We start from the raw sequence: 72,089 nt of genomic DNA, 5'->3' as shown, positions 1-72,089 counted from the left end.
CTCATACTTAAGTTAATTATAATTATGATCTTATATTAATGTGATTTAAAAATTGGCAGTTACAGTAATAGTGGAGTTTTTTTTTTTCATGCAGATTGTTTGATGTTATTTCTGACAGAGAAAGCTTCTGTTACAAGTTTTCTGTTATAAATCAGACTGGGTGGATTATCTCTTTGGCCCTTCCCAGGGTCTTTCACAGTGGATAAACAAATTGTGTGTCTGCTGATTCATGTGGCATTCCATAGTACACCTCAGTGCTTCACAGCAATAGACAGTGCTAAGCTCCACTCTGTGCATACTGCAAGCGGTTCCACTGGTGTGGCATGACAGTACAATCGCACTGCCTTCTGTGGAAATTCAGTTTGCATGGTTAATTCAAGTTTCTCTCTGTCCTGTTCATTGGCTCAATTTTTTTGTCTTCTCCTGTTCATCTACCGGTACATAGCATTATGTGTTTCACACACACACACACTATACACGCAAGCTCACACGTATGTATACAAGCAAGCTCACACACACTCACTAACACCCTGTACCGACATTTATGCTGGTTCTTTCCATACTCTAAACCTTGAGTACAAATGCCCAAACTGTAACAGAAACATTGATACATGAGAAAGTAATGTTTGTTTGTTTGTTCATTTTCCATCTGAGAAGATGGCTGGATAGCCCATATTCAGCTACATTAAGCTGGTCTTCCATGGGGTCCAGTTGGATGTGAGGTGGGACCACTTCACCGGGTTTAAACACCCTGCTCTTTGCGATGAATGAATGAAGCGGGATCTAATACGTGCATGAGTTGTTACTCTTCATACCAGGGATCTGAGGTGGAAAGAGATATTTCCACCTCCCTGCCCATACACGGGACCTCCGTTTTGTGTCCTATCCGAGGGATAGTCACAAGACAGGGCTCATTGAGTTGATTGATAATTCAAAGTCATGATTTTTGTTCTCATCATTTACTCCCAGTGAAATAAGTGTTCATACCAAAATGTATGCAGTCTAAATATAAAACAAGCTATTTCTGAACTCCATGTGATGTTAAATGCAATATGTTTGAATGGTTAAGCTTTCTCTGCACTGAAGCAAAGGTCTAGATCAGGAATGTTTCCTTGAAATGACAAAGTACAATGTACCAGTACACTGTAGCTGTCTTGTACAGAATGATTCACAATGTGTGATGCATCCACACTCAACGTAGGTCAATATATGTACAATGTATGTACGTGTTGATAGTGTGCATCCAAGCTATCCAGCTGTCCACACTGTTCATGATGCAAAAAGTAGTCACACCTAGACAGATACAATGTATGAGAAGATATTAACCACCTGTGTGGGTGTGTGTGTGTGTGTGTGTGTGTGTGTGTGTGTTAGCCTTGTTACCAGACTCTTGTAAAAAAAAAAAAAAATCCAGTTATAGTATTGATTCTATAATTTGCTTGGTTAGACTAATATGAAGTGATGCCAACTTTGAATTAAAGAATGCAGCCAATACAATAAAACTTGTCTTTGTGTTGTAAAAGAAATATAAAATATAGGGAATTTAAACTGTAGGTAAAAATGAATGACCAGTCTAATTTGTTCCAGTGATGTACCCAATACATTGTACCATCATATTAATGAGTTCATAGGGTGCTAGCACGGATGAGTTGTGCTTGTAATGTAGAGCAGATGAAGGTACCTGAAAATTAATGGAGTGTGCAAGTTTGCATACAGAAAACACACTTTGCACCTATAGTCATTTTCTCCATTAATGATACACTAGTCTCTGGAGTACAGTGTGTGGTGTGTCTTGTGCAAGGGACAGAATATAATTGACAAATATGTTGTTGTTGTCGCTGTTCTGTATTGGTACTTTAAATGGTAGTCTTTTATTGTCAGCTCTGTAGTCTCACCATTTTAATGAAATGTCATCTTGGGGCAAAACATTCTGTTACACTTGTAATTTGGCTCAAAACCGCTGTGTACATATTTGCTGGGACATGTGGTTATATGACTGCACACATGCAAGTTTTACTTTACAGTTTGTTGATTGATTCGGTCATTTAAGAGGAAATTTTCTTGAATGTAATGTGATTTAGTGAATGCAGATATTAGAAGAACGCATCAATGAAGTGTAAGGAAATCGGACAACCTATTTCGAAAATTCTGAAAGTTTTGGTTAAATTCACGTGCTGTCATCGCAAGATAAGAAGGCTGCAGCAGTCTGTGATATCACAGTAGGGGAATGATCCCACAACATTTTTTTTTAAAAGAAATCAAACTTTTTCTTGACTTTGTTACTGATTTAATCTGTTAAAGGTAATATCATTCCCACTGCCTTCTGAAAGGGGTGGGTCATGAGCTCCTCCATGTTACAAGAAAAACCAAGATTATATGTAAAATTGTTTTTGTTTTCTTTGTATTGTTCTGCTTCTGTGGCATCACATATACTCATGTGTGAAGCCGCCTTATCCAATGATGACAGAACATAATAGTTAAAACCAAAAGTGTAAAAATTCATTTTTTATAACCTCTGAACTTCCCCTTTCCCTTTTATATGTGCAAGTGCTTGTATCATAGTAATGCTTGGGACTGTGGTAAAAATACAGTGTGCAGAAAATAAATGAAAGTTCAATAATTTCATCTTTAACTTTTGTGTGCCACTCAGTATCTACTTATCGGAGTTGTGATACATATTGTGTCTAAATTATTAATTGAAGATGGAATTGAAACTGATGAGAATAACATGGTGTATAAGGTTACATTCTGTATACAATATTTAGGCTCAATTATAGGACGTTTGTTGGCATACAATTACAATGCAGCAATACTCCGCCCACCAAATTTTATAGCCCTTTTATGGGTCCTCTCCCCATGAATTGCATTTTATTAAATTACCTTAACATGCATAGTTGCACCTTTTATTTTTTCCTTTTTCAAGCACATAAATAATAGATTTAGATGCTATTCATTATCATTATCATCATCTCTGTAGCATACAAAGATAGCTCGGGGACTGTAGGGAGGTGGCTCTTCCCACCTCCCTGGAGACTGGGAAGTGCACACCATTCTTTGAACTTCATTTAGTGATGCATTAATGGCCAATTACTTAATGAATGAAATAGCGAAGGAGGAGGAGGGGAGTTACACGTAGCTGAAATGAGGTGTGCTGCCATTAGCGTGTGTCATGCCCTGATGATTCAAAGTTTTGTTTACTGTGACTATTACACTCAGAACCAGCTGCTTCACTTAAGTTATATCACTATGGCTTTGTGATGCTGACGTCATGGACCAAAGTCCTGTCAGGTTTGTATCTTGTCTCTAAGTGGTGGAGGGTCTCACTGAAATAGGCATGATAGATATGGGGGTGGGGTGTTTGAATATTTCCCTGATAATGAATCTTTTATCAGTAATTAACCATTCTCTGTGGCTGCCTGTGTTTAGCAGGCTCCATGTGAATTAGAGGAGATTGCACTCTGTAAATGTCGTTTCCTCTTATATATCACAGTAGGTTTCTTCATTTGCAAATAAATGTAATCGGGCATTAGGGTGGTTACTTCCAAGGCGAAGAAAATATGAGGACTTAGTCAAGGACTTTTCTAAAGACTGTAATTGAAGTGGAGTCGTTTATGAGACACAGGGCCCAGATGCAGACAATACAGCAAGTGGTTGCATGTGACTTACCAGCACAATGATGCTGCCAGTCTTCTGTGACACAGTTTACTTTGTGTAGCATTTTTTCAGTGCCTTGCTGTAGGATTATTATTATGTGATAAAGAAGAGAAGTCAACTGCACGATGTATTCACCGGGACATCAATGGAGCGCCATGTAAGTATCTTAAAAACTTCTTTTGGTACCTCTTAACCCGTTGAGGATGGTTTGATTATGCTACAACACGCATTTCCCATAGAAGCTCATCTGAGTATACTCGGGTTTTGTCCTCAATGGGTTTAAGTCTGAACATGTGGCATGTACAGTTCCCAGTAGAATGAGATAGTATACTGTACATCGGCAAAGATTGAGGTTGGCCACCAATTGAGGATTGTCACGTTCACTTAGTAAGCAGGGAGGACGTGATACGCCAAGTCATGTCATTGTAGTGAAGTTTTTATAGTGGGCCATGTGGACTCGGGTTAGAGCAGTCTTTGATGCCCCATTGTTTCATCATAGACCTACTTCACATGGACACCCATTGCTCGTTTATTAATTCAAACACCTGTTTCTGTGAAAAGCGTCACAATAACATTTTACAGATGCTTTCCTGCTTTGATCTCATCGTGCATCACCGACAGTCAGTCTAGAGTAAAAACAAGACGGCACTTTGAGATATCTAAAAACTACATAGGCAGAAGATAACGATTCTCTTAAATCAAGAAAAATGCATGTGCAGTTGTAGTATACATTGGGAAATCATTGCTTAGTTCATTTCATTTGTGAAATGCATGTACTCTATGAGAGAAAGCCAGTATTTTTGCAGGTTGGTTGTAATTTGTGATCTAATTTTTCCCATTTTCTGCGCATTGTTTCAGAGTAAACATGGACAGTAATGGTAGACGACATGTACAACTGTATGTCTTACCATTAAGCAACGTTACATGCGCGTCCACAATCGTCCACTCCAGTAATTACTAATTTGTGACACGAAATTTGTCATGATTTGGGGTTTGCTGCTCCCCATCGTTGTCGATATTCCAAAGGCAGTTAAGTCTGAAAAGGCACCTCAGCGATATAAAACCGAAATGAGGGAAATGGTTCTTTTGTCAGTGACAACAAACGTTTACACAATCGTCAGTGTCCAACCATCTGAATGTACTCATCAAGATTCACATAACCAGGTAGCGGTGATGCAGGTCGGAACAAAGAAAGACCTCCGTTCATAGTCCATGGTTTCATGCTTGAGGGCCACATAACCGTCATCAGACCGAAGTCTGTTCAGTTCTACCGAGAGCTTTGGGGAAAATATGCAGCCTGGAGAGTGCGTGGCCCGACTTGTAAAAATGATTTTAGCTTTTCAGTCATGTACAGCAAGTTCTGTAGGGCCTTCAGCTCTCAGAATTTTTGGAAATGAATGTAGAGGTTTTCTGTAGCCTAGCCTACTTGGGGCTTTCTTCTTAAACCAGATGCCATGATGGAGATATTAAGTAGGTTCCGTCATGAACACCAGAGACTCCAACTCTCCCGTTTTCGACGGGAGATCTCCCGCTGAAAACCCATTTTTGCAAAATATCCCGTTCTCCCGCTTGAGATTTAATTTCTCCCGCCCTGGCTCTTTGTCTCCCGTTGGAAAGGATTTCTTACTTATTTCTATTGTATGTTGAAAAAATAAGCCTTAGATAGCACCAGAGAGCATCTAGAACCCTAGGAACTTCGCACTTTGCACACATCAAGTTGGAGTCTCCCGTTTACTAGGGGTTTCAGGTGGGAGAATCTGCAGATCAGAAGGTGCTTTATTGGGTTGGAGTCTCTGTGAACACTAGATGGCACGCTTGCTTTTGTGACCCTTAAGGAGCCATTACACTGTTGGCTAGAAAGTGCAGTGGAGGCAGTTGTGGCTGGCTGGCATGAGGCTATGTGTAGATAGTTAATTAATCTAATGCAAATTATATGAATGTCGGACTATAATATACGGTGGAAGTCATAATATGATTCAGCACACTGTATACCGGGGTATGGCATTGTGTAGCGCCATCTAGTGTCCATTATCACACAGTTGTACAATATTGTCATGGCGACTATTTTCTCATCATCAGCGCCGGCATAAATTGGCGCGGCGATAACGACCCCAATGCCGATATTCCTTCCATGTCAACTTTTAGACAGTGAAGATTACAATAGAGCATGTAAATGAAAGAAAAATTGCATAATCACAAACAAGAAACATTTTTTTTTGCATAATAATACTAAAAATAATTTTTACACATCATTTGGTAACCCAGAGCACAGCGCTGAAAAAAAAAAAAAATTCAACAAAATGGTGAATTATCATTTGGTACCCCAGGGTACCAAATACTGCAATCATAATATGGCTGTTGGACTATAGGGTGGAAGTCACAATATGGATGGAATTGCTGTTTGGCGGAGGTTGTGCTCTACTAGTGCTTTTCTACTTCCAAACTGGTCTCCCTCAAATACTCTTTGACCAGTTCAGATGTATGAATACCCTCCCTTTTTTTTTCTTTCTAGCTGGCTCAAGGATATCGGATGTCAAGGTAAATCAGTTTGTTACAAAATGAGCATGCTTACTGCTGACAGTCACAATTATATACATTGTACAGTGTACTGGGTACACACTGAGAAAAATTATGGGTTCACCTTTGCACCTTTAAAGATACTGACCAGTGTCGCGCTTGGAGCATCTTTACGGGTATAACTTTTGCACCTTTCAGACTGGAAAGGTGCAGTTTTGTGCCTTATGGTGCTCCCATTGTGACACTGGTCTGAAAGGTACAAAGTTGAACCTATTTTTCTTGGAGTGTAGCTAAAATAAGAAACAAAGAATATTTAGAGAGTCTTTTAAAAGCGACAAGGCTTTCACTGCAACCCCATAGGGAGCAAATGTATGATTTGTGGTATTAGAGAATACTTTATTTCTTGCCGTCAATAGTCCAAGAAATTCCTGCAACTTTGTGTGTTAAACAGTTGTAGTCTTGATTGATTGAAAATATTCTGAATCTGAAAGTCTTTTTGTAAAGTACAACTGAGCCTCTTAAAGGAGTCCAACAGGCATCCATTCCACTGTATATGGTAGGTAGCAATTTTGAGATTAGTACTCTGAAACTAGTTCAGAACAATGAGAAGTGGAAAGGACAGTGAGCCAAAAGTGTAGCCAAGTTGAATGGGCCCCAAACGCATCCCCATGAAAGCCAAAAGCTTTTAGATTATATTCTGAATACCTTGTGTTGGCAGCATGTAAGGTCATGCAAAAAAAAAGGAAGTCTTTGTTGGGAAGCCTGTCCATTCATCAGAAAATCACAGCTTGTAGCAAGGGTGGATTATACAGGAAATCTCTTGTTGACTGCTCTGGGCTTACTTGTATTTCTGTTCTGTTCTGTTCTGTTCTGGGCTTATTCGTACAGTCATATTTTTGTTGTTGCCAGTTTGATTGTTGTTTTATTTGTCTGTTGCTGTCATTAGAGTTGAGGTATGCCTATAGCAAACTACCAAAATTGAAATGAAGTGAAGTACGGTATGTTTCAATGCATATCTGTACATATTCTCCCAATGTTGCAAGGTTACTGAATGTAGTGTTGTAATTGAGTGAGTATTTCAGTAAGCAGGAAAATAAGTTCAAATGCCTGCCATGAGAGATTGATGTCAGCCTTTTGCTGATATATATAGGCCTAATCGCTATATATAGTCTATATGAGATATATGAGAGAGTAAGATATATATAATGGATAGATTGATAGATATTTTACTCTCTCTCTCTCTCTCTCTCTGTATGTTTGTTATGTATTGTACATTGATTTTGAGGTTTATACTCACCCATTTTCAGAGGTCTGAAACCATTCTGATTAAAAGACCCGTAAAAAGCATGCTCACTGCTTACATTAGGTTCAATAATCACACTGCCACCCTGCTGTAATGCACATTTAAATTAACATCTTGAAATTGTGCCAAGCTGGATGCGTGTTTTGTTTTGTTGTTGCTGTTGTCTTTTGGAACATGGAGATTGCATCCGTAATCATGTGGCATAATCCAAATCGTTGTCCGTTATCACACACTGAGATCTACTGTAACAGTAGTGGTTAAGTGCAGTCTAAACTCTACCCAGCAGTGTAATGTTTTCAGTATTCTGAAGGCAGTTTTTCTGCAAATTTCTATACTTTGTGGACAGCAGCAAATCTCTGTGGCATGTTGATTAACAATGAGCCAAATTGGCACGGAATTTGATTGATTGCTGCCTTTGCTGTAGTGTGTTGTCGTGCATTCACAGTGATGACATAAGTTCTATCAAGAACTGTTGCCACCCTCACACATTCATCCTTCATGTTTCTGACACATTTTTAAGTCTTCAGAGTTAGGCATAATAATACCATGGAGCTGCATACGTGTAGCTGAATGCATGTAAGTAAGCCATTTTATTACTAGGCATTGGTGCCTTGTCACATGTACTGGTATCAAATACCTTACATGTACATCTATGAATCCGTTTTGCAAAATTGTTGTACAGCATTAAAGCAGCAACTGCTTGTGTAAACACAAGGAAATTTCAAAATGCTGGTATTCTATGAACCTCCTTCTGTAAGGTTTCACCCATCCAATCCCATGGTGTAGGCCTGATCACTTCGTGATAGCATATATAGGCTCCCTATACATATTTGTTTTCTTGTCACAATTTCTTATACCAAATCTTTCTAGAGTGATAGCTAAGGAAAAGGTCACTTTAAATTGCCAATTTTGAGAGCATCCACTTCATTTCTCGTATTGTGTGTGTACAAATAGCCCAGTCTTCTTTCCGTCAACATGCAGGATTGTATCAGCAATTGATACGGACATGGTATAAATGATGAACATTTATAAATCTGTCAAGCAGTGAATCACAGAATGTTATATTAAATGGGATAGTCAAATACCGGTTTGTGATTGGTTAAACGCAGTCACGTGATGGAGGCACATTCATTATGTTCGCCCATGGGCGAACATTCTTTGTAATGTTCTCCCATGGGAAAACATTTTCACGTAACAAATGGCAGAAGGCCTAGGACCGCGCGCACAGTGAATTTGGCTCTGCGCTTTATGCGCAAGCGAGCGATCGAGTGCGCTGTGTTGGTGGGTGGTTACATTGACGTTGACGTATTTGACTAACCCATATAATATAACAGATGATGACTTTTGTTGTCGGGAACATGTACCAAACGTTCCACCCTCATTGTTTGAAATTCTATTTCGGGAGGCTACAATAAGTCCCTCAATAGCATTTCAAACTCTTCAGGTGGGACATTCGGTATGTTCCCTCCCCCGCCAGTCATTATCTATAAAATATGATGAGAGAATGTTAGATAGGTTTAGAAGGCTACATACCATACAGCCATGAGAGAAACCAAAAATAGTTCCATGGTCATCCTGAGAATCCTTGATAGTACTATTTACTTTTGATATAATCATATCATTTCTAGCACTACCTTTTTTTTCATTACAGAAGAAAGGTTGGTTCTTGTGTAGCCCTATTTTTAATCTCTGTTTATTTTGTAACTGCTTTCTCAGTGTTTTGATATTCCTTCTTTGACCTTACCTTCAATATTTCTGAATGTTTATCAAGCCTTGTCACATTATTCTGATACCACTGAAGCATTTACAATTAAAGGTATGATTTCTTTCTTACTGTGTGAAGAAATAAACAAAGGAAGGTTCAGGAAGTCTGATATTTCAGTAGACTGAAAGTGACAAGTAATGACTAAAATAATAGAACAACACATCTTGTGATTAGCTATAATCTGATATTGTCCAACATGATGCAGCATTTGAAAAATTCTTCCAGCACCAACGCAGATCTTCCATTGGGTTATTGTGGCACAGATGCAAAGTATATGAGTCGTGTTGTCTATTTATAGACCTTCTTGCTTGTTTTAGTAGTTTTGATCATTATGATAATCAGAACTGTTTCTTTTATTGTTGTATGTGTATTTTTTTTTTTGCCCTTATACAATATAGGTATCTACAACATAGTTTACGATAGAATATAGACACTTGTTCGCATTAATTCATGCAAAGTAGTCAGTATTAATGTTAAGAAACAGTATTTCACATTTTGAAGCAATTTCAAAAGAACTGTTTCATCTGTGGAATCAAATCAAACATACATAGTCCTTTGCTTGGTTGATATTATGGAATTTTAGGGAGGTGAGTCCTGGTTGATATAGATCTCAATAGGGTCATCATCCATCAGAAAAATCATTGTTTGTTTGCCTTTTGAATTTCATAACTGAAACTTTATCTTAGGCAGTGTAATAAAAGATTGCTACTGGTACAGACCAGCACAGTAATTCAGTGAGACAATCAAAAACACAATATACAGCTGTATAGTGAACCTGAGGTCAGGTTTCAAAGAGATTGTTAGAAATAATGTGGGTTTGTCTTGAGTTGTGTTTTTGAGAAGACTTGCAAGTCATTGAGAGAAATGGAGGAGCTGAAGTTTGAGTGGAATATAGAACTAATCCTGATATATAGGCCTACACTGTATAGATTACCTTTTCTAATTCTAATAAATACAGATTATGAACTGATTTATTGTCAAGTCTGTTTTTTATAATCTTTATTTGAGTAAAAGTTTGTGGAGTCCATCAACATGATTTTGTTCAAACACAGTTGCTGCCATACATGTATATCTAGTTAATTTAAAGATGGCACAGTGTGATATCAGATGTTATGATCCCCCTTTTGTGGGAGAAGAATAGAAGTTTGAATTTCTGGTGGATTTTCCTGTTTGTACGACCTTTTTTCAGCTTTTTAAAAAAATATGATAAAGGAAATTGGGACTGTTAATCTCATGAGTATAATATTCTTGGAAGTAACTAGTAGTGGCTTCCTTTTGTTCCTCCCAATTGCAACTAATTCAAGATTTTAATCAAGTATGTCCTTTGTTGATGACTTTGTGAAAGCTAAGTATGAAGAGATTGGTAAGTAGCAATGAACTTCCAAATCATTCCACCTTTATTGAACTTGAACAATTTATGGTAATCTTTGGTAAATTTACCAGCAATGGTTTTAGCTTTGGTTTGACAGAAAAACATCAATTACAGTGCCTTTGACTGTATGGTTAGAGAGATCCTGTCTCCCTAGTGTCATAGTCCTTAAACCCATTGAGGATGGACTGATTTTGCTACAACACGCATTTTCCATAGACACTTGCTCGAGTATACTCAGAACTCGTCCTCAACGGGTTAAGACCATAATAAAAAGAGTGGAATATGGAGGCTTGAAGATATTAATATATTTAGAGTGAATATCACAAGTAAAAATGCAATTTTATTACACTCCATTCGTCCTTTGCTCTGGTGATGATGATGCTGCTACTTATTAAAGGCAGCCGATCGCCATCCCTTATGGTACGTAAACTCCGAAAGACCGAAGTTTGTGCATGCAATTGCGCAATGCCAGACTCGGTGCTATATCCATAAACGTGTGGGACAATGCTGCCACTGAGACATGTGTTTGTGTGTGCGTGTGTGTGTACGCATCATACACAAACATTGTCACCACGAGCTGCGGTGTGATTGGAGGAGAGAGGCCAAAAGACGCGTGGCTCTTTTGGCCTCTCTTCATGCGCATGCGCACTGAGAGTGTGCGTCCATTCGGAAGCTCTCGTGGCTCGCTCGGACAGCCATTTTGGGTTAGGAGATTTGTAGCATAGAGCTCTTGTAGGTTAGCGTGTTGTTCGCTGACCCATTGAGCCAGCGCTATTCTCATTCGGGGTCACTACATTTGATACAGAATGGGAGAGGCAGCGTGTTGCGTTCGTCTCCGTGCCGCACAAACCACTCGCCGCGACTGAGTGCCTTTAAGAGATGATATAAAGTCAGTGGTAATTATGATTGTGAGTATAAAAATGAATTACTCTACATGAAATCACATCCAAGGCGGTATTTTTAAAGGGAATTAATATTTCCTGGAACAATTAAGTACTGTAAAAGTGGTTTCTTTCGCGGTGGTTTTATTTTCGCGCTTTTCGCGCTTTGAGGTTGAACTGCAAATTTAACATCACGCGAAAAATGTTTTGAACTCGTCGCTTGTACAACGCCATCATTACCGATCGCGAATTTAAACACTCGCGAAAAAGTCCGCACAGATGGAAACCGCGAAACTTTCTGTGCGCGAAAGAAACCACTTTTACAGTACAGAAAATCTGAAGGAGAGTTTTCTTAATGCTTGAATTGCTATTAAATTTCACTTTTTACTTGATGATAGCAACAGACCCTGAAAGTAAGCTTCATAAATTAAATGTTTACACAATGTCATACGTACTGTTTTGGCAATGTCACGCAATTTGAAATGCAAGATAAATAACAGGAAATGGTCACCCGGGGGGTGTTTCATAAAGCTGTTCGTAAAGTTAGGAATGACTTACGAGCGACTGGTGATTGGTTCTTGTGCTAAATTATGGAAATTCTGCTAAGTATAGCACATCAGAACTGATCACCAGTCGCTCGTAAGTTGTTCGTAATTTTACGAACAGCTTTATGAAACAGGGCCCAGGTAATTAACCCGTTGAGGACAAGTCCCGAGTATTTTAAGACAGGTGTCTTATGGGAAATGCATGTTGTAGCAAGATTAATCTGTCCTCAACGGGTTAAGAAGGCAAGCCAACTCACCAAGCTTTTTGAAGGTAGTGTGTATAAACAATTGCTAAAGGATTTCTTTCACAAATGATTAAAAAAAAGAGAAGAAATCTTTTTACATGAATGAGAAAATTGAAAGGGACTTGTACAATTATACAACACTTTGTAGGCACTGTGCTGCCTACCCAGTGTGTGAGAAAAAGAAAAGAAAAAAGTATTTCACCCTATTAAAGTGTGAGCAACATAATGTCCAATCTGTTGCCAGCAAAGACAGTTGTTTGACTGCATTTCTTAAGACTCTTTTGAGCCAAGATGTCATACTGGATGACACATGTTGCAGACCCACAAGGTATTTCGTCTGGACAGTGGCCAACTTTCCCCAGTAGAATGGGATCCGGGTCTTTCAGGATAGTATTGATTGCTTGCTCACGTCAGAGAATTTAGTACCTGCCTGCTAATGCTGAAACTGGTGGCACGTGTTACTGTATGGTCACTTGAGCCTTTCTTCCTTGTCAACGAAGTTATACTGTCTTGTGATGTCATAATGGGGGCTATTGATCACTACTGATACCGGAGCTTTATGTATCTGTGTGTATGTTTGTGTGTGTGTGTGTGTGTCGGAGTGCACTGGTATTGTCCATAATAGTTAACACTCAGTACTTCTGTGCACTTTGAAACTCTTCAAACCGCCCACAGCTGCTCGGGATTAAATCACTTTGTATTTTCAGATGATGAAGCGATCACTTGCGGAGAGTAAACAAAGGCCTGTAAGCGTAGGGGGGAATTTTCGTGTAGCACTCTTTTTGTGGCGGTGGTTAAAACCTTTGGAACGATATACCTGTTAGAAGCATACTTAGTGTCTGGATGTGTTGTGGAGAGTTTCCTCACTGCTCAACTGAGCCTCATCATGTGAAAACTTGATTATGGATCTTCTGCTGACACAAGAGTTGGCTATAATATAGTTTGTGGATCTTCATCAGTGCATGTACTTCTTTTTTGATACAGAGACAAGAGCAGAGATATTTATATGCTGTTTACTCTTTTTAATTTGAATATCAGCACTGTTTATTTGACACCATAACTGCAGTGATGTGTGTCCGTGTGCATGCTGCTTCAAAGACCAGTGCAAACGCCAGAAGCCATTGGAGTAGAACATGTTTCCCCTCCATGTGTGAGAAAGGAATTCCAATTAACGCTGGGAACTTTTGTTGTATAATGCGGAAATGTATTTAGACAACAACATTGTCAAGACCTGCAAGCTGTTCCTGACTACTTTGTTTGTTGTCTGAGCTGAGCATGTGGTAGGATTTTACAGTAATCGCTGTGTGACTTTCTGACAACACTTTGTCACTTGCTGTGAAGTTGTTGCCAGATCCTGGGTTACACAGTTTATAAGTAATTGACGGCTGTTTTCCGACAATATTCAAAGAATGTTGGCATAGGGAGTGTGCTGAACTGAACCAGTTGATCTGTTGATTTGACAATCCTCCAAAGATCATTTCTCCAATGGATTTTTCACCTGTTTGTTCAGCATTCCAGTGGAAGTATTTACAAATAATATGGAAATGAATAGGATAACAGCAGTATGGGTTCAGTGAGTTTCTGTGAATTGCCAGTGAACAGCGATGCAATGAATGAAGTAAAGTGGAGGTCTTCATTGTGAGTTCAGCTTTGTGGTTGGACTTCAAAAGTAGGTGAAGTCACCCACTCCAGGCAAATTCTTTGGAAGTATTGATAGCTTCCAGTGAGTTCATCAAAGTAACAAGTTGTTTTTCAGCAGCCATTCCCCCAATCGAGAAGTCCTGTGATTTGAGACACGGATTTGCTTTAGTTCGTGAGCTGACATCACTGTAAAGCATGTGGGACTGCAGTGACCAGGCTTCATTCTCTCTGGATTTATACCTGGAATAACTCTTCATCTTCCATATCTTACTAATGGCCAATAAGATGGAAGGCAAATTCCATCTAGTCAGGTAATTGTCAATCAACTATTTAAAAGTATGTCTACCATTCTGCCACTATCAAAGCAATGATGACTTCCTATCTTTTGATTGCTGTATAAGCTGTTATTTTGGCGATGATTTAATTTCGTGAATTTCACAATTCACAGTTGGACCGTGAATTCAACAACACAGAAAAATATCTCTGTGTGCTAGAGTAATAATGCTTTTTCAGTAGCCTCGTTGTCAATTCATTAAAGTAACATGTCGCGAAAATGTCTGTGGCCTCTTCATTCACGAAAATATCTGTACGTAAAAATGACAGCTTACAGTGTAGGTGGGACTACTTGGCTTTTTCTGGCTGTCTTAGGTGGCACGATAGTATGATAAAGCATAATGTGTGTGAATATTTTATGACTTTTATTTGGCATTAATACAATAAAACTAATATTCATAGACGTTGGTTGTCAGAACACACAGCCAGGAGTTGACTCTTGACAAACTTGAATACTGTAAAGGTATCGTGGCCATTTCCCATAATAGTGTATGCCATGTGTGTGGTGAGCAGAAGACAATGTATTTCACAAATGTGGACAATTACAACTTAATTTGCAAGTGGTTGAATTTGTGATTGAGATCAGCAGTGATAGTCCACAAGGAACAGGGGTTGTCCCGTTTTCAGGGGAAATATCCGTTTGTGATGTATATCCCCCTTTGGAGGCAATGTAGATAAATTATACAGACAGCAGTATAGTATGATAATGGTATGATCTTTGAAGGCTTGCATGATGGTGAGATTAATATCTCAGGGGGTGGTTTGCGGTACACCGTGTGGGAATTGATGTCCTGAATAGGATTTCCTTTATACTGGACTTCCCTTTGGTGTACCGGTACTGCAAATATCTCCCTAAGATAATGATTTGTTAGATTTGTTAATTTTGTAACTATCAGTAGATTAGAAAAGCTATGATATTCCATAAAGACTGCTACTTAATATAGCTTGCCTTGGTAAAGCAATTGATAAAATAACGCCATAAACTTGTACATGCACATGTATTACTGTAAAACATAATATATTCGCGGCATGAATTTTTCGCGAATTGGAGCCGACAGCCTTTTTCGCGGCATGAAATTTTCGCGAAGTGCCACTGGCGTTCAATGCATATAATGTAAACATGGACTTTTGCGTGCATTTTAATTTCGCGAATCTTGGCGCTCGCGAAATTCGCGAAATTAAAGTGCACGCGAAAATTCCTTGTTTTACAGTATACCAGAGTGTTCGATCAAAGAGTGTGGGGTTTTAGAAACAGTATTCCAAAGCAATACTGGGCGAGCAGCTCCTTGGTATTTCATGGACTGCTTGCAGATGGCAAACAGTAGCAGGTATGTGGATTTCCAGTTGGTCTTAGACATTAAACTATTGTAACTTTAAGTTTACAGATTTTCTTTCTTTCTATATGGGTTTTTTTTCAATCATTTCTTGTGTGTGTGTGTGTTTGTTTGTTTGTTTTTTTAAACCCGTGAAGACTCAGTCATGAGTATACTCTGGTAGGTGTTTAGAAGAAATGTGTTTCATGGCAAAATTAGCTCGTCCTCAGTAGTTTAAACATCGATGCTGCCTACTTTAACTCTTTTCTCTCATTAGATCATGTGCATTACTTAGACTGTGATAAAAAAGTTCTACTTATCAAGTGTATACCTATTTGGTTCTCGCAGCTTGTCAAGCCTGCTAAAACGTCTTCAAAGAACTTATTCAGGTTTAATGCTGCACAGCACATTACCACAGCTTTTAAAGCCCGCAGGTTCCAGAAATTCCTTGCTGTCAGTGTGAAACTATGAGGACAAAAGTCGTGGGGACCTGGGAGACGAGATCTTGTCCTTTGTGTTTTAATAACTAAGCAGTCTAAAGACTACATGAACATAAGAGACTGCCTGACATCCATAAGACCCCTTGCTTTTAGAAATTCTATTAAGGGCTTTCAGTCTGTGATTAGTGATACCCTAAGAGTGCTCTACACAAGGTATGTTAAAGAAATGACTGAAGCACAATAGGTGATCTTAAAGTGATGATATAGTTTTAGTTGAGATGAGTCTTCAGGTTTTCAAACTTTCTTTGTGAGATGATGAGAAACATCCTATGAAATATCAAAGAACATACAATTCTAAGAGGAGTTCAAAGCTTATTTGATGAAAATATTGGTTTTGAACTAGCTGAGATATTCAAATATGAAGAGGTTCTATTAGGGCGGAATGCACCTTTTATTTGGACCTCTTTGTTTAACTTCCTTTTTTTTTTTTGATATCCAAGCCATTTCAAAATTAATTTTCATCAATTTTCTGAATTTCTCAACACATGTTCTTTAATGTTTTGTATTATTAAAAAGTGATCTGTCATAATCTTGCAAAAAGTTAAAAATTGAATTCCCCACTTCAAATAAAACTATACCATCCCTTTAAGGTGTAGGTTATCTCAGGACTGTCTTTCTTTGGAGTGAAAGTGATGTGTGATCCTGTAGGATCTAATCATTCTTTATTTGTCATAATATCAAGGACATTCTGAGCAGAATTATGAGAGTAGTAGAGCTCTTGCATAAAAGTTGCTATATGGAGAGGAGTGCTGCAATGTGGTATTCACTCTTGTGCATACTACATGTTACTGTCCATGGAGTATGATGAAGCATGCTGCAACCAAGGGTTGTGAAATACGTTTGAGGGTTTTAGGCTGCGTTTATCTAAAAATTTTCTGAGACAGAATCACGATCCCAAACGCGTTTGAGGCATTTTCAGGGGTTAGATAAACGCAACCGTGTTTTCAAACGCGTTTAGAAACGCCGTTTTTAAACGCCTTTCAAAGAGCGTTTTGAAACGCGTTTGAGACCACGATCGCCGTTCTGAGAGTAGATAAACGCAATGCCGTTTTGAAACGCATTTATATCTCAAGGTCAAATCGCAGCTGTACGCGTGTGTGCTCTCTACCCATTATTTGTGTGTGACAGATGAGGCATGTTTGGTGGTATGCAGTTGACTTTTACTTCCCGGGTCATACGGAGCAGCTGCACAGTGACACCACGCGAACAGCGATTGTATGATGGTTAAGCCCTTTTTACACTTGTGTTTCTTAACCCCGGACTTTCTCTGACCCTGGACTATATCGTTAGTCCCGTACCAATTGTTCAGCTTTTTACACTGGCCAATTAGTCCCGTACCGTACTATCTCTTGTCCGGGGCTAAGGAGAAAACTGACCTTTTTACACTCGTATTTCTTAGCCCCGGACTTTCCAAACCACATGAATATTCATGATTATGCTGTGTACTGTACACGTACACGCACGCACCGGCAGCACTTGATTACCTCGTTTCTGATTGGTCAGTGAGGGTCGGACTTCGTCTCCGTCGCTTAGCCCAGAATTATTTTTTCGTTCTGTTTACACTCACTTGCTTGGCACCGCAATTGCGGTGCTAACCCTGCTATTTTGCAGGGCCAGATAGTACCGGACTATCGGTGGGGCTAGCCCACTTTGGCAAAAACGAGTGTAAACAGAAAGTGGGCTAAGGATAGTCCCGTATCAACGGTGGGGCTAAGGCCCCCCCCCCCCTTAGCCCCACCGTTGGTACGGGACTAAGCAAAAATTTACAAGTGTAAAAAGCCCTTTAGATAAATGCGGCACCCTGTGAATCGCATTTCAAACCACATTTGCAAACACCGTTCCAAACGTGTTTTGAAACGTGATTCTCTCTCTCAAGTTAGATAAACTCAGCCTTAGTCCTCAAGTGCATTAAAGGTGCGTATTAATTTTTTTGCATGAAATAAATTGCCCGAGATGAATATAGTCTTTGATGGTATGATCTTCAATAAATTCACCATATTTAAAGGCATGGACATCAATTGATGTGCTGCACAAAGAATTTTCTTTATATACAGTGAATGCAGTATTTTTTATGGGGCTGGCAAAGTCGGTGAAGAATGCGGTCCTCGGTGCATTGTGCAATGTTCACAGACTTGGCAAGAGGTCATACAGAGTATCACAAACTTTAGACAAACAAACATATTTTGTATCAGTGGCAGATCTTTCGTTTTGAAAGGATGCCTGATACTGCAAGATTTTAAAGAGCACATTTGATTAGGCTGCAGTGCCTCTATGCTTGCATTGATTCAATAGAGAACATACAGTCAAATTCCACTAAACCGGAAATGTTCGCGTGCATTTTAATTTTGCAAGTTTCGGGAGAGCCCAGGATTCACAAAATTAAAATGCATGCAAATATTTTTGTCTACACTACATGTGCACTGAATGCCAGTGGCAATTTGAGAAAATTTCATGCTGGATGCAAAGCTTTTGGCTCCAATTCACAAAAATATCCTGCCTAGAATATAGTACTGTATATGTGATGTGATATTCAATAGGAAGGCTTGTGGTATTATATGTGATACATAAATTCTGTATCCCCCCCCCATCTCCCCCTCCCCCCCCCCTGAAGGTCACATGCCAGAATTATATGAAAATATTGCCCCTGAGGGGAACATGCCATGATAATAACATGTCAAGTTTTTTATGCCGCACATTGCTCATGCTGATATTTGCATAAAGACCTGTTTTTTTTTTTCTCTCTCATTTTTTCTTGTGTGTGTGTAAATTTCATGGTCATTCCTTTGTTGTGAGGAATGTGAGGTGTTCTTTTGTTAGGTAAAAAAATCCCCAAACAAGCATGCAATTCTGACCTTTATTTTTCAATGCACCCTTCTGTACGGGAGAATGACTTAAAGCACAGAGTATTAATACCAGGTATTTTCTTAAGCTAATATGCTGCTCCCACTCCTTAATTTGATAACTTACGACCATTTACTTAATCCCCTGGGAGGAGTATAAGGGGCTTAATCTTTTTTCTTTTTTTTTTTGTTCACTTCACTTCAAATAATTCTGTCAGCACTGTTTCACCTTCCGAGTAATGCTTGATTTATACATTCTGTGGGATTTGTAGAAGTCTGGTCAAATTTTACTTATGCCGTTTGGACTTGTGGAATCTTCACACACTTTGCTCTGCACTGAACAAAAACTTGATCAGATGTAACTCATTGACATTGATAGAAATAGCATTCAAGATATTACAATTCGATGTATAGGCCTACAGCTGTATATCTTCGGTGTGTGGACGCATTGATGGATGGATATTGTGCTGTAAAAGTTGTTACTTTTTCGAGGATTTAATTTTCGAGAATTTCGCTTACATGACTGTTGGCGGCAAATAAAACGACACTTGGAAATATTCCTACCTGATGCACTAGAGGAGTGAACAGACGGGCATTAGTGTACTTACAACGTAGCCTTAGTGTCAAATTGCGAAATGTCCATGACCTTGAAAATATTTTGTACATGGAAGTAACAGCCTTTACAGTCGACAAATTAATGAATGACTTGATGGATGGAAGGATGGGCAGAAAAAAGAACATGAGCAAACAGGCAGATAAACCACTCAGAACAATACAAAAAGCTAGATGCTGAAGGCAATGTAAAATACAATTCACAAGAATTTTTTGTATAACATGGCATCCTTGAGACACTTGCTGCATTTCTACAATGAAAACTGAAATAGATATCTTAATAGGTTTAAAGATAAGCCCCCTATTCAGACGCTTGCCACTTTATACCAAAATTCAATAACGAAACAACTTTAAAATAAAGAATCATGCATTTTACATTAGCTTTTAACTAAACTTAAAAACCAAGAAAAGGTTGAGGGAAACTTACTGAGTTCAGGGAAAGTTTTTAGGTCAGTGAAGGACATTTGGAAGAAGGCAAACAAAACAAAAAAATCAGAGATGGCCTCTCTACAATAAAATAGTAAACTAGACTTGTGATATTATTTGAGGGGACATATATTTCAACAATATGCTGGCATACCACTTATAGTATTTGAGTCAAGTGTGAATCTGGTTACTGTCTTATGATATTGTGAAGGGATAGAATCCAGTTTCGCTGTATTTTTTTTTCTCCTTTAGATATTTCCAGAGTAATTTTTCATTGCTTTTGAATGGACTATTCATGGAATGTAGTTTCCACAACATTAGTCCTTTTGTTGACTAAATGGGCATTTCGTTCATCACAAAATTAGTCATATCATTAGCAAAGGTCATATAGCTAGCAGAAAGACCAAGAATCTACCAAGAATGGGTAAGATACAATGTATATACAGAGTTGCCAACTGTTACTTTTTGTGGTATTTTGTACTTCTTTTAGCCAAAAATACTGTAGCTTTCATGTAGAATGCTGAACATTTCCCCCAGATTGTATTGATCTACTGCAGGAAAGGTAAAAATACCATTTTTCCCCCACCAGAATATGTCTTTTTCAGATCATTCTCAGAATACTGTGACACTGTCACGCAGTACTTTTTATGAGGTTGGAATTGTGCATGTCAGTTATTCTTGTAGAGATTTTAGCAAATTTTTCTTACATTTAATAATTGATACCAAAGTTATATTTGGACAGTAAGAGGTGTGCTGACTGCTGAGATGTACATTCCACGAGTTATAACAATCCATGACAAAGTTTTTTGATCCTCTCTTTAGCAGTGCAGTGAAGATGAAATATCATTGGGAGGAATACGATAGCCTACCTGCATATATTTCCAGCCAACATGTGGTATATCGTCATACATGTCTCAGGCTTTCCCATGTACATATGTATGAAATATGTTTCAATTCCCACTATCAAAATGCGTTTGCCAAGGCCTTTCGGATCACGTGTCTGGAGTTGTTGCATTTATCATCTCTAGAGGGAGGCCTTGTTGACCCGGGTAGCGGAAATGTGTAGTTTGCACTGGAAAGTTGGAGCTTGGCAGTTGTTGGTGTGGGCAGGTCTGAGCTATAAACGCATTTCAAAACGATGTTGCATTTATTATCTACGCAGAAATGCGCTCAAATACCTTTGCGATGGGACTTTTTTCAACGTTTCGGAAAGACATCTCTAACCCCATAATCAAAACAGCTTTGTGGGTGTCATCTACCCAGATCTCCCCGAAAGTGTTTGGAAACCTTATTTCTGCGCCAGAAGTGAGTTATAATGATAAAGGCACCTGCACAAGCTCTATCTATCCTACTGATAGATTAAACCTGATTCTTTGTCTATGGTTGTTATAGCCATGACTTGGTGAGTGGCAAACTGACATTGTACATTAATACAGTGCACTCCCGTTAATAACGAACACGGTTATAACAAAATTCTGGTTACAACAAAGTAAAAATCCAGGCCGTAACATTATCAGCTCTATGTATTTTTATTGTTTACTTGTTCGGCTATAACAAAATTTAGATACAACGAAAGAAAACTGCCAGCCCCGAGGACTTTGATATAATGGGAGTCCACTGTAGCCTCATTGGACAAATTACACAGTAGCAAGTTTACATTGGGTAGAACTACTATGTGTGCATGATAAGAAAATTCAAATCTTAGATATATCTAGAGGTTGTTTGCATCAAAGAAATGATAAGGAAGTTTACAAGACGTCATGCTCACATGGCCAGGTTTGTTATCCGCTACCTGTTGGTCACATATTACAATGCATGTAGTGCCGACCAGATTTGTGGTTCTTACAACACTTGAACCTTGCAATTTGCAGACCGCTCTCAGAGCGAGGTTTGTCGGGCTGTAAATGAACGACTTCATCGCATTGACAGAATGATTTATTGTCACTTGAATTGGTTTGCCAATCGGTGAACTGGAGGCCGCCAAAACTTCAACCTTTGGCATTTTACTTGCTTTTTGTAAGCTTGGGGTGAGCTGGAAACATTGACGCATTTTACTGCTCATATCATGTAGGTATAGAGCTGCGCTATTGATGTCACAGGCAAATGAAGCTTGGATGAATATATCAGAGACATCTTTCTCTAAATTCTCAGCCTTATTTATTCCAAAAATGTGGTTTGAGAGGATTTAAAAGAGATTAAACACTCAGATATCTTACTAGATGGCCTGGAAGTAATGAGAAAGGCATCAAAATTCAGAGTTTACAGTAGGAAAAAAAATGCCGTCAGTAATCCTTAGAAATCGGCTCAGATTACATGCTGGCATTTGTACAAAGCCAGCTGGATTAGACTGTAGTCGGGGCTGCTGCTGAATATGATGTAGGAAGCGTATTCACAATGAACTACACAAATGCACATATACATTGTAGGAGTGGTCTATTTATGGTGGCTTCTAATCACAAATCGTCTTTGCTCATCGTAATCACCACCCTGTCATCCTTGTGACATTCAGATTTTTTGCCTCAAATGTTTTGAATACTATGTAGAGAACTGCGATATTCCACTAAATTGATATCATATCATTGTTGAAATGGACCTGTTTGAGCTTATAGTAGAAGAATGGTCTTTATGTAAAGTTATACTGAAAGATCATGCACTGATAAACTTTCAGTGCGAGAAAGATGGCTTTCACTGGAAGGATGCTAGAAGAAGCTGATTGTAGGGAAATTAGCAAAACATTGCATGACCTGAGTTTAAAGGACAAGTTCACCTTCATAAACATAAGGATTGAGAAAATGCAACAATATTAGTAGAACACATCAGTGAAAGTTTGAGGAAATTTGGACAATCGATGCAAAAGTTATGAATTTTTAAAATTTGTTTTGGAACCGCTGGATGAGGAGACTACTACAGCTTGTGAGTCATATGCGTACAACAGTATAAAGAAAATATAAAAGAAAATTCAACATATTTTCACTTTTTTCGCATAATAAAAGAGCAATTGACTTACCTCTTTCTAAAGGCAGGGGGAATAATATTACCCATAACATTTATCGGTAGCGAGTCAGGGGAATGTGTACTTTTTTCAAAAGATGGAATTTTGTGAAATTCTCTTTATATTTTCCTTATATTGTTGTACGCATGTGACATCTAAGTTATTCATACACTGCAGTAGTCTTCTCATCCAGCGGGTACTGCACAAAAACTTCAAAAATTCATAACTTTTGAACGGATTGTCTGATTTTCCTCAAACTTTCAATGATGTGTTCTACTAATATTGCTACATTCTCTCAATCCTTATGTTTATGAAGGTGAACTTGTCCTTTAAGATCCAGGTTTCTAATTCCTAGAAATTTGGAGGTTAATTGGATGAGTAACAACCATGGCGCTATATAAATGCTGTTTCATCATCATCATATAAACGTAAGTAAATGATTGTCAAACCAACTGAAAACTCTGGCATTCCATTTACTTCGAGTCAGTAAAGCTCATCACAACACTTTTATATTCAACTATAGGATGGCGCTTCAGTCGAAACCCAGAAAGGCGTAAGAGGTTTCGTTATATGTAAGAGGTATATATTTTGAGGTTAATTGCTACCATTAGGACGCTTAATAGGCAATCTCAAGAGTTAGAGAGGTTTTAGTCATTGATAGTTTGCGTATGTCCACCAGTCAGTAATGTCATTGATATAATTAGCCTTTGGTAATTTGCCAAAATGTTTATGATATTAGTTTCAACTTTGCCATTCTTGGTGCTGACTGCCTGGTCTGTGTTTATGTCACAGGAAAAGAAAATGAAACTACCTAGTTTTGATTACTTTTGTGTGGCTGCGTACAAGTGGTACTCAGTTTTGTTCAATAGGCAGTAGAGGTCAGTGCAGTATGCAATAGCAAGTCAAAACCGCTTGTGCCTTGAATGTAGATACACAGTAATGTTGTCAATTGCAGTCAACATAGGAAAATATCCGAGGGAGTGACTTTTCACTTTTTCTTTCATGAGTTGCTCATCATTTGATTATTTGTGGATAAAATTTCTCTGTCTGTATTTTATCATATTATTTTGATCAGTTTCTGATGAGGTAAATTGGTCACCCATTGGAAAATGTAATTTAGCTGCAGTCAAAGAACTACATAATAGGAACTTTACTTTCACACTTCATGGCAGAATATGATGTAACTGTACTACAAAGATCCTGATGGGAAGTATTCTTGACAATTATAATTGGAATATACTAGTAATGTTCATAGTTATGAGCATTCACGCCTTCCAATGTCACTAAATGGAGAAGATTAAATCTCAGTGCACTGAGTGCAGAGAACTATAATGGGCATTATTCCTATAACTATCTCTGTAATTATTTGATCTATCTATCTATCAATCTATCTGTCTATCAGTCAATCTGTCATCTATCTATCTATCTATCTATCTATCTGTCTGTCATTCAATCAATCTATCTATCTATCTAATATCCATATTTGTCTTTAGTAAATCCATCTATCTGTTTCACTGTAGCTCTCCCTCTCTATTTGATATATATATATATATATATATATATATCAAACTATTTATCATCTATCTGTCTATCTATCTGTCTTTTAGTCAATCAATCTATCTATCTATCATCTACATATCTATCTATTTATCTGTCTATCTATTTACTATGTGTATATACTATCTAACAATCTACATCTGAACCATTGACATATTATTTATCTCTCTTTCTTATTACCTACAGCTATACTGTATTTGTCTATGTATGCGAATCTTTTCACTTAGGTTTTCATATTCTGTTAAAGGGATGGTACAGTATTGGTGGAGATGAGAATTGGGCTTTTAACTTTTTGCGAGATACCAAGAAAACACTTACGGTATAGTACAGAGCATACCATTTTGAGAGGAATTCAAAGTTTATTTGTTGAAAATCGGGTTTGGAATGACTGAAACATCCAAAAACAAAGTAAAACAAAGTAATTGTAATAAAGTGTGGGTCCTGCACTTTATTAGAATCACTCTCTTTTGGATATCTCAGCCATTTCAAAACCAATTTTCATCAAATAAACGTTAAATTCCTCATGGAATTACATGCTCTTTCATTTTTCGTAAGAGGTTTCTCATTATCTCACCAAAAAAAGTTAGAAACCAGAAATTAGGTCTCAACCAAAACTATACGATCCCTTTAATGTCAATGAAAGAAAGAGAGCAGGAGAGATACACATAAGATGAATGTCTTTGACATTTAACAGGATGCACTATGTATGTATAGACTTTGACTTCATGCTACTTTCTTGTGTTCTATTTATGTAATGACCAGTGTCACATGGGCGGACTTAAATAATACTCAATCACACTCGTGCCATTCACTTTAATGTACAATTTAATAAACCATTTGTAGAATATTTACAAGACTGAAATCAAGGAGTTGTGACCAACATAAAATGCAAAATCAAAATTCTGAGTGAGATAAATTAAATTACAATACTCTTATATTCGACAACCATGTAAACGGGACCCTGCCTTGGTCCGGTTCCACTTGTAATTTTGGCTTGACACTTGTTCAGAATAATTATAACAGCTTCACTATCAATTCGTTGTCCCTGACAATACCACTATCTGCTATCAAGCGCAACACTATTTGGTTCACACCACCGTAGTGCTGATCCTGAGATGACCAGCCTGCACGCACGACGGTTTACCGCGGTTATAACACTTGTCTTCAATTACACTGCTTCCGTTTACCTCCGGGTTCTGTGCTAACCCGCAATTATCATGAAGTGTATAACTACCAATATTCGAATTATGTGCACATTATTTTCATCTTTTTACCAATTTAAGCTGACCTTCATCTCTCTACTTCAGCGACACTTCCACGTCATGACCAATCATATCTACAGGGTGTCATGCACCCGCCAGGTTCATCGCTCACCTGCGTTGTCCACAGAGTCACATTAATTGTCAAACTGTTCGCTTCCAGAACATGAACTGATTCGTGGGTGGAGCGTCCTTATATGCGAGGTTGCTGTTCCAGCTCCAAAGTCTCGCGAGGGACCCGCGTTCCGTATTCATTGGCGTCAAAAGTTCTCCCTAGCGAGGGGCGGGCACAGTCGCTCCGCTGCGAATGCGTCGGCCTGGGAGTAGATTCGACCTCGGCCTCGGCGCCATCTACAAAATTATTTAAATGCAACATATACCAATGGGGTGTGTTCTAACCACACACACAAAAACATTATCAGCTTAAAATCCTGACATCACAGTGAAAATTTGAGAACTGCATTATTATCCAATTAACATACAAATTTCACATAATGAAATGTTTCAAACATTGGAAATATAACAGTGCATAGCTTATCAAACATCACCGCATCGTTTTCAAAAACTGTACACCATTATAATATACTTTATCACTTATTCACGGGGTTCTCCGGAGCTATATGTGGTGCCCTGAAACACATTCACATCCTTACACACGACAAAGCAGAAATAAAATCGCAATTTAACTTACCAATGACCGGTGTAATATGACCAAAATGCCTCTTCTTCTTGTCTACTGGGAGGCTGCAAAGGCTGTTGGAATACGCCTTCTGGCAGCAACCAAAATCTGAACTCAAATCAGCCAGTATACAGGCTGACGGTAAGGTGGACGGACGGCTCCTGGCCGCAAACGAAATTGGGCTTAGACACAAAATTATCTTGCCAACTGGCGCCTGGGTGTGGCAGGTTGGTTTCCTGCCATCACGGAGCTAACTCAATGTTCTCTCGGTGAAATCAAAATGGTGTCTGCCACGAAAAGATCCAACTCTACTGTTAAATTGCTACTCGACTACGACACTCCTTTTCGAGGCATTTGGAATATTTGATACAACTAAAAGGACTTGAACGAAAACACCTATACCGCACTCTCCCGGAACTGGAGCTATTTCCTGTCTTTTCTTTCTACATTAATTGACATGCAAAAATAAATGAACTCCTCTCGGTCATCGATGGCGCGACTTGTAAAACATTCACACCTGTCCTAGCACTTTCTCTCTCTCACTCTCGCTTTCCCTCTCGCTCACTCACTCGCACTTTTTGTCTCGTTATCCCTACCCGTAAACATGTTTGTCTAGTTGAGTGACCGATAGGTGTCGTACATGAAACAACCTGGAAATGCATTTTCAATGTGACATTTCACTCCCCCTTTCGAAAAATGCATTTCATAATTAAAAGAAATTTCTTATAACACTATCTTTCTCTCTACAGCCGGCTTAGTAGGTCTGCGCCAACATTCTCGCTGCCGCGGATAGCTTCCACCCGGAATCTGTAGGGTTGCAAAGCCAGAATCCAACGCATTAGCCTCCCATTTGCAGGGCTAGCCTTGTTCATGTACACTAGTGGGTGGTGGTCGGTTTCTAGCACAAATTGTCTGCCGTACAAGTATGGTTCGAACTTCTTTACTGCCCAAACTACAGCTAAGCACTCACGTTCTATGGTTGAGTATGCTTGTTCTCGTCGAAGCAGTTTTCGGCTCGCGTGGGAGACTGGAAATCGTTCGTCTTGGTGTGTTTGGAGGAGGACTGCTCCTAGTCCAACGTTGGAGGCGTCTGTCCTGAGGATGAAGTCCTGTGACAAATCTGGCAAATGAAGGATAGGGGGGTTAGAAAGTTTTTCCTTCAGTGTTGTGAAGGCCTGCTCTTGGCTCGTTTCCCATTTTACCTTGTTTGGTTCAGCATTTCTGGTCCTGTCTGTGAGTGGTGCGGCGACGACGGCGTAGTTCGGAATGAACTTCCGATAGTAGTTCGCCATACCTAGGAAGGATCTGAGCTCTCGTTTGGTCTGAGGCTGACTTACCTCTTGGATGGCTTTGAGTTTTTCAGGGCGGGGTCTTACCTGTCCGTGTTCGATCACATGTCCTAGGAATTCGACGCTTGTCTGTCCGATGAAGCACTTACTTGGTCTAGCAGTGAGCTTTGCGGCTCGTAGTCGTCTGAAGAGTTCTGTGAGTGTACGTAGGTGTTCTTCCCACGTGGTCGAATAGATGAGGATGTCGTCGATGTAGTTCACCGTTCCTCCGAGTCGGTCTAGCAGTCTCCTCATCAGTCGACTGAAGGAGGCGGGAGCGTTTACTAAGCCGAAGGGCATCATTGTGAACTGAAAGAGACCATCGGGGGTAAGAAAAGCGGTTAGTGGTTTGGATTCGGCAGCCATGGGTACCTGCCAGTATCCTTTGCTGAGATCTATTTTGGTGAAGAACTTTGCATGGGCGACTTTTGTGAAGAGTTCATCTTGATCTGGTATGGGTTCAGCATCAAATACAGTCACTTTATTGAGTTTTCTGAAGTCTACACAAAACCGGTTGCTGCCATCGGGCTTTTTAACCAGTACTATGGGGGAGGCAATGGGGCTTTCTGATGGCTCAATTACTCCGAGCGATAGCATGGTTTTTACCTCTTCTCTGACTGTGTCTCTAAGAGAGTGGGGAATGGGATATGGTTTACTCTTCAGGTGTTCATTTCCTTTGAGTTTGATGTGGTGTTCGCCTAACGTGGTTCGACCGGGAAGATCAGACAGGACGTCTTTGTACTCGTTGAGGAGTTCGTTGACCTGTTCTTTCTGTGGGGAGGAAAGGGCTGAGTTAATTGAGACATCGTCGAGTGACTCTTTCGCCTGAAATGGGAAAGGCTGTAGGAGAGATGTGTTAGTTAGTGGTTGCTGCGTTTCTTCCTCGTCATCATTTTACTCTTCGCATTCGATCACGGCGGTACAAGCAGCTTCGGCATCTGAAATAGAGGGAACATCATTTCTAGCGTGATACTTTTTCAGAAGATTGATGTGGAACACCTTTGGTTTCCCGTTGAGGTCGATCCTGTAGTCCATGGAGCTGATTTTGGAGATCACGTCAAAGGGGCCCTTCCATTGTAGAAGGAGCTTATTCCTGTCAGTTGGTAGGAGTAGGAGTACCTTGTCTCCGACTTGTAGCTCCCTGTGTTTTGCCTTCTGATTGTAGTATTTTGCATACCTGTTTGCTGATTTCTGAAGTTGAGTGTGGGCGTTGCGGCATGTCTCGTCGATCCTGTTTCGGAGATCAAGTACATAGTGGTAAGTAGACTTGGTCTCACCTGTTTCGGCTTCTCCTGTCCAGAGTTCTCTCAGGATGTCGAGGGGTCCGCGTACCTTCCGGCCGTAAAGAAGCTCGAACGGGGAGAACCCCATGCTCTCTTGTGGTGCTTCTCTCACTGCAAATAGAAGGGGAGTAATGTACCTGTCCCAGTCTTTTGGGTTTTCAGCGCACATACGTTTCAACATTTGTTTTAGAGTGCCATTGAAGCGCTCAACTAGTCCATTCGCGGCAGGGTGATATGGGGATGTAGTGAAGTGTTTGATGGAGAGTAATTTGCTTACCTCTTTCATGAGATCAGATGTGAACTGAGTCCCTTGATCGGTCAGCATTTCCTTGGGGATTCCGACTCTGGTGAAGATGCTCACTAGGGCTTCTGCAACTCTTTCTGTCTCGATGCTTGGGAGTGGGATTGCCTCGGGGTACCTAGTAGCAACATCAATAACGGTAAGTATGTACCTATTTTTCTGGTCAGTCATTGGGTGTATTGGTCCAACTATGTCTACAGCAATGCGTTCGAAGGGGACTTCGATGAGCGGCATTTTTCCGAGTGGGACCTTGGTTACACGACCTTTTGATAGTGTACGTTGGCAGACGTCACACGATCTACAGTACCTGGTAATGTCAGAGTTCATACCGGGCCAAAAGAAATTGGTAAGTATCTTTTCTGTTGTCTTTTTGGTACCTTGATGCCCTCCGAGTATATTTTCATGGGCTGTTTGCATAACCTGTTTGCGGTATTGTTTTGGTACTACCACTTGTGTGATTGTTGTGTCGGGGTCCATTTGGGGAGAGTGGAATGAGCGATACAGCATTCCGTCTTTGTAAAAGAAGGAAGAGAGACCGTTATTGCGACTTACCTTCTCTGAACGAGTATCGGCGAGTTCTCGCAGGCGGTGTAATGTTTCATCCTTCTGTTGTGCCTCTTTGAGAGCTGTTGGAGTCACGATATCTTCCATTGGGTGTGGGGTTCTGAGAGGACGAAATGGCTTACCGTCTCGTTGAGCCTGGGCTCTCGTCTGTACTGCGCCGACAGGCATTGGTGTAGCCGTCCAGTCAGGATCTGGGTTGTCTGGTTCTCTTACTCCGGGTAGGTTACCTAAAATCAGGTCATAGAGTGGAGTTTTCATGCACAATGCGTTAACTTTTCCTACGTAGAAGGGAGTGTCTACATCTATTCTAGCGACGGGGAGAGTTTTCACTGTGCCGTCAATCAGCACGCAAGTACTTTCTTCACCTGTCATTTGGGTTGGCTGGACAAGATCTTGTTTAATGACAGCTCCGCTGCAGCCGCTGTCTCTGAGAACAGAAGTTTGATTGTTATTGACTAGTCCGTTAGTAACTGGCATTTGTCTGACCACATGTTCTTTGGTGCATGCTGCACTCATCAACGGCAAGGAGTGTCCACATTTGAATTGGATATGGTCTGTGGTGGATTCTAGCTTGGGGCATTGAGTGGCATCCGAACCATCATACAAGAAGCCTCAATTTTGACCTTTGTGTTAGTGCAAGCTGGACATTGACAGGGAGTATGTGGATTTGGTTCTACCTGATCGGGTTCCAATGAAGCCAGGTTGTGTTCCGAGATAGGGGGGTTTCCTTGCTCTGGATCCTGGGCGAGGACTAGACCTGCCGATTTCATGGGGGAGAAAGGACAATAGTTAGCAATGTGACCTGGTTTGTGGCATATGAAACACGTTCTGCCTCTGTTTCCCTGTTTTGTACAATCACGGGCAAGGTGACCGTGTTGGTGGCAGTTGTAACATTTGGGTTGAGATGGGGGCCTATTTCCTGAAATGTTATTTGGAGGGATTTTACCTTCAGGTCTGGTGTTGCTCCGTGGCATCTGTCCCACGTGTGTCTGGATGTTCCTTTGTGCCGGTGGGGGTGGTTTGAAGGTGCCTCCTCTGGCGTCTAAGTACTGCTCAGCTAGTTTCACCACGTCCTTCGAAGTCTCGGGCTGCCGTTCCTTCAGGAAGATGGCCAGCTCTCGATGACACCCACTGATGAGCTGCTCCCGGAGGAGTAGATCTGCCAGCTCCTCGAAGGTGTGCTCTATACCAGAGAGGCTTACCCACCTGTTCAAGTAGTTCTCTAGTCGGTTTGCATACTGGGATGCCGTTTCTCCTGTTGTCGGTTTGCCTGAAAAAAACTTGGAGCGAAATCCTTCTGCAGTGAGCTGAAAGGATTTCAAGAGTGCATGTTTCAAAGTGTCATAATCATTGGATTCCGCACTTGACAATCTAGAGTGAACATCAAGAGCCTTACCTGTAAGCAGTGTGCTTAAGTTGAGTGCCCAGTCTGTAGTTGGCCAGTTTTGATTTTTGGCATATCGTTCGAACCGCTGTAGATAGGCATCTATGTTATCTTTGTCTTCCTGAAATAGAGGCAATTTTGGAGATCGAGCTTTGCACCCATTAGAACTTGATTCGCTTTTGGTTTGCTTTTCACGCGCTATCGCCAATTGTAGCTCGGCTGTTTCTCTTTCCTGTCGCCTTAACTCTAACATGTCCGCTCTTTCCTCTCTGAGTCTCTTTTGCTCGTCTGTAACAAACTGCCTAAGCTCCTCTCCACTGAATCCGAACTTTTCTCCAATTTCAGTTAACTTAGCTAGCTCCATTCTGAATTACCTGAGCACTTATAATACAAGAATGTATTCAAATCAGTTCAGATCATGTACACAATGAATATACAACGGTGCACCTATAGATAGTACATACATACAAATGTAGAGGAAACAAAAAAATCACAAGTTTTCCTCAACCTTTTTCTTTACACTTTTTTCTCCGTTTATATACCCATGTGACTTCGAATGGCACGAGTTATATTCCCGGACAAGCCCCCAGAAAATGTCACATGGGCGGACTTAAATAATACTCAATCACACTCGTGCCATTCACTTTAATGTACAATTTAATAAACCATTTGTAGAATATTTACAAGACTGAAATCAAGGAGTTGTGACCAACATAAAATGCAAAATCAAAATTCTGAGTGAGATAAATTAAATTACAATACTCTTATATTCGACAACCATGTAAACGGGACCCTGCCTTGGTCCGGTTCCACTTGTAATTTTGGCTTGACACTTGTTCAGAATAATTATAACAGCTTCACTATCAATTCGTTGTCCCTGACAATACCACTATCTGCTATCAAGCGCAACACTATTTGGTTCACACCACCGTAGTGCTGATCCTGAGATGACCAGCCTGCACGCACGACGGTTTACCGCGGTTATAACACTTGTCTTCAATTACACTGCTTCCGTTTACCTCCGGGTTCTGTGCTAACCCGCAATTATCATGAAGTGTATAACTACCAATATTCGAATTATGTGCACATTATTTTCATCTTTTTACCAATTTAAGCTGACCTTCATCTCTCTACTTCAGCGACACTTCCACGTCATGACCAATCATATCTACAGGGTGTCATGCACCCGCCAGGTTCATCGCTCACCTGCGTTGTCCACAGAGTCACATTAATTGTCAAACTGTTCGCTTCCAGAACATGAACTGATTCGTGGGTGGAGCGTCCTTATATGCGAGGTTGCTGTTCCAGCTCCAAAGTCTCGCGAGGGACCCGCGTTCCGTATTCATTGGCGTCAAAAGTTCTCCCTAGCGAGGGGCGGGCACAGTCGCTCCGCTGCGAATGCGTCGGCCTGGGAGTAGATTCGACCTCGGCCTCGGCGCCATCTACAAAATTATTTAAATGCAACATATACCAATGGGGTGTGTTCTAACCACACACACAAAAACATTATCAGCTTAAAATCCTGACATCACAGTGAAAATTTGAGAACTGCATTATTATCCAATTAACATACAAATTTCACATAATGAAATGTTTCAAACATTGGAAATATAACAGTGCATAGCTTATCAAACATCACCGCATCGTTTTCAAAAACTGTACACCATTATAATATACTTTATCACTTATTCACGGGGTTCTCCGGGGCTATATGTGGTGCCCTGAAACACATTCACATCCTTACACACGACAAAGCAGAAATAAAATCGCAATTTAACTTACCAATGACCGGTGTAATATGACCAAAATGCCTCTTCTTCTTGTCTACTGGGAGGCTGCAAAGGCTGTTGGAATACGCCTTCTGGCAGCAACCAAAATCTGAACTCAAATCAGCCAGTATACAGGCTGACGGTAAGGTGGACGGACGGCTCCTGGCCGCAAACGAAATTGGGCTTAGACACAAAATTATCTTGCCAACTGGCGCCTGGGTGTGGCAGGTTGGTTTCCTGCCATCACGGAGCTAACTCAATGTTCTCTCGGTGAAATCAAAATGGTGTCTGCCACGAAAAGATCCAACTCTACTGTTAAATTGCTACTCGACTACGACACTCCTTTTCGAGGCATTTGGAATATTTGATACAACTAAAAGGACTTGAACGAAAACACCTATACCGCACTCTCCCGGAACTGGAGCTATTTCCTGTCTTTTCTTTCTACATTAATTGACATGCAAAAATAAATGAACTCCTCTCGGTCATCGATGGCGCGACTTGTAAAACATTCACACCTGTCCTAGCACTTTCTCTCTCTCACTCTCGCTTTCCCTCTCGCTCACTCACTCGCACTTTTTGTCTCGTTATCCCTACCCGTAAACATGTTTGTCTAGTTGAGTGACCGATAGGTGTCGTACATGAAACAACCTGGAAATGCATTTTCAATGTGACAACCAGACATATTAAACAGAGAGAATAAATTTTTATTTTCGTCATGAAGATTAGTCACACGTCTGTGCATCGTAGGCCCTTGAATGAGTAGGGTGTCTGGTAATATGCCAAAGTGATGAGTCTGGTAGATAAGGATGAATATTTCTGTCTGGCCCACTGCGTACCCTATGCTTAGCCATGCACCCCTAGGATGCTATTAATGTACTTCCCCTCCGGTGTGGACACTATCTGTGGGTTGAATGTCGAGTCTGGCTACACTGTAGATCCTGGATGGTAGCGTCTCCGGTTACAAGTCGGTGTTCTTAACCTTTCACTACGAACTCCTCCCTTCTTTTTATATTCTGGGGAAGAATTAGATACCAGTATAATTGAGGAACATATAAAAGAAGCGGTAATTGAGACTTATTAGATAGTGTTCTATGGTGTCCTGGAATAAGGGTAAAATCATGTGTACAAATTTATAGACAACTTTCTGGAGACAGCTAGTGAACAATGAGTGCTGATAACAAGGATGTACTGGAACTAATCAAGTATTTTCTTGTGAAGAAGTTGAGCTGACGTTGAATGTACAAATTTTAGGTGATACATGATCCAAAATTTGGCCTGAGTTACTTGTAAAGGCACTCACCAGTGTGACCACATCGAAAAGAACACAGAATGTGCTAACACACTTGGTCCAGTTATGCAGTATAGACCAATTCGGTTTGGGTGCTGTTTTTTATGAGAATTTTTAACTGGGGGGTTTCAAGTATGCCTAACAAAAGATAATTTATTCACTGACAATCAGCTGTAGCAACACACCTGGCTCATTGCATAACTAACCCATCGAAAGTGCTTTTGTTCTTCTTTGGAAGCCCCCATTTGTGGCCGTTTTAAGTTACAGTGCTCTGAAGTTGGATTTATCTATAGCAGGAGAGCTTTGGAAATAACGCACTGTGATCCTTGTGGTACAGCAGTACATGGTTGATGGAAACCCTGAGAAGGTTGAGAGGCCTTCAGGGAAAAATGAATAGAAACCACAAGGGTTTTGCTTATTTCATCATAAGATTAGTTACATTTAGACTCTGATCCTTGACTTCGAGTGTTTCTGCATGGTAATAGCTACAAGCCTAATCTCAAAATTAGCTTAACTTCAAATTAATAGTCACTGTCTGAATGCAACTATTAAAGGAGGAACTGAAAGTGAAGCATGGAGGAAAGTTTAGATTATCAAGAAAAGTACTTTTAGATGTTAGTTATGGTTTTAGTTTCCTTTATGGTGGAAAAGAGGATTTCTGTGAATCCCTTCTCACTTTTCCTTGTCACTGTTGATAGCTCTTCGTGTTTGTAAGCTAGATCCCGAGTTTTATCATTGTAATCCAAGGTGTTTCACATTGTTGATTCATGCATGAGAATCATTAGAGCTCCTGAATTATCTACTCAAAAGACATATATGACAATGTCCGAGCAATATTTTGTGGGGACTGTTTTAACAGGCAGGCAGAAAAAAAAGAGATTGCCCGGACACTACCGAACCTCGCCGCAGTGTAAAACTCGATGTTGAAATGCTCTGTTAAAGCAGGGCTTTCATTAAGTGAATGCCCGATAACTGTACAGGTGACAGTGTGATTACAGTGCTCAAAGAGGTATGGTGTATACTCATTCACTCGTCACTGTGTGTAATCCGTAAAACAGAAGAAACAAATGCGTTTGACTTCAAGGGTTTTAATGTGAAGAGCAGCTATGCACAGTCAATGCAGTGATAGCTTGTCCACTGAAAACTGTGTAGCCAAGGTATACATGATACATCCTTGGTGTGGCTGAAATGATGTACCAGCATCTGTGTACTGTTACATCATCGTAGGATGAATGATGTATGTTTGAAGAATTTAATTGCGAAATGAGTTTACTCCATCCTTGTCAATTTGAGTTATTTGCAGTTAAACTTATGCTGAAAAACAAAGAAATGATAAGAAAATATATGAGATACTTTTCAATCCTAACTTCAAAAATATTCCTTGTTATTTGTAACAAGTGAGCTATTGTATCATTGGAAGGGTTTTACATGTATATCCTTTATAAAATGGTGATTGACTTCAATACTGTAAATGGTGCTTTCACATTTTGCAAACAAACTCTTCATTTGTTAATGGATATTTAATTTGCATGGAGAAGATGATGATTTGCTACAGTTGTATCGTGTTGGGTTTACAAACTGCTACCCTGTGTGAGTAGATATGGTATGTATGCCTCTACACTGTGTTTGCTTGAGTGCATTTGTCTGAATGTATTCGGTAGTTGTACAAAATGGAGTGCTTAATTGTCGGAAGTATCGTATGCATGTGGACAATATGTGTAACGTGTGTGGGTTGTATGCTCTTAAATTATTCAGAGATGTCAAGGCTGGGAATGAGAAACTGCTATTTAGTGACATACATACTGTAACTTAATGGGTAGGTGTGAAGCAGATCCCCCCCCCCCCCCCCCCCCCCTTGGTAGGTCGCCATTATTATAGTCGACAATAGATGCCATGAGTGGAGGTCAGAATGTGTAGATTGTGTTACATACAGTGTACCAAGCAGGACCATGTTTACTCAGTGCCAATGACTATATCTGAAATGAGTTCTACCTGTATGTGTTTGTGTTGGAATCCATGCAATAGATCACATGCCAAAAATGAAACACAATATGTTTACCTATGGAGCGTCTCACCCAGGATTGCTCATCACTACACTGACATTCAATTGAAGCATTTGATCTCTTGTGTGGATGCAGAGAATGTTGAATGAATAATGAAACAAAATACTCTTTTAAAAAAAATCTCTGGTATTGACAATTTTAAGCATTATATGAAGTGAATGGGAAATTACTCTTGAGGTACAAGTGCATGTATGTTACACAAATGTTACATGTATATGTATACATGTAACATGTTACTTGGCACAGCTGTAACGTGCTCCACCTTTTGGGCACCAAGTCAACTGATATACCAATGTATACCAAGGAGTGTTTCCTTTTCTACCTATCCATGATTAGTATCTGTCTATATCAACCTATGAAGACTTCGATCTATCTGTAATTTAAAACCAATACAACCCTTAACCTTGCAAAAGTATCACCTGACTTTGTACCAACAGCCAATGTATGCCCAATTATTGCCATGTGCATTGCATTGAAAAGAGACTCACTGCTACAGCTGTGCAATCAGTGAGCACACAGCTACCAGTTTGAGTTCTTTGGATTAAAAAAGACATTTAATTTGATTGATTACTTGGTATGATCATTTCTGGTTTTATTAGTTTGTTGATAGGGAAACTGGTGTGGATTGTCACTGTTGATATAAAGCAAATCAATCACCTTGTCGTGGGATACCTTATTTTTTGTCTAAGAAATGAATTATATACTGTAAAAGTGGTTTCTTTCACGTACAGATACTTTCGCGGTTTCCATTGGTGCCGACTTTTTCGCGTGTGTTTAAATTCGCGGTCAGCAAAATTTGTGTTTGTGTTGACCATCAATACCGTCAATACCTGCAATGCGCGGAATTTTTATGTGTGTGCAACAGCGTTGTAACAAGCGGCGAGTTGAAAACATTTCCTTGCATGGTTAATTTCGCGCGACTTTTCAAACATTTTCGCGTGATGTTAAATTCGCAGTTCAACCTCAAAACGCGAAAAGTGCGAAAATAAAACCACCGCGAAAGAAACCACTTTTACAGTATGTACTGACAATAACTAATCATGTATAGCAGTATGTCAGTGTGTCTGAAAAATGTTAGGAGAGTTCTTTCAAGAAACATAAAAATGATGAGTGATTATGTAAGAGTCGTAACCTCTGTCTCTCTGACTCATTCTTGCACTCATTTCCTATTCCTCTTTCAGTTATTCACTCTCTCTACACGGTATGTTTCAATGTTTACCTTGATATATGGGCCTGTGAAGTTGGTGTTTCTTTTTCTTTCTTCAATTTGTTCACTCCTTGTTATATGAAGAATGTTTGCCTGAGGTATGGTCAGAGACCTTATTCTTCTTTTTACTTTACTTTTAGCTGAATATTTATGCAAATATCTTCTCATTGCCCTGTTCATGTATGCACCCCCTTGCAGAATCTCTCCCTCTGTGACTTGATTTGTGCAATGATAATTTGATTAAATGCGTGTTCAATGTAAATAAGATTGACGTCTTTCTTGCCTTGTTTATTCAAGTTTGCTCAAGCTGATTTCTGGTCTCTTCTTCAATGATCAGTGATAGGTTCAGTAAAAGTCTACAATTTAATGAAAGTAATGTGAATAGATTAGTATGCTATGCCTTTGCAACTGAATGACAGTTCCTTTTCATAGACATAAATAAACACCAATTGATTAGTGTTTTAGTAGTAGCCATGATAAAAATCATGGGCATACACAATCGAGGGTTGGACTTGAACCAACACCTCCTGATCACCGGACAGGCATCCTGTCCACCAGACTACCAACCTTTTATCACACAGCCAGTCCTGGTTCTTATTCCTTATAGCAGTAGGCACTGTAAATGGTAAAATCGAATGAATGAATTCAGTTGATTTGATGAGTGGTCAATCAGTTCAATAAAAACAACTCCAGTCAAGAATTCATTCATTTCAATATGCTATTCCTTTTGTCTTTTCTGACCACAGGAAAGGAGTGACCGCTCTCAACAAGAGCGTGAAGAGCATCACTGAGATTGGAGGTAGTGCGGCCAATGGGAATCCACCCCTCCTTCCCGCCTCCATGACCATGGACGAGAGCGAGTTGCTAGGGGATACCAAGTACCGTAACTATGTGACGGCAGTGGAGAGGGCCCTGAGGGCCTTTGAGTACTCCAGCGAGTGGGCCGACCTCATTTCAGCCCTGGGCAAGCTGAACAAGGTATCCTTGTTTAACCCTAACTAGGCCGGGCTATTTAGGTAGTTGATAGAGCCGGGGGGGGGCCTCCCAGGCCCCCCCTCCAGATCTCGGCCGTCGACCGCGTGATCGCGACGAAAATTGGCACACACATTGCCTATGATGTAATCTAATATACCATGAAGTTAATTTTTCAAAAAAATCATCATTTATGCTAAATTATGCTAATTTATGCATGATGATGCATAAAATCAGACTATTTGGTATAAATCACAAAATAAAGCTCAAAACAGGCACATTTTTGGTGTAAATATTCTTTTTAGTGTCCTTAGCAAATATAATTTAAAAAAATTGTGATATCAGAAAAAATTCTTAAGTATTTTATTGTTTTTTTGAATTTCTTATTTATTTCTCTGTTTTTTTGACTTTATGTTTTTCATTGTTTTTTCGATGAAATTTGTCCGCGACATCGCTCCGAACAAGAAAATATGTTATTCATTGATTTTAATCAATAAAACACCAAAATAATCATGCTTTTATGAAATTTGCCAGTTAGCACAGTTTGCATTCAAATTGTACACGAATTAACGTTTTTGAGCAATTTTTGGTCTGACATGCATGTACATATTTATGCGTAACTTCGGAACCGCGCGCCCAGGCGTCGCAAATTTGGTGTCAAAAGATGCGGGAGACTCGAAAGAAAAAAGTCATGAAACGTCGCGGCGATAGCTTTTTGCGATTGCGATACATTGCGCGGAACGTCAAGGGGGGGGGCCTCGGAGGTCCCCCCGGCCTAGTTAGGGTTAATACTCCAGGCAGATTCAGCCCTGGGCCTTGTTTTGTGTCAAAACTGATAACAAGATCTCATATCATGCTCAAAGCAGTACTGTAAAAGTGGAGGTTTTCATGCATTTTGCATGGCCTGAATCTTTTGTGAGAATAAAAGTGCCTATTTTTTTGCGTGTATTGTTATGATATTCTGTCTACTTGATTTTGCAAAATAAAATACACAAGAAATTCTCTTCTACCGGAATCACAGGTACCTCGAATCAAGCATAGTTAGGGAGATCATGCTTTCTCATACATGGGCCCAAACCTTTGGAATAGCCTCCCAAAATCTCTTTGACAAGCATCTTCTATTGATGCTTTTAAAAAGAACCTCAAGACATGCCCTTTCAATTTAAATTGACAGCTGTTAATATGTACGTATATTGTTTGTTGTTTATTGTTCTTATATCTTCTGTGATACTCTGTTGTAACGTGATATGATATGTACTCTGTTCTACAGCGCCATGAGTATCTATTCAGGTGGAATGAGCGCTTTATAAGAGTCTCTCCTTTGTTATTATTATTATCATTAATCAGTAGCTAACTTGCGACAGTTTTGATGTGTAAAAGTCCAGTCCTAACTTGTTAAATCCTTTCTCCATCATTCAGGTTCTGCAGACCAACTCACGGTACCGCATCATCCCCAAACGTCTCCTGATTGGTAAGCGTCTGGCACAGTGCACCCATCCAGCCCTCCCCAGTGGGGTCCATCTCAAGGCTCTAGAAACATATGACCTCATCTTTAGGTTTATTGGGCCAAAGCTGCTATGTCAGGTAAGTGGAAGAACTAACTTAGTATGCTTGTCTATGGAAACTGTGTTATAACAAAATCACCTTGTCCTCAATGGGTTAACTTTATGGCTGACATGTGACATCACTGGGTACATTCGAGCACTCAAAACCACACTGAACTGAACAGAACCATACCTATTATAGAATGGGTAGTGAGAATCCTGCAATCTCATTGGTCGAGAGCTATGTGTTGATTCTATACTGGCTGCATCCTGAGTCATAGTGGTAAACATGTTATCACTCACTTGTAGCAAGAGTATGCACACTTGTAGTAAAGGTTTGCGCACTAAGCAAGCGTTCGGGAACTCAGTATGAGGCTCCTATTGGCTAAAAAAAAACATGCATCCATTACATTTTTTCATGCATGCATGGTTTTGAAGTAGTGGATGCATGACTTTGGGCTCTCGTCCATGGCAAGCCAAAAGGAAATACATCCCATAAATTTGCCATCAGGTAAAATGGAGAGAAAAATGGATTTTTGGCAAGAAAATGACCCATTCTATAACACAGATGATGCACATGTCTTTTCGTGTGCCAGTTGGAATAGTGTGCATGCAGTAACTATGGAATTCAGCCTGAACTCACTCGGGTCCGCCTCATGGGTTAAGCATTCCATAGTTACCTTATGCACACAATTCCGACTGATGCACTCAGACCTGTGCGTCATTTGTACGCCATGCCAGACTGGGAGTGTTCATTGCGCTCTCTGGAGATGGCATACCTAATGAGCTATTTTTAGCTCACCTGAGCCAAAGGCTCAAGTGAGCTATTGCGATCGCCCTTCGTCCGGCGTCCGTCGTGCGTCGTCCGTCGTGCGTCGTCCGTTGTGCGTCGTGCGTCGTGCGTAAACTTTTTCATTTTCATCTTCTTCTTGAAAACCCCAAGACCGATTTTCATCAAACTTGGCAGGTAGCATCCCTAGGGGGTTAGGAACTCAATTTGTTAAAATGGGCACCATGCCCCACCCAGGGGGCCCCAGGGGGCCCAAACCCCCCAAAATTAAGGAATCTGTAAAAATCTTCTTCTCTAGAACCAGAAGTGATAGAGCTAAGTTAATACTATGAGTTAGTACATTGATGACTGTAGTTTCAAGTTTGTTCATGGCAGAATCAGGGGTGCCCCCCTTGGGACCCAGGGGAGGGGGGTGGGGAAGGGTTCTAATGGGGCCTAAATTGTACATTTTCATCTTCTTCTTGAGAACCCCATGACCCATTTTCACCAAACTTGGCAGGTAGCATCCCTAGGGGGTTAGGATCTCAATTTGTTAAAATGGGCACCATGCCCCACCCAGGGGGCCCCCAGGGGTCCCAAACCCCCCAAATGAAGGAATCTTTATAAATCTTCTCTAGAATCAGAAGTTATAGAGCTGAGATAATACTATGAGTGAGTCCATTAATGACTGTAGTTTCAAGTTTGTTCATAGGAGATCCAGGGGTGCCCCTCTTGGGTAGGGGGGGGGGGGGTGGTTGGAAGGGTCCAAATGGGGGCCTGAATTGTACATTTTCATCTTCTTCCTGAAAACCTCATGATGGATTTTTGTCAAACTTGGCAGGTAGCATCCCTAGGGGGTCAGGATCTCAATTTATCAAAATGGGCACCATGCCCCACCCAGAGGGCCCCAGGGGCCCCCAATCCCCCCAAATTAAGGAATCTTAAAAAAATTTGGCCCTTATTGTACATTTTCATCTTCTACTTGAGAATGCCTGGTCAAATTTTGGTAGAGCTGTGAATAATTGAGATTAGTGACTGCGTGAAAGGTGAACTTGCGATACTCAGGTGAGCGCTAGACCCGCGGGTCTCTTGTTTTACTTGAGTCAGAGGGGTCACACATTGTGTAGCAACCAACACATTCACCTCTCGCACCTACGCTGCCTACAGGTGTCCCTAACAAGGAGAATCGAATTTTTGTATTATGACATGCTGCATGCTACGTACATTTTCCATAAGCCAGACAGTGTAATCATACATTTAAGATTCTTTTATCAGTATATATTTCTTATGTTTATATGTTTGCAGGATATGTTTATATACAGTGCTGGCCTGTTCCCGTTGCTAGGCAACGCATCCATGTCAGTCAAGCCGGTTCTGCTAAATCTCTATGAGGAACACTACCTGCCTCTTGGCGAGCACTTGAAGCCCGCCCTCACTGGTCTGCTTCAAGGGATTCTTCCTGGATTAGAAGAAGGGTCTGATTTCTATGACAGGTAGGTGATCAAACGAAGAAGCGGTATTGTAAAAGCAGGAAGGTTTACATGTCATTTGAGTAATTTTCACGCTTAGTTGGGTGAGATGAATTTTGTGTGTATTTGATACAATTGAATCAAAGCAAAGTATGTAACAAGCAAAAACAAATTTTGTGCTTTTATTTTCATGCAAGTTTCTTGTGCAAAATGTGTGAAAATTTTCACACCACAAAAATTTTCACTTTCACAGTATTGCTATGGATGTGTATGTGATATTGACTGGTCACCCCTTGGTGTATGTGTAATACCTTCATTGTAGTTACAGCCAAATCATTTAATTTTTTTTTGTTGATATCATGCTGGTGGAATTCAATGCAGAACACAAGTAAAAAAAATAACTGACTATAATATTGATGCTGTAACAAAATGTTTTATTTTTCCATGGACATTTGCTGTAGTCAGTTGGTTGTTATCATTATATTCATGGTGTATGTTGTTTTAAATTTATTTTTCAGGACCAACACTCTCCTTGAGCAGCTGTGTGCCGGCATGGTCAAGTCAAACTTCTATGGCGCCCTCTGGGAGTGCGTCCTGTCCAGTCCTGTGGTCAGACTGCCCGCCATCACCTTTATCCTCTCTCAGTTTGACCGCAAGCTGCCCATTGCTGACCAGAAGTACTTCCTTGGCAACAATAAATCTGTCATGGTGAGTGGTGATTTTTGGAATTTTTTTGCTGCGCTTGGTTGCATGACTGATGAAGCATTATCTCTGTCACACTTCTCAAAAAAGAAAGCAAAAATGATACAAAAAAAACCCCACAGAAACACAGGGCAAGAACATTAAAAACCTTGGCCAGACATTAGTAATCTTTGCTGTTTTCAGATTAATACTGTGGAATGGATTTGTAGCAATGCAAAATCTGAAAGTTCAAGAAAAATGTGTAAATTGTTATATCGATTGGAAATATAACTAATTGATGATGAAATATGAAGAATGCAATGGAAAGTTTCTCACTTGAAATGCTGGATAATTTATCTGTTTTTTTTAAAGAGTTCTTTTTGATGCATCCTGGGGTTATACTGCAGTTGTTTGTGCGACATTCCAACTCTGGAATAAATGTTCATTTCGTAGACGAAGCAAAATCTGTGATGTTGGGGATATTTTACAAATTGTTTGGTTATTTGCACCTACTGGCAGTTTGTACATGACTGAAACTTGAATTAGAATTGAGATTACCAAATTGATCTTTGGTCCAGTGTGCAACATTGAAATAAGACCTTTGAGGGTACAAGGTAATACATTGTATCAACAGTCTGAGAGCAATTGCACTGCATCGCTATACAAATGATGCACAGGATAGAGTGCGTTAGTGAGGGTGCGGCGCACTCGAGAGTATTGACAATGGTGCAACATGCACGAGGCGCAGCCTCGTGCATGTTGCACCATTGTCAATACTCTCGAGTGCGCCGCACCCTCACTAACGCCACGAAATAATCCTGTGCATCATTTGTTTTATAAAATGGGTCGAAAACTAACAGCATTTTTCACGTACCTTTGTGGGTCAATACCAGTCAGCTACATGTAGCACTCGCTCAAAAGTCAAGATGTCCGAAGATGTTCGTCCCAAACATTTACGCACGTCGCACTCGGAAATCTCGCACATATAAGTACTGTACATATAAGAGTACGTACGCCACATGTTATGCACAAGAAAAGTTGGCTGGCAGCCCGAACTAGAAGTTGTTTACAGGATTGACAGCATGTATAGTAGCGCGTGACGCAGTTGTAACAACTGATTGAGTGCGCACTGCTAGTGTAAACATTGTGACGTCAGGCCGTGCATGATCGTAAAAAATAATGCACGCACACGTGACTCATTTCAGCGCTTCCAATTGGCTACATTCTTGAACCCATTTTATAATGGAGGATAATTCCTCTACATATATTTGAAGTCAGATTTGACTAAACAGTAGAGATCAGTCATTGAGAATACATCATTGGTACAGATGGCATTCACAGTGTGGTATGTGACTGTGAATCAAAATATTTGGGTTCAAATTCCTTATACCTGATACGACTGCCATGTGATGTATGTTTTTTCATGTGATATGTAAACAAGGAGGCTAGACTGCAGTAGTGACTGCAACATCTTCCAAGCTGTGTTTGTCTTTGAGAAGGGCAGTTTTGTGCTGTATCAAGAGACCGTGTGGTGTTGGTTGTGTATAATCAGTCACCCACGGCAGACAGATGTTTTATGTATTGTGAAGAGAAGGCTTAATAGTGCTATGCTTGCGTGCTTTCTCAAGGCTTTTCAAGTTTAACAGTATCAAAAGGCAGGCTATACAATTGGCTTGAACTGGATTTTGTTTTGGTTCAGTATTTCTGTGTGATTTAGAATTTGTGATGCTAAGCCAGCCGAATAGTATCTATAGAGGAGCAAATTTGCATGAACCTGTCTTTGTAGACATATGCCCAAAACTTGGCAAAGTCAATATTTAAAGATAATATGGTCGGTCTTTACGGCTAGATGATTTTTTGTTTGTTTGTTGTTTGTTTGTTTGATTTTTGTTTGGAAGATGTTGCTACTTATTACATACTGGTATGTGATAATTTCATTACAATGTTTGTATGATGTAGGGATTCTTTCACTGCTTTAGGAACACTACAAAGGCACTCTTGTGGAGTGCAGACCTCCACACATTATTATATACTCATGCTGAAAATTGACCAATTACCCAATGATAGAAGCCTTTTGTTTACGTCATATCAGCTGCCAGCTACGCGGCGCCTCACCCGAGCAGAGCGCGCATTTAAATGTAGAGCACTTATGCAAACCTAAAATGCGCGGAACTTGAACTCCAAAGTTCATTGACCCTAATGCAAAAAAGATTTAAAAATCCTTAAAAGATCTATAACAATTCCCTGGATCACTACCAAAATTGAATCATCTCTTCCTTGCGTCATTATAAAGTTTTCCTGCAAGTTTCATTCAAATCTTTTCACAACTTTTTGAGTTATTTTGCAAACAGACGAACCAATGCCGATGATCACTTAACCTCCTCCTTCCGTGGCAGAGTTAAAAAAAAAATAGGATGTGCATACTGATTGAAAGTTAATTAAAGTTATCCCTATTAGAAATCATTGCTGAGTTACAATAGATTTGATTTGATTCAACTCATTATTGCAATTATGAATATTTTGTCATAACATTACATTGTGTTCAAATTCATAAAATTCTTTTGTTGAGATGTTTTCATTGCAACTGATTGACAAATTGCCCTACATCGACATAAATAAGCACTTTCAATTCAGTGGTTATTTACATCGATGTAGGGCAATTTGTCAATCAGTTGCAATTACATTGTGTGATGAAAAGCCTGTATCCGAAGTCACTGCCCAAGCAGCAAGACAGGACTTAAATGCATGTGACCACCATAGGGTCATAGGATTTTGTGCTGTTAACAATCAATTTCAGTTTATATAATCAGTTCCTTTTTTGGTTGTTTCTATTTTCAGAGTTCATGACAAATGTATAATATATGTTTGCTTTGTGTGTATATTTCAGGTCCAAGCAGTGTGTGCTGCCCTCAATGACGTGGTTGTTTTAGTCCAGCGCTGCGTCCTTGATCTCATCATGATTTGTTTCCCTATCCACAACTCTGGGGTATCACCCAAGGAACTCCAACAGCTACTCACCGCCTCTCTCAGTGTTCTCCTACGACGAGATATGTCTCTCAATCGAAGACTCTATTCCTGGTTGCTAGGCAACGAGCATGCCAAAAAGATGCAGTCGGCACCAGCTCCTCCTCCCATTCCCTCATCCACGATGGACAAACCTGAAATGACTCATAGACGCACTGATAGTGTCCTAACTAATGATAGCCTCGTCAGTAATGAGGATGAAGGGTCAGAGTACTTTGAGATGTACTCCCGGGCCCTTCTCATTCAGGCCCTGAAGAAGTGGCTCCATGACCCTCCCATTGACCCCTACAATGTAGAGAGCAAGCAGCGTTTCCTCAAGCCGTACCGTATTCTGATCAGCCTCCTGGACAAACACGAGGTCAGTTCACCAATCATTGACGAGGTCCTCGTCGAAGTCTACATTGCCCTCTTCAATCACTGCACCAAGCCCAAAGCACAACTCCAGCCAGACAACTCGGTGGCTTCTCCCCCGGACGCTGATGCGGGTTTCTCACAGAGGGAGATCCTTCAAGGGGCGGAGCGACCGGTCGAATTGATCAAGACGGCAAACCTGCTGTTCAACTCATTTGAGCCGTACTTCATGTGGGACTACGTGGCCAGAAAGTTTGAGCTGTGCTGCCAGCAGAGTGTGCTCCGGAGTACGGGACAGGTGATCGTCTCAAACAATGCCTCCATCAAGGAACTGACGTGTTCAAAGCTTTGCATGCTGGTCAACTTTTTACTGGACATCGTAGCTCTGGTAGGTTGGATCACCTATTCTGGTTGATGTTTGGAAGGGTCAAGTGGTTGTAAAATAAAAGAGCGGGATTAAATCACAGGCTAATCATCTTTCTTGGTTCTCTCTTATATTGAGGGACTATATATAATTTACATTGTTTGTAATAGGAAGAAATTGTGCTCATTGTGATGATTTTTGTCTTACTCAAAGCTGAAGTGTACTAGACTATGAAGTAATCCCATAAAAATGATAGAAGTAATAAGAGTGTACATACATTGTATATAAGTTGCTTCATACTGCTTTCTAATCACTGGACAGTGGTTTGGTCCCAGGGAATTCCCCCTTTGATACCAAGACTAACACGCTGTATTGACAGAGTGCAAGGCAAGAGACACAATAGGGAAGAAATATCTAGAGTTCATATGGTACCTTGGTTTAATTCAAATGTAGTTTTTACCTGTTGTAGGAAACTGGATACTGAAATGCTTACCATATTCGCCCGCGATAAGGCCGCACTATTTTTGATAGATATTAAGTGGTAAACTCTGGATGAGGCCTATATGCCAGCACAACCAAACTATGTGTATTATCTTTCCAACTCAGGTGTGGCCTTATCACCGGTGAATACAGTTATTGTGCTGTTGTTATGGAAATGCTTCTGAATGTACAATATTGCTTTATATCATCATGAGACCATTTATTTTCCTGTCATTGTCTTTGCAGGAAACCTATCCTGAGACCCCCACTGAGTATCTTCCTCAGCTCATGTGTAAGATCATCATGACTCTGACAAACTACTGTAGTTACCTGGACCTCAACGATGTCCACCACGCCCTGGGGCTGTGCCAGAAGCTTCTGACCAAAGTCCAGCCATCCATGGTCACGAGTCCAGAGCCACATGTACCAATCCTTCCCACTTCTGGTATGGCCCAGGATGAGGAACTTCCCTTGACCCTGCTGAAGCAGCTGGAAGGGATTGAGAATGGGTACGACGTCATCGAGAACTTCCAGAGCCATGGCGGGCAGGCCTCCGCTGCGATGTCTTCTTCTATGCCACGGCAGGATTCTGGAGCCTCTACAGAAGAGGAGAAGAGTTCAGAGAAGGCTGCAGCAGAGAAAAAGAGGAGCAGCATCGTGGAGGAAAGTGAACCACCTCAAGAGGAAGGGGAAGATACGGATGAGAGTAGCCGATTGATTGAAGGAGGCGAGGACAGCGATGAGGATTCGGGAGCTGTGCAATCTCTGGACCGGCTGGCTTCACAGCCGCAGAAATTCAGCGAGGCAAACGTACCCCCAACTCGTCCGCGTCGGCCCAACAGCCTGGGTAGCTTCCGCCAGGACTCAAGCTCTCTCCTGGAAGAAATCATGGAGGGACCCGACTCTCCTGAAAAAGCCACGGAGCGGAAGCCACCGGCCCCCAGCATAACCTCCATTGCTGACAGTGACAAAGATGGACCTCCTGTGTTCCTCATGCAGGCCTGTGTTCAATGCTTCCAGACTTTCTTTGCTAAACTCATCACCAAGAAAATCCTGCCCAACGCTGACATCGTCAAGACCTGTCTGGCTAAGGTACAGGTGGGAGAAGTGGTCTCGTCTCCGGTCAAGGCGTCGTCCAAAGAGGCGGAGACTGATGGAGACCACAAAGAAGATGATGAGGAGGAGGAAAAGAAGAGGAAGAAAGTGGCCAAAGGGAAGGAGGAGTTGTCATGGAAACACTGTCATCGGGATCTACTGGAAGATGGTAAAACCAGGACAGACTCAGCACTGACCAGTGATAGAGCTGCCAGAACTTACCTAGGTAAGCTGTAATTGATTTGGTATCAAAATCTCTGTTGTTGCGTACAATGTATTGTATTCTCTTATTTTTCCATTACAGTGTTCTGCAACTTAAAAAAAGTGAAATGTAAACCTATTCGGTTTTAAATAACTGTTACCATCTGTTGTTGGCCATAACTGGGGGGCTTGGAAAATGAGAAGAAAAGATGATTAGATGAGTTATGCAATGAATAAATCAACTATTGTGAAGAACACTGAAGCCCCCCCCCCCCCCCACCGTTATGGCTTTAGTAGACTTAGACATAAAAAGCAGCACCAAAACTTGTGGGTCTGTATTAAACTTATATGAATACCATGGCACATACATGTATTCTTTGAGCCATTTTAGTCATCTCTGTTTAAAAAAAAAGATAAATAAATAAAACTCAAAATAAAGGACAACTGAGATGTATGAAGCCTGCTTTTACAACATGTATCTTCTGTCTGATTACGATGAGATACTGTAAAAGTGGAAATTTTCGCGGTGTTCAAATTTTCGCGCATTTCGCGCAACCAGAAACTAGCGCGAAAATAAAAGCACGCGAATATTTTTGCTTGCCATATGTGCCTGTGCGTGATGTCTTGATTCCGCGGAATTAAAAACACGCGAAACTCTTCCAACCCGGCCAAGCGCGAAAAATTAGTCACGCGAAAATATCCACTTTTACAGTAGACTGTTACTTTCTTAACTCTACAATAATTTTGAATTGAATCTGTCCCTACAGGGGATGTGACTATTGAGTGCCCGTCCTCCAAGGTTCTGTGTCAGGCCTACAGCACTGCCTGTAACCTACTGGTGGAGTTTGCCTGCTTCCCAATGTACTGCAATGAGACCATCTCAGCCTCACTGCTCAAGGCACCAAAGGTCAAAGGTCAGTACTATCGAGAAGGAGTGTCATGTGCGTGAGTGTGCGTGAGTGTGCCAGGAAGAGAAAGTTTTTTCTTGCACTTGATCACACATATGTACTGGAAGCAGATCAGCATTATCTCAGCTCTCTTTAAATACCTCAACTCCCTTGAGCCTTTTGTCATTGTGTATGGCTGTGAGGTGCCTAGTTAGCTTAATGTGAAATTCATCAAGCTCAATGAACTGTGAAATTGGCAGGGAGGAGATTATTTCAGCAGTGCCTGGTTTTGATAGAATATATAGAGAGTAGTCTTTGTCACAGGCGTGATTTGTGTTTAAAGGCTGGCCTCTCCTTCAAGAACAGGCTGAATAAGTTTGAAATGCCTGGCAATGGAGTCTAAACTTGTTTGACCCTTTATTAAAGAGTTCCAGTTTGATTCTTAAAACACCTAATAGGTGGAATGAATGAGGCTTAATCTAATGGTGAATTTTCAGGGGATAAAAAGGTGGATTTTTTCCTTGAACTCCTTCTGTCTTCACTGTACTTTTGTCTTTTAGTGGGATAATAAATCTCTATTATTGCGTTCAAGCTAGAAATCTAAATAGGTACCAGGGAAGATATGGATTGTCTAGAGACTAAATCTTGCCAAATGGAATGACTCAAATGCCAGTCAAAGAATAGTGTGTAGAAATGGATATTATGCACTCAGTCAGTTGAAGACTAGTTCTTAGCATGCTCGAGCAAATGTGTAACGGAAATATGTGTTACTGCAAGATTATCTTGCCCTCAAGGGGTTAATATTTGAGAGATAAGATATCCAATGACTTTCTTGATAATGCATAGAGTGCCTAGAAAGCTTCTTCAGTGTGTGTAGAAATGTGAGGTAAGATAAGGATCTAAAATTGTCTTTTCTTTTCTCTTTTCTATGTTTCTTGACTTTAGTTTTTGAATAAAGTTCTCTGTAGAGCAAATTGACCTGTATGGCATGTAGAGACATTGTTCAGCCACTAGAGACTTGTGATAATACGGTCATTACTGTTTGTAGGAACACATTCATAAAGAAGAGAGTACATTTCTGTAATTACACTGTCCTTGCAACGCGAAAGAAAAAAATTCTCTTCATTCTTATAACTTGCCTTACTGGAGGCGTACGAGTTATGAATAACACGAAAAGAGAATGAAAGGGACATGAGGTATTGGGTATTTGTTCAAACATCATTGTGTCACTGCTTTGAACTGGCCTGCTAATAGCTCAGTGGTAGTGCTGTTTGCCAATAAGCAATAGGTGACGCGCATTCAAATCCCAGGCTAATTCCTTCTTTTTTTCACCTGATTTATTTATTTATTTATTCATTTATCTATTTATTCATTTATTTCCAGCAATAGGGTGGATAGCCCTTTCAGCACGGCTGATTTTCAAAGGGGTCCACTTGACATACATATTAAAATGGTCATAATGATTCAAATCGAGAATACAATTTTTTTAATGGAGAGTAACAGCAAAAAAAGAAAATTTCTGAATTCAAATCTCTGAATTCAAATTTCTGGTTAACTTTAATTATGAACCATGTAGGGAGTGTTCTGGGACTACCGGACTGGCTTCAGAACCTCATCACTTGCTGCTGCTTCGTCCAGGACTTCGATGTCCAGGCAACGTCCGTCTCCACTGTACTGGAGCTCATCGCCTTGACCAAATCGGTCAGTGCTAGCTCGGACACCAAGCTGGTGTTGCCCAACCCGCCCAACTCGCCCCGCTCCGAGTCCGGGACCATCTCAGTAGTCCTCATCCCGGCTATCTCGTCCAAGCACCTTGAGTGCCTCAACTACAGCTCCAACTTCTTCCAGGTACAGACAGACAGATGGACAAACAAACTGACTGATGGACAGACAGACCAGTAAACAGGAAGACAGATGTAGAGACAATATATTAGACTAACAAACAGAAAGACAGATGACCTGAAGTGAGACGGACAAACAAAGCAATAAAAGACAAACATTTGAAAAGAGTCATATATGTATGATTTTTGTTTTTCAGGATTATATTGTAGATACATTTATTACATAACATTTTGTCATATGTTCCTTGAGAAATCATACTTTTTTTTTTTTCAACTGAAATGATAGATTGGATTTTCGGTGCTTAGAGTAATGTGCTTCTCAAGGTAGTGTGAAGGCTAGGGCACTTCAATTCCTTTCTTGTTTACACAAACATGTCAGCTAGGTTGACTGGAATAGCAGTTGATTTCTTTTCTGGCATGTTAAAATTCTCCTAACCTTTAGTGGAATTTGTGTTTGCGATATATAGGAGGTGATTACTCTTCCATCCAGGGTTATAAAGTTAAGTGCCTTGAAATCATTCAAGCATTTGTGAGCAATAACCCTTGCTCATTGATAACAGTCTCCTCCACCTCTACCTCAAGGTATGATAAAATGTATGCTCATGTATACACATAATTAATACCTACAGTGCACTCCTGTTATAACGATCTTGGTTATAATGAAATTCCAGTTACAACTAAGTAAAATTTCACGCCCCAACATTATTCATTCTGTTTTATATCGTCAATTTCTTCGGTTATAATGAAACTTCGTTATAACAAAAAAAAAACTACTTGTCCCAAGGACTTTGTTATAATGGGAGTCAGCCGTATTTCTTTTAATCATGCTTTTAAGTATTCATTTATGTTATGATACACACATTGATGATATGCGATAATAATCTTATTTGTGGAAGTGGAGAAATGAAACAAACTGAAACTTAAAAACTTTCTACCTCATAGCTACACTCATGTCTGTAATCATACAAGCCAGCAGTTGATTTTTTTTTTTTCTGATCTGTTGAAAATTATATTCACGTTTAGTATAAAGGACTTTGTTTGAAGACCAAAGATGAGTAGTTTTGTGATTGTGGTAAACCTTGTCTCCCCTGTATTTCCACCCAGAGAATGGCAGTGTGCCTGTGGTCACACCTCAGCCCCCACACCCCAGAGAGACACGCCCGAAGTGCAGACCTCCTCCACAAACTCCACAATGCCACGCCCGATGCCTTCATCTGTGAGGACATTATCGGCAACTCACTGGTCCAGAGCAGAACAGTAAGGGCGCACTTTCGTACCTCCTTAAGTGTTGTTGTACCTCCCCAAGAGTTGCTACAATCTACCAAGAATAATGAAATGATGCAATCTTTGGATGTTGTAGTATTGTTTCTATGTGCAGGATAAATAAATTTGCCTTGTTTTTTTTTTTTTTTTTCAGTTGATAAAGTCAGATCTATGGGTCTACAAAAAGCAGTATGAGATCTCTAATGGTGATATATCCTAAATGTGTTGATTTGTAAATCTTTAACGTGATTGTTGCTTTGGGTACTTAGTTACGATTTGATGCTTACTGAAGTCGCTTTGATGCAGCTAATGATTTCCAGCTCTTTTAAACCTTGGTGTAAGACTTCACTGCCCACTGACTCCTAGTTAATTATGGGATAAGTGGCAATTTTACCATATTAATGTTTCTTCAGGAGGTCTCTTTATTTTATGATCATAAAACCAGTCACATAGAAACAGTCAGTGAAGTAAGACAGCTGGTCATAAATGCTTAGCTTTCAATATATCTGGAAATAATGAACACTTATGATTACCTTTATTTCAGAGTGTCTCTCTGGAGGCTCACACCAAGTTTGCCCTGCTTTGGCACTTGATCCGGTCTCAGATCCGATCCAGCAGCCCGGCCAGCAAGATCAGAACTTTTGACAGGTGAGTGACGCAGATTTTTGGTCTTTACTAGGTTACGCTTTGCATTCATATAGAGTGAAAGGTTTTTCTGTCTTGTTGATGGTTTGAATTTTTGAAGTAAATGTGTATTTCAGTGAATGATGCAGGGTTAACAAAGAAAACCACATTAATTAAGTGTAATTTGCATTATTTGTGTTGTATGCAAACATAGTACAGAACCACAGAATGTTCATAATGCATATCATATTTCTTTCATAAAACTCACAAATATGTATGGTGTCCACATTTTTACCCAGAAAATTTGCTGCAAATCTTTACTATAGGCTCCTTACATAGACATACATTTTGATGGTAAGTTCTGATCATGGCATTATGAATATGAGATGACTGCACGACTTTGGTGAAGGAACACAGTAATCTTTTGTTTTTATGTAATGAGTGATGTCTTCTATTTCTTGCCAGGTCTTTGCTGGTGGTTCTAGACAGCCTGGAGCACCCCAGCAGCATGATCCGTTCTACAACTCAAAGTTGGCTCCTCGAAGCCATTAACCGTGGTGACATCGCCCGTCTCCTAGAACCCATCCTCCTGGTGCTACTCCACCCGGCAACGGCCAGAGTGTCGGTCCAGTTCCTCGGAGCCGACGCCCTCCGGCGAAAGCAGATGGAGGAAGAGCTGCGGGAGCGTGAGCAGCATCTGGACAGCATCGAGAACCGCATCTACAGCATCAGCAACGTGGACGGAGAGATCAAGTATTATGTCCTGAAGGACGGTCAGCAAAAGTTTGTGATGAATGCAACGAAGCAGGACCCGGTCTTTGCTTGCACCAGTGTGGATGAGAAGATGAATGTTGTGACAAGGAGCAACCTTGGGCTGCGATTCAGCCAGCCGTCTGACTATCACCACAAACCTCTCAGCGTCACCATTAATCCTATGAGCATGAGTGTTCATGCCTCGTTCAGCGACTCGGACAGTGAGGCCAGTGTGCCTTCAGTGAAGGAATCTGGAGGCAGTGCTGAGAGGAGACGCTCCAATGAGCTTGGAGTGAGCGAGAGATTGAAGCCAAGTAGCAGTACTAAAGGGAAAGTAGTTGGGAACAAGAAGCAGGACTCGGGGTCGGAAAGTGCCACGCCTATTCGTGGAAGTGGTGATGGAAGTACGGATGACCTCTCGGTGAGTGATGGATACGAAGAGCCGTCTTATGTGTACAATGAAGAGGTAGATGAGTCAGTGGAAGATGCAGTGAGGAGCATCTTGTATGCCATTGTTGATAAAGTTGTTCAGGATATTGATGAGAAAGAGGTAGACGAGTCCATGCCTCAGATTCCTGAGAGAGAACCTCCTGCATCCACGGTGCCATCTAGTGCAGGACCTGTTCATCAGACCAAACCAATGGTTAGACCCAAATCAGTACCAACTCTGCCCACATCCCCAGTGAAAGGAGCAGAAGAATTTTTGCTGGATGATCTCGAGGGTGCAATGTCTGGCATGGAGACAGAGCCAACCAGTGACTCAGAAATCACATGGAAGTATCCACAGGAGTACTCCTATGCCTTTGATGAGAAGAGGATACGACTGCTACCGGAGTCCAAACTGACTTCTCTACATCCCCTGCAGCAGCACATTCTCCTGTATGTGCAGGTGTATGATGAGGAGCAAATCCTGCATGTCCTCACCAGGTTGAAGTCTATTCTCCACACCTGTGCACGTCAGTTTGTCTGTGCCATGTCCTCCACCAACATCAGCAGCACCAACACCCCACAGCTCATCAAACTTCAGCAGCTCCTTGCCCGCCACAAGCGCTGCATCACAGGCTGGGACTTCTACACGGAGCTGGAGCAAGAGGCGCTGCTCAGCTTCCGCAGCACCACCTACCTGGAGGTGCTCATCCTCACCTGTGTCTACTTCATGCGCAGCTATTACCCCCAGGAGGGCCGCGCCTCAGAGGAAGATGCCCTTGGCAACCGGGATGTCCAGACTGCCAGCATGGAAGTCCTGCAGCACGTTCTCCATGAATTGGTGGATGTTGTCAAGAACAGTGGGCGTGGCCTAGCAACCTTCATTAGCGACCTCCTGGTGCGCTGCAAGGTTCAGAAAGCCGTAGTGTATTGCCTCTTGGCATCAGTCTATGGTGCCAGGAAGTCCAAGTCCTCTTTGGTGGAGAAGGACAAGGCTATCATCCAGGATGCGTCTCCGGTGCTGTCCAACGACGGTGCTCAGACCTTCCAGATCCAGCTCCTCAAGCTGGTCTCCACCATCATCATCCTGGAGGATCACCTCTTTGCTCTCTGTGACTCCTCCATGGAGTCGACGGCCACCTTGGACTCGGAGTGGGAGTACCGCCACCTCAAGTTCCAGTCACAGAACTCTGCCATGGGTTTCCTGAAGGCTGAGAGGCTGTCCTGTCAGGGTCTCCTACTGACCGCTGTACTCAGTGCCCTCAAGCAGCAGCACAATGCCGTCATGCACAGACATTGGATTGCCCTCATGACGGACTCACTGCCCTACCTGGAGAGGGGGCTGCCCAAATTGGTTATCCCCCTTACCACTCAACTCTGCCGCAACCTGGAGACTCTCACTGGACTCTACAAAATGGAGGAGAAAAACAGGAGGTAGGAGATGCAGATAGGAACTTATTGATTCTGATGCCGAGTATTTTGTTATGTCCCCTATATTTCATATAAAGCTCTCCCTCCCTATCTCAATGATATGTGTTAAAGATTATATAGATTGTGATGCTTTTTGCTAGATTTGTTATGTATTATACCCATTTATGTTCCACAGAAAATTTATATACATGGTACCAACAAAAAATAATGCATGTTTTAATACCCTTATTCAGAAAGCTGCCAGATGTATTGTTAATGGTACATAGGTTAACATCTTGTCTGAGTAATATTTCAGCTTTTAGCAACACTAGTTAAACTCAGCAAACCATTGGACAAAACTTTCAGTTGCAGATCATTAGTTGGTTTGAGCACTCCATTTGTATAATTTGAATTGTGGTGTGTCTTTGACCAAAGTTATGACAGGAGATGTATTTCTCTGCATGCTGATTTCAAAACTATTTCTGTTTCACTCAGTAGCCTGAAGGATGACGTCCCCCCAGATCATGTGATCACCATGTTAGAAGGACTGACCAACATCTGCCACTTCTGTCTGTTGGAGTCGACGTCCAACCTGTCATCGATGACCACCAGACACACCCCGTCCAGTCCGGTCAATGAGAGTGAGAGTACACCCACTACTCAGATCTTCAGCTCTCTGATTGGAGCTTTCAGCAGGGACAAGTCTAAGGTGGGACAAGTCTTGTTAAAACCAATCTTTCCAAGCTACAATACTTTGTACTTTCCAAGTTAGTACTCTATAAGTGTTGAACTATGGACTGCAGACCTGGGGGGTGTTTCATCAACGAGTTCGTCGGAGGTTTTCACCGACAAATTTGCTATCAGCCAATCAGACGCAAGGATTTCTGTAGCTTTTAACAGTTGTCAGTGTAAATCACTGACAAAAAGTTTCATGAAACGGTCCCCTTCTGTTTCCTTTTTGCCTTTGATATCTAAACCCACACGAATAGTTAGTGAATCCGCCTTTTATGCATCTTTGCTTTTATGTTGTGTTGAAGACGGTTGTTTCATGATATGATGATCAATTACAGTGTATTGCAGATTTTCTTGTTTCAAAATTTTATGAGGGAGCGTCCCACGATGCATGCAAGTAAGGCTCAGGTGTATGTATTGCTGCAAGACTCAGTTATAGACACAAAAGTGACACATCTTTTCAGTACATAGAGATTAATGCATCTAATCCCATATCATTGTATTATGCCTTGGTACTTGCTGTGCTATGATGTCTGAAAAAAAAAAGAAGATCATTGTGATTTCAATATTGTTAATGCAGTGTCGAATTTGGTAAAATATGCTTTACAATTGTTTTGTTTTTTTTTCTAAGCAAGTTGTAATATGTTTCTCTTTGAAAAAAAGTTAGTTATTCAGACCATACTGAGTCTATTCATGACAAGGAATCATGCCATTTTACATCTCAAAAATCTGTGTATTGTATTTATTAGTTATAAAAAATGAATGATCAGCCGAAATTGAAAATACTACCACGACTGTGATTCATGTCCACTGATTTATGGAAACACCCTCAAAGTCCTGTAACTATAAAACAGATAATGGCCTCTTTATGGTCATTGATGTAGATGTCATGAATTATATCACAAATCTTTCTTTAACCCGATGAGGACGAGTCCCGAGTATACTCGGGCAAGCATCTATGGGAAATGCGTGTTGTAGCAAAATCAAACCGTTCCCAACGGGTTAATCATACCATTCCCCAGGTAGAATATTGACATACCTCATCTTTAATCAATATGTTAATGTAAATTTGAGATTTGCAGTGGGATGTAGAACTGTTGCTTCTTTGCTGAGTACGTATTGACTGTTTGAGACCATTAAATCTGTATGGGGATGTAGAATGGTTGCTTTTATATTACACATACTGAGTGTTTTAGACTGTGTCTTCCATGCTGCTCCAGGGTTCAGCCACGCCTACCAGTGGACCCTCCAGCAGCCCCAAGGCTGAGGCTAGGAAGGGACTCCTTGGCATGCTGCCGAGGATCATCTCCAGCATCGCCAGGCTCTGGAGTGTGGTCCATAAGTGTGAACAGGTGCGAGAAGAGCAGGAGAAGACCACGGACACGCCCACCTTCAGCATGGGCACACCCAAGGTTAGCTGACACCCCTTGACTATTCTCCTCCCTTTTTTCTTTCTCCTCATCTCTTGTTCTTTATCCTTTTGCTTCCTCTTTTTCTTTGTCTTTCTTTTTCACCATCTATCTATCCTTCTCTTCGCTCTAATCCTGCACTGTCCAGTCTTGTTATTTGGAAATTAGGCTTTACACACATAAATTCAAATGTCATCTCTCGATTAACAGCCATTTTTTCTTGCTTCTGTACAATAAGATAATTGGAGTAATTTAAGCTTGCTATTGCGCATAATCATAAAGATCAGCGACTGACAAAAAAAAAAAAAATTGGTATTGATTGTAACTCAGTAGGTAACTCTGTATTGAACAACAATCGATCTCAATTGTCCTAAAACATAACTGTGTACAGTGCACATTTGCAGTATTATTTCATTGTTTACAATTAGAATTCCTTCTTGGTATATTCTGATTTAGTTGTCTTAACAAGAAATTGTACACTGTGAAATAGTCAAACCTACCCATGGATGTCAGTGAACTAGAATATTGGTTCTTGCAACTGATTGACAAATTGCCCCTCCTTGGTATAGATAAACACTAGTTATTCAGCATTAGAGTAGTAGCCATGATAAAAATCACAGGCATACATCCTTGAATTGGATTCAAATCCACAACCTCCTGATTTGCTAAACAGACATTATATCCATTAGATAACAGAGCTTTCACCCATTATTAGCCAGTGATGGTTCTTATCCCTTATTTAGAGTGGCTAATGCATATCTGTTTGGACTAACGATTCTTGCATGAAGTTGGTTTTATTGCAATTAACTGATTGACAACATGTCCTTCACGATGTAAATCATCAGTCATTCAGTGTTTGAGTGATAGCCATGATAAAAATGTGCTTCTTGTTCTGGACAGGCTGTTAGGCAACAGATCCTGGAGCTGTTGAGTCCAATCGCTCTCCTTCACTCCACCAACCTCTTGGCTGCAGTGGGTGTGGTTTGGAGTGACAGCCGCAAGAGACACAAACCAGCCAAGGGCAAGGTCAGTCAGTGGTAGTAGCTTGCTGAAATATACCTTTCCCTTGTGTAATGTCCCAGGACTCTGCCTTTGCAGCTTGTATGTTTGAAAGTGTTCCCAGTAAAATTACATGTATTTTGATATTTTTCAAGATAACATCAAAATTCTCTAAAATGTGCCTAAAAATATATTTGTTATACTTCCTGAAAGTTTTATTAGTTGAGACAGAAGATACTAATTGTAAATTGATTTTGGTGTGTTTTGATGTAATGATAATGTGTTGAATCGTTTGTATGATCTGTTTGTGATGATTATTTCTTATTTGTTTACACAGTTTGGGAAAGTACATTGTGTAGTCCTGGTGATGGAGTTTCACTGTATGATAACACTACCGTGAAGAGAACAAGTTTTGCAAATTCAGGTTGTTGATGAATCAATATCAACATCTGTCACAGATAAATAGGAGTGTAAACAATCCGTAGTGAGTCATTTTCTAGAGAGGGAGAAAAAGGAAGACATTAAATAGTTGCATCCCTGTTTCATTTCAAACTTAAAACAGTAACCAAAAGATGATGGTTTGGTAATCACTGGTAGATCATTAATGTCCCTTGACAAAAGTGAGCAGTTCATATGTTGGAAAGGATATCCATTGAATATAGTGACCATGTCTTCATCCAGGTTCTGGCCCAACCATCAGATGAACAGCTGGTCCTGGTCCAGTTAGTGAGTGCCATTAAGGCTCTGCCTACAGACACTCTGGTCCAGACCATCAAACTGGTCCTAAAGACTCCACCATTCACCATCAGGGATAAGGTTGGTACTGTTCTGGACTTTCATAGTTTGCTGGACTGAGAGGCCATTATGTGGATGTTTGGTAAAGTTGTCATCTAGGGAAGAATATTTAATAACAATGGAAAGAAAGTAGTCTAGTAAAGTTGAATTGTGTGTCAGGACAAATTATATGTTTGCATGGAAATACAGGCAAACCTGTCCATAGTGGCCACCTAAGGGAGATGAAAAAAAGTGGCCTTTAAAGACTGATGTCTGCTAAGGCAGGTTTTATTGTATAATCATTCAAGTCCCCATTTATGTGTGTGCAGACCCACATAATGCAATATTTGTGCCATATCCATTGCAAATGCTTTTGCTTATGTTAAACATACTGCATTTGTAATTACATCAGGAAGAGCAGTGTCACTACTTGGATCTGTGAAATCTTGGTTCAAACATGAAGTTGTAAGAAATATGTCAAGAGAAATTTTATATATGAGTAAAGGCAAGATGAAGCCAGTAGTAACAAAGAGAGAATCATGCATTTATAAGCTTTCTACTTGTAAGCCAGATTGTAACTATAAATCATAAAAGTATGAGATGATCAGAAAGTGAAATGCCTTGAATTCAACATGTTCTGGTCCTGGTTTCATAGAAAGTAGCTTTGATAGCAATTCTATGCTGCAACGGCAAGTGTCATGATAATGACAAGAATTTAGCTTCCTGATTGGCTGTTGCTGTAAGAAGTTGCTATTCTAGCAAGAATTGGTATGATAATGTCTTTTAGGAAATGGGACCCTTGCTTCTTAATCAGTGCTTTCTACAGTGTTATGGTAAAGTTGCACAAACTTGTGTCATACCATCTTTCTGTAGAACCAGCCGGGGTTAGAGGTCAGCATGTTGCAGTTCCTGTATGCTCATGTCCAGAAGATGGCTGTTGGTCCTCTCAGGGACTCCTGGCCGTCCATCCTAGGACTCCTCAAGGATGGACTTCAGCTAAATCTGTCCGCACCAGGACAGTTCCTCCTCCTTGGGTGAGCTTGTCAAGTCAACTTGACATCTGTCATACATGTTGCCTCCTTTTGATTGTATAGGTTATCATGTCAAAAGGGCACATTTTTTTTCTCCGTCGATAGACTGGTGACTCTTACCAATGTTAAGTTTACACCACTGGTAGCTACTCTCTAAGATACTGTAAAGCAAGAAATTTTCTCGGCATGAAATTTTCACAAATTTGAGTCAGTTCCCTTTTTTGTGGCATAAAAGTTTTGCAAATTGCCACTAGCATTCAATTCATAGAATGTAGGCAAGAACTTTTGCATGCATTTTTATTTCGTGAATCCTGGCTCTCGCGAAATTCGTAAAATTAAAATGCAGGCGAAAATGTCTGGTTTTAGAGTGTAATTACAGGTATATAGATTGTAGCCATCTGTGGTGTAAACTATACAGTGTAAGAGGTTCTGCTGTCAAATGTCTCACCCTTGACCAAATCAAATGTTTGTGTAAACACCTGTGATGCATGTGTCTGGTAAACTGTCCCAATGTATATTTCCAGTCTTTACAATCTTGAATATCTTCATGACTTCTTAACTTGATATATAGCATTGTGTGCAAACATATTTCAGTGTTTATAATTGCCTACACTGATTAACAGTGAGAAAATCATGTCTCCACACATATGGTAGGCCCAGAAGTGTATGGGGTCAACAGCACAATATAAAATACTAGTCATTACTGAAAATCATGCTCCCTTGTGGTTTGAATATGAAGACATGTCACTCTGTGGCTGAAAGCTATTATAAAGTCTGTTTGAACACCCTTGTGCATACCTTAATTTGTTTGTTAACCCCTAGAATCCTGAATGAGATTGTCCACAAGCTGCTTCCCTTTGAGGAGCGTAAGGACCAACGTGATCTCCAAGAGATCAGTCAGCGTCTCCTGGAAGCTTGTAACACCATCGCTGGATCCTCCCTGGAACAGACCACCTGGCTACGTCGTAACGTCTCCGTCAAGATCAACGCTGCCCACGAACAGATGGTGTCAGAGTCAGAAGCTGATGGTGAGTCTTGTTAACCCTTTCTGTGCCAGAGGCTTTGAACAGTGTGTACAATGATGTGGGGTTTTTGGCCTTCAAAGCACACAAGGGATTAATGCTTGGATCTGGGGTAAGAGGTTAAAACCTGGCTTTGTCAGTATTGCTCTTTGCAAGGCAACATACATGTAGGTATACGTTTTATATTCTCAAAGGTCTGTAATGTGAAAAGGGAGGTTGAATTTAAATATTCAAATATGTAGCCACGGTCACACTGGCAAAAGATCACAAAGTTTAAGATCGTGATCTTAAAGACCTCAGAGTTTTGCTTGTGTGACTGCAAACTTTGTGTGAAACTTTCAGCGAAACTTCCCATTCAAACTTCCGGATATTTCCCAGTCCCCCAGGCCATCTTCTCAATCTGTGGGCAATGTGAGCGCTATCAACTGAGACTTTGTGAAGTTTGTCCCATTACCAGGCTGCCATCTGATTTGGGCAGTGCCTTTGAAGCTTACAGTCATGGTGATATACTCTTACGTCACAATCACTAGCTCTTTGTTCTTTCTTGCGTGTGTGTACCAGTGACCAAAACTTTGAGAACTTAAAGATTGAGAAGTTTGGCTGCCAGTGATAACGGATGACCAAAGATCGTGGCGACTTCACAATCCTTAACTTCGCGATCTTTGGCCAGTGAGGCCGCGGCTATTGTAAATTTCCTGAAGTGAATTGAGTATCTTGTGTGTTGATTAGGCCTACTGCAATCAATGGGAAAATGTTAAATTAGTTTTGACACAAGTATAATTGTATGCCTTTTGATTTAGCCTCAGACTCAGCAGCTGGCCTAGAGTCAGCAACAGAGGGCGCTGAGAAGGAGAGCAGCAGTGCAGTGACCTCTACCAAGTCAGCGGCCACCAGCACCCCGCCCCCACAGCAGTCCTACTCACAGTACAGTGTGCAGGCTCTTTCTCTACTCGCTGAGGTAAACCAACATAGTTTTTGGTCAGAAACTGTCATTGCTTGAAAAATTTAGAACAACTGGATTTTATTCAGCTGATTTCATCTCTTTGTCAAATTAAATCATGTACAGTGTATAAGTGCAGATTTTAGAACAGGACTTCTTGTGCAGACTAGCCACTTCACAGGGAACTTCAGAAATTCTATTTGGAATCGGACACTACAAAAATAAGTGATGTAAGGATTTTTTTGTTATCACTCTACAGCATTATTTATACTCTACCTCAAGCAGAGAAAAATGGATTTGTTGTGAAGACCATTTGGCTTTTGTTATGTTACTTTTTAAAAATAATATTATGTATCTTTGTCCCCTTAATGATAGCTAATTTGAAAGAAGATTTTGTCATGAAACTGTGCTCTATTAAAATATATTAGTCCTATATATTATGCCACGTGTGAGCTAGGCTTGTTAGATACTAATCATATGCATATGAATGTTGTCTCTTCAGTTGCTAGCCCCCTTACTGGACATGATGTACGGCAGTGATGAAAAGGATAAGGTGGTTCCCCTACTCACTTCCATCATGCACAACGTTACTCCCTACCTCAAGAACCATAGGTGAGTAGTTATATCATCTAGGGATGTAGTCCAATTAACTCTCTGAGTGCCGTGAAGAGAACCTCTTTTTTACCCATGTTCCTGCAGTGAATTGAGGGAAGAAGAGACAAATGCCATCGATGTTCTGCATGAAGAGTTTACCAAAAGCACTATTTAGGAGACTTCCTACATTTTTTATATGTATAATCAATAATTCAAGGCACTGTTACACATTGTGGTGCCTCAATTTCAGAGATTGTCAAACTCTTCTTACAGAGTTGTATGATGCTCTTTAAATGCATGAAAAACATGCAGTACAAATCATTTTAGAAACATAGGTCACCCTACTGTCACTATCAGGAACATTTAAAGAAAGTATATCAAAAAAACTTTTACGGAAAGGTTTATTCTAACTTGCCATTCATCTATGTGAAGTACATTGTATTGCTTGTACCAAATCTGTAGTAATCATCTTTGCTTTATGCTGCCCTCTAGTGCCCTGAACATGCCAAGTTTCCGTGCCTGCACCTCCCTTGTCTCAAGTCTGAGTGACTACCAGTACACCCGTAAGGCCTGGAAGAGGGATGCCTTTGAACTCCTGGTAGACTCCACTTTCTTCCAGATGGATGCCACCTGTATCGGAGGGTGAGTCACTGGGGAATAAATTAGACCTTCTCCTCATAGAATTCCAGCTCCTAAGCACTTAAGAACTAACCTGTATTTCTAGTATTTGTGATTTTTGAGACTTCTTCTGCAATTGAAGGTGCAGAGGAGAATACCTATCATTTTAAGACCAGAAAATTGTCTCAAATCTTCAAATGTTCCTTACTGTGCTGTCCTTGTAGTCCTAGAGTCAGCCATCAATTTGCATCCAATTTGCATATTTATGTGTGTATGTAAATTAGTGTTCAATATAATGATAATGATAGTAATAATGGCAACAACAACAATGACGACGATGACGATGTATATTTAGGGTTTATAATGCACGGATCTATCATCACTGATACTCAGGTGCATGAGAGCTTGCAAGTGCTGTTGACCTTCTTACTGTAGTGTGTGTGTCTGTGTGTCTACATACATGTTTCTCATGGTTGATGGTTTCTTCCATTTCTCTATCCCCACTCCAGATGGAGATGCATCATTGATAACTTGATGACTCACGACAGAACAACCTTCAAGGATTTAATGAGTAAGTCTCTCATCCGTAACAGATTTCTCTCATCACAGAATGCCCTATTCACCCTTTCCGTGCCAACCATCCGAGACGGCATTTACAACACAAGGGGGGTTTCTGTGCCAATCAGCATTCAAAGTAGACAAAGAGTTAAGCCTGATGACATGTGGACACGGTTCTTCTTCTTTGTATGTGTCACATATCTACATCATGTCATCTGTATAATGAGTTTTTAGGAATGGTGGGATTGCTTTGGCCTGTCGTACTGAAGGCTTGTCAGAGTATAGTTTTAAGATCAAAGACTTTGACTGGTCATGTGATGACCAAATATGGAAATTAAAGCTTGAAAGGAAATGATGATACAGAATATGTAACGTTATCTCACCAAGATGGTGTCATCTTGCTTTTAGATGATTAGAGTAATGATAGTTGTGATAAAAAGTGATGATGATGAAGATAATGATGATGATAATATTCAAAGAAGATAATGAAGGTGATGGAGGTGAAGCCCTTGAAGATTATCACATTGATGGTGAAGATTGATTGATGATGTTTTCTGAATAGTTGCTTGTCATTGATAAGCCATCAATAGCTTAATATTCTTGATGTAATCACTCTTGGTCTCATATCGACTCAAGAGTATACGTCTATTTCAAGAGACATACTGTATACGCCATATATTTAGCAAGTTTAATGTTTTGCAAATCGCAACATCTCGACAGTTTCGCAGGTATTCAAATTTGTGATCATGGAGTAGAGTTTTGAACAGAGAAATGTAAAGGATGGGGATTGATATTTTCATGTGTTAAGTTCGGGAATAGGACCAGACTCGCAAAATTCTCAAATACAGAAACCGTGCAGAACGTATGTTGTGTACAGTAATTGATCTTATTATCGGCACAGTTAAAAAAAAAGTTTTGAAGATGTTGATGAGTTTGTGTTCCCTCTTTTCTCCCAGCGAGAGTAGCCACCCTTCAGAACACCTCTCTCAGCATCTTTGCCAGTAAGGAGCAAGAGATGGAGCAGAGAGCTCAGCTCCTCAAGAGACTCAGCTTCGTGGTATTCTGCAGCGAGAGAGACCAGTATGTCCGCTCCCTGCCAGACATCCAGGAGAGACTGGCTGAGAGTCTCAGGCTCAGCCAGAGTCCCGTGGTTCATGAACAGGTCAGACTCTACCCTGAACTGGCTTCCCTTCAGCCAATCTTCCCCCTCCTCTTGTATCCTCCCTGCCCTAGGACCTTCCCTTATCCCTACCCTTCCTCTGAATCCACCAGTGCACTTTATACAGCAATTCATTTTCCTTACATGATAACATATGATGGGGAACCTTGTATCTGTTGTGCCTTTCACATGGATTTTTTTTTAAATCTTTATTTTTGGTTTGGTGCCACTTTCATTGATTAATGGATGCTCAGAGACTTCTGTTTTATAGGCCTAAGCTCAAAATCAAATTCAGAAATGGATGATCCGCATGAATCACCGTACCCAGAGTGATTAAGCAGATTAAAAAACTTAAATCAGATATGAGTGGACTGTCTCCTCACATTGCACAATCTTTGAGACAGAATGCTTCTGTCTTCTCATATTTCTACCACCATGCCCTTGTATTACTGTAAACGTCAATATTTTCGCGCGATTAATTTTTCGCGCTGAGCGGCTCGAAAACGTATTCGCGGGTTCTTAAATTCGCGCTCCGCAGCAGGTTACTTTACTGTAGTACACATTCACTGCTTTCATCCAAAGCCTCTGCTACATAGCTTGCTATGCCAGCGTACGACAAGCGACGTAGCGAGCGGCTCGACTGCGAGTACAAGCACTCAAATACGTAGTACAGCTGTGACTGTAGTACCGTAGTCACGGGGGAATGTAGCATCGGTGCGTGCGGTGCACACATGCATGCTACAGTACACAGCAATCTATCGTCTCTTCGCACAGTACTAGTAGCGTAAACATGCCTGTACATTGTACTACGTAGCAGTATCATCGATGAAGCGCACACAATTCAAAATGTGCATAGAAAATTGTGAAGATATATTCGCGCGTTTTTGAATTCGCGCTAGCCGAACGTAGCGCGAAATCCGCGAAAATTAATGTACCGCAAAAATTTCCACGTTTACAGTATTTAAAAGAATATGAGAGCTGTTTTGACTGATTTTTTATTTTTTATTTTTTAAGCAGGAACAATTTTATCTTATTCACAAGAGAATTGGTTAGTGTGGCTTTTTCCGTATCAGAAACAAAGCTCTTTATCTTATTATTTGTTTTTAAAATATTCAATACAAGATTAAAGCTTATGTTTTCCTGCCTAGTCATTGCTTTTGTCCTCACAATAATTTACCAGCCTTCTGGAAAAGCAATGGGAAAACGAAATGAGCAATCTTCTTCTTATTTGAGTTTCTAGGATAGTGATTGTAATTAATGAGGTTTGTTTATCTTTTGAATGTGAAAGGTGTTCACCTTCTTCCGTGTCCTGCTGCTGAGAGTTTCTCCTCATCACCTGACAGGACTCTGGCCTACTATGATCACTGAGATGGTGAGTTTTTACTTCCCTACCTATCTCGTGGAACCCAGATTTGGCAACATTTCACTGCAACTACCATGCAGTTTGTTTCTCATTTTTCAACTAAGGAATATTGATATCAATACATTCTGTAGAGCTGACGCATACTTTTCTTGTTATTGCTTTCTCTTTAACTGCAATGGTTAAGACGAATAAGATTGACCCTTTGTTGTTTTATGTTTTTGTTTATTTTTGCTACACTGAATTTGTGAGTATTTTTAATGTATTCATGGCCATTTGTTCACAATGTCTGTAATTCAGCCTCCGGGCTGCGATAGATATTGATGAATAAAACACCATTTCAATTCAATTCAATTCAATTCAATTCAACTGCCTATAGAAACCCCAGTTTTTATTTTGCGTGGTCTTCTTTGCCAATTTTGTTTGTGTCTATATGTGTTGAATCATTATTATTCAGTAAGAAAGAATATTATAAGTTGTGACATTCATCGCAGAAGAATAGAATACTCATTTTCTGTTCACTGAATTTTAGGTAAGAGCAAAGAGTAAAAACTGATACATTTAGATTGAACTAAAGCCCTCTACTATGACCCAAGAACTATACAAGTTTGGATTGTCCAAAAATGAATCAAGACAGTAAAGGTAAAATATAAAGTATCTTTCTGCAATTTCATGTGAACTACATGTATGTGCATGAGCGTTTTTGTGACACGTGTTTGTGTGATTGAATGTGTGTGTGTGTGTGTGTGTGTGTATGTGTGTGTGTGTGTGTGTGTGTGTGTGTGTGTGTGTGTGTGTGTGCTTGTGTTGCATCTGTCCTATGTAAATATGTTACTACTATACTTCTTGTTAATATGTTTAAAACTTTAGTATGTTTTGTTTTATATGTTTATCTGGGACCTCTTTTTTTTACAAGCTCTGCTTCTTTTGGGGTCCCAAACCATTCATTATTCTTAATGCTGTATCCTTTTGTAAAATGTCAAATGTTCAATGAATTGGTTAAATAAACTTGAACTTGAACTTAAAGATGGTGTTTTGGTGTTTAATGTCTCAAGGTTCAAGTGTTCCTACACATGGAGGAGCAGCTCTCAAAGACAACGGACAGCTCCAAGAAATCCGCCATCGTCAGTTTCTTCAACATTGGTAGCAATGGTGGTAACCCCATCAAAGCCTTCCTCAGCCTCTACCTGTCGGCCTGTAAGCTGCTGGACCTGGCTTTGTGTCTGCCTTCAGAGTCTCTGCCTCAGTTCCAAGTGTGAGTAGAGTCTGGGGGAACTCGTTTGCATAGATGACATTAATGATGGTGGCCTACAAATGAGATGATCAAAATAATAATGTCAACGGAGAACTGGTGATGAATTCACTGGTTGAAGATACATTTCATTATATTAAATGGGTTTGTCAAATACCGGTTAGTGATTGGCTAAACAGAGTCACATGATGGAGGTACATTCGTTATGTTCGCCCATGGGCGATGTTCTCCCATGGGATAACATTTCCACGTAACACAGGCAGAAGGCCTAGGACCGCGCGCGCACAGTGAATTTGGCTCTGCGCGAGCGAGCGATTGAGTGCGTTGTGCTGCATGCTATGATGCTGCCCTGGTGGCCGTGGTTGCAAAGATCGTACGCTGAATCTCTCCGATCTTTGGTGGGTGACGTTGACGTACAATGTATTTGACTAACCCAGCCTGTCATATAATATAACAGATGATGACTTTTGTTGTCGGGAACATGTACCAAACGTTCCACCCGAAGGGTTTGAAATGCTATTTCGGGAGGCTATAAGTCCCTCAATAGCATTTCAAACCCTTCGGGTGGAACATTCGGTATGTTCCCTCCCCCGCCAGTCATCATCTATATAATATTGAATGGTCCACATGAATACTGATCAGTGATTGGTCATGATTTAGTCACATGACTAATGCAGCAAGGATAAGAATTATTTTATTGTGAGCAGTCTTATTTACGTCAGTTAATGCATTTCAAAGATTTGACTTGCTGCCAATGGAACTAGAATGAAATGATATTTGATTATGTAGACCATATTATATGACATATGTTGCCTTGATTGTTTTGATATCATATATGTCATGCGCTCCGTCGAAATGAGTCAAAAGTAGCAGAAAATGAAATTTTAGTTATGCTTATATGTGAATTCTACAGACTCTTAGCTTTACAATGGTATATAATACAATCCATTTCCACATCCCTATTATTCTTAAAAACGAATATGAACTACGCTATTGATGTCAGTCCATTTCATGATATTACGTGTTATGTTACACCACTAAAAAATCAATATTTGTTTGATATTAGTGGCGAGGATGAATGTGATGACAGTATGAATGATTGCTTGCTGTGCTCCTCAGAGTTTGACCCATTTTTGTGCTTGACTCTTTTCATCATCCAGGTACAAGTGGGCATTTGTTGGTGAGAGCGGTCAGACTGACACCCAGACGAGATTCGTGCCCCACATTGCCAGGGTCGGCAAGCTTCTGAAGGCTAGGAAAAAACAGGTAAACTTCCCCAGGAGGGTATCATCCAGTAGGTTAATGCTCTGTGTTTGTCTCTTTTCCTTACACTAACTATGTTCATCATGTTTTAGGACCACCTTACTAGCAGCATAAGAATTGTAGATATCAAGTTTTGGAAACTCTGACTACTACTGATAGAAATGCTTATCAAAGTTTTTGTTTGATTTTACAGCTTCTTTTGTTTCCTTGTTCATCTTTTCTGAGTAAAAGATAATCTGTAACAGGAATGTAGACATTTGTAGGGCTTACAGTACTTTTCATTTTAATATGCACCATATGCTTTCGTACTGAATGTACACTGAATAGGTTTCAAATAAGTAGCATAATGTGTGATTATGAATATAGATACAGCCAAATGTTACATTAGAACATAATTGATCCTGACAGAGTGCAAGGGGAGAGGTAAGTTTCTGTCATAGGTAAACAGATAATGGGGTATGTGATTACAGTTTAATTTTTGTCTTTTGTCATTCCATCGTAGGATACAAGTCTAAATCAGACAGCACTGAAGAGAGTCAGCACAGGGCGCCCTCTATTGACCATGCACCACATACGAGCCGTGGAAGAGCTGTTGCCATTCTTCAACACATTGAGTCTTATGCAGCAGTCGTCACCTGCAAGCAAGCCTCGCACCAACGGTGTCCTGACACCGTCGACCACAGCCGACAACAGGCAGAACAACGGAGTGCCGGAGGGGATGGCGAACGGGATCACCATCATGAGGGATGGCCACGAATCCAGCGTCCAATCCAAGATGGCCGACGATGAGTTGATAGAGCATCTGGTAGAGAGAGACTTCCTCCTGATTGCTTGACCTCTCTAGGTCATGTGATCTCATCTAGGTCATGTGACCCCATCTAGGTCATGTGATCTCATCTTCACAACAAACCACTGGAGCAAGACTCACAGGACTGAGAGTGGGCCTGAGATTGGAAGAGAGACTTTCTCCTAATTGCTTGACCTTTGTAGGTCATGTGACATCATCTAGGTCATGTGATCTAAATCTTTGCAACAAGCCCCGGGAGCAAGACCCATAGGACTGACAGTGGATGTGACATCTTGGTGGTAGGGTGCATTCTTTGCTGCATTGATTCTTATGGAGAAAAAGGACCTCCAGTTTGTTGGTGTTTGGCATCTTTTGGAAGTAGAAAGTGTTCTAGACTAGCTGTGCCATTGTCAGAAAATATTCCAAGTTAATTGAGAGTTTTAAATACACCTTGCTGTTGCCTTGGAGGAGGGGTGAAGGACTTTGGTCCTAAGTTTGATAGAAGTTGTCAAGAATTCATCTCAAGGTATCATTTCAAAACCAAAGTATGTGTCTCTGTTGTGTTCCTTTTCTTCTTTCTAGCAGTGCATCACTGTGAAACTGGTGATAAGTTATTAGCTTGGGCACTTTGTAGTTAGATGGGAATGAGATCTAGTCCATAGTGGGGTATTTAGTTGGAATGTTTGTGAATGTAAGGCTCAAAAGTGAGGTCTTTTGATGACGTCAGCCCCTGTGTGTTGTGTCTTCATCAATAGGCTTTAACAGCTTACCACATACCATATTTATTTTGTGTATGTTATTCATGCCTCTCTTTTTCTAACCCAAGAACTGGGATCTAGTGATCAGTAAATTTTGTAAGTGTGTTACAAGTTTCCTCTGTTATTAGTGCAGTGCTGCTTTAAGTGTTTCAAGACTTGATTTGTAGGAAAATTGAGCAAAATGAACCTGAATCGTTCTTCAGGGGAAGAATCTGGGTAAACTTTGATGAATGAATTTTGGTTTTGAGTGTGACTTACATTGTACAGTGTATGTCCCTCTAAGTAGCAAAGTATGTGAGGCACTGGATGTGGGTGTAGCAGGATCCGTAGACATACAGTGTATCTTTAGCTAGACAGATTGATGGTTAATGGAGCAGAAACGTCTCAAGAGATGACAAGAAGGACAGTCTGCTACAGTACCTCTTAGGGGCGATTTGTCCAACATCCATCCGTACAGACTAAGACAAAGGGTGTATTATCATGATATGTACAAATGAAGGGTATATGATTATGTGCAATGTATCTGCCTTAATTTGAATGACATTCATGAAAGGTGAGAATAAGTTTGTTAAGGTCATTCCATTTCTCTTGCATTCAAACAATTCATCTGCTTGCAATTCTATTGATTTCTATTTTCATACACAGTTTAGTAGCAAAGTGTTTATTGTAGAGTAGTTAGAATGTGGTGACCTTGTGAATAATGATAATGAACCCCAGTCATTTGTGTGTTGTAATACTGGTATACTAAGTCTGTGATCTTTGACAGTACAATGTCAGTAATATCTCAAGCTGCCGTAGAACAGGTCAAGTTTTAGTGTAAAAATCTTGTCATTAAATGTGTCTTGAAATCTTGATTTAATCAAGTGATTCTGTGAAGACCTAGCTGTCGATCCATTAGTGTCAGTCTTGTGGATATTTCGGTGTTTGTCAAGCCATGTTAGAGATGGGATAGGCTGTCAGTTCTAGCATAAATCTTATAACCAGGATGACACCGAGTATGGTCAGGAAGATCACATTACCCTGTTGACCTGAACGTGTGTAGATTGTCATTTGTC

At 40.5% G+C, this 72,089-nt stretch overlaps 1 protein-coding gene and 1 pseudogene across 1 annotated transcript; one reads left to right on the top strand and one right to left on the bottom strand.

Annotated features, from left to right (window-relative positions):
• Positions 1–13,710: 13,710 nt before the first annotated feature.
• On the top strand, positions 13,711–70,753 carry LOC139740182 (protein DOP1A-like). The gene is made up of 27 exons (XM_071650770.1): positions 13,711–14,234; positions 38,371–38,602; positions 40,016–40,180; positions 42,215–42,402; positions 42,897–43,086; positions 45,947–46,822; positions 47,525–48,599; positions 49,342–49,488; positions 51,038–51,309; positions 52,407–52,559; positions 53,110–53,213; positions 53,655–55,802; positions 56,274–56,487; positions 57,731–57,922; positions 58,820–58,945; positions 59,600–59,734; positions 60,566–60,726; positions 61,546–61,751; positions 62,546–62,703; positions 63,188–63,297; positions 63,772–63,921; positions 64,407–64,468; positions 65,412–65,617; positions 66,903–66,986; positions 68,030–68,229; positions 69,387–69,492; positions 69,992–70,753. The coding sequence occupies exons 1-27, from the start codon at positions 14,197–14,199 to the stop codon at positions 70,322–70,324; spliced, it is 8,031 nt and encodes a 2,676-aa protein (XP_071506871.1). The 5' UTR covers positions 13,711–14,196; the 3' UTR covers positions 70,325–70,753.
• LOC139740183 (uncharacterized) lies at positions 29,336–31,658 on the bottom strand (annotated as a pseudogene).
• Positions 70,754–72,089: the final 1,336 nt, after the last annotated feature.

The sequence above is a fragment of the Diadema antillarum genome, unplaced genomic scaffold (genome assembly GCF_040938485.1).
Source record: "Diadema antillarum isolate AM-2024a unplaced genomic scaffold, OU_Dant_1.0 seq00000839_RagTag, whole genome shotgun sequence".
Classification (NCBI taxonomy): domain Eukaryota; kingdom Metazoa; phylum Echinodermata; class Echinoidea; order Diadematoida; family Diadematidae; genus Diadema; species Diadema antillarum.
The sequence above is the reverse complement of the archived record's forward strand: the minus strand, read 5'-3'. Positions and strand labels throughout refer to the sequence as shown.

Excerpts from the sequence above, each read along its gene's own strand:
- LOC139740182 (XM_071650770.1), top strand. The coding sequence starts at position 14,197 with ATGGCCAATAAGATGGAAGGCAAATTCCATCTAGTCAG. Across the intron at positions 57,923-58,819 it reads TCAGCATGGGCACACCCAAG|GCTGTTAGGCAACAGATCCT; the intron begins GTTAGCTGACAC and ends TGTTCTGGACAG. Across the intron at positions 61,752-62,545 it reads GTCAGAGTCAGAAGCTGATG|CCTCAGACTCAGCAGCTGGC; the intron begins GTGAGTCTTGTT and ends CTTTTGATTTAG.